Here is a 72,089-nt window from a genome sequence, read left to right on the forward strand (position 1 = left end):
CGAACGTGACATGGTCAGTCTATGTCATGGAAAGAGCAGGCGTTCATAATTTATTTATTTTATTTATTTCACCTTTATTTAACCAGGTAGGCAAGTTGAGAACAAGTTCTCATTTACAATTGCGACCTGGCCAAGATAAAGCAAAGCAGTTCGACAACATACAAAAACACAGAGTTACACATGGAGTAAAACAACATACAATCAATGATGCAGTAGAAGAAAAAAAATAATAAAATAAGACTATATACAATGTGAGCAAATGATGTGAGATAAGGGAGGTAAAGGCAAAAAAATGCCATGGTGGCAAAGTAAATAAAGTATAGCAAGAAAAACACTGGAATGGTAGATTTGTAGTTTGAAGAAACTTCAGAGATAAAATATAAATAATATGGTGCAAAGGAGCAAAATAAATAAAATAAATAAATACAGTAGGGGAAGAGGTAGTAGTTTGGGCTAAATTATAGATGGGCTATGTACAGGTGCAGTGATCTGTGAGCTGCTCTGACAGCTGGTGCTTAAAGCTAGTGAGGGAGATAAGTGTTTCCAGTTTCAGAGATTTTTGTAGTTCGTTCCAGTCATTGGCAGCAGAGAACTGGAAGGAGAGACGACCAAAGGAGGAGTTGGCTTTAGGGGTGACCAGAGAGATATACCTGCTGGAGCGCGTGCTACAGGTGGGTGCTGCTATGGTGACCAGTGAGCGGAGATAAGGGGGGACTTTACCTAGCAGGGTCTTGTAGATGACCTGGAGCCAATGTGTTTGGCGACGATTATGAAGCGAGGGCCAGCCAACGAGAGCGTACAGGTCGCAGTGGTGGGTAGTATATGGGGCTTTGGTGACAAAACGGATGGCACTGTGATAGACTGCATCCAGCTTGTTGAGTAGGGTATTGGAAGCTATTTTGTAAATGACATCGCCGAAGTCGAGGATTGGTAGGATGGTCAGTTTTACGAGGGTATGTTTGGCAGCATGAGTGAAGGATGCTTTGTTGCGAAATAGGAAGCCAATTCGAGATTTCACTTTGGATTGGAGATGATTGATGTGAGTCTGGAAGGAGAGTTTACAGTCTAACCAGACACCTAGGTATTTGTAGTTGTCCACAAATTCTAAGTTAGAACCGTCCAGAGAAGTGATGCTGTACAGGCGGGCAGGTGCAGGCAGCGATCGGTTGAAGAGCATGCATTTAGTTTTACTTGTGTTTAGGAGCAGTTGGAGACCACGGAAGGAGAGTTGAATGGCATTGAAGCTCGTCTGGAGGGTTGTTAACACAGTGTCCAAAGAAGGGCCAGAAGTGTACAGAATGGTGTCGTCTGCGTAGAGGTGGATCAGAGATTCACCAGCAGCAAGAGCAACATCATTTATGTATACAGAGAAAAGAGTTGGCCCAAGAATTGAACCCTGTGGTACCCCCATAGAGACTGCCAGAGGTCCAGACAGTAGGCCCTCCGATTTGACACACTGAACTCTGTCAGAGAAGTAGTTGGTGAACCAGGCGACGCAATCGTTTGAGAAACCAAGGCTACTGAGTCTGCCGATGAGGATGTGGTGATTAACAGAGTCAAAAGCTTTGGCCAGGTCAATGAATACGGCAGCACAGTATTGTTTCTTATCGATGGCGGTTACGATGTCGTTTAGGACCTTGAGCATGGCTGAGGTGCACCCATGACCAGCTCTGAAACCAGATTGCATAGCGGAGAGGGTGCGGTGGGATTCGAAATGGTCGGTAATCTGTTTGTTGACTTGGCTTTCGAAGACCTTAGAAAGGCAGGGTAGGATGGATATAGGTCTGTAGCAATTTGGGTCAAGAGTGTCACCTCCTTTGAAGAGGGGGATGACAGCAGCTGCTTTCCAATCTATGGGAATCTCAGACGACACGAAAGAGAGGTTGAACAGGCTAGTAATAGGGGTTGCAATAATTTCAGCAGATAATTTTAGAAAGAAAGGGTCCAGATTGTCAAGCCCAGCTGATTTGTAGGGGTCCAGATTTTGCAGCTCTTTCAGAACATCAGCTGAATGGATTTGGGAGAAGGAGAAATGGGGGAGGCTTGGGCGAGTAGCTGTGGGGGGTGCAGTGCTGTTGAATGCAGTAGGGGTGGTTAGGTGGAAAGCATGGCCAGCCGTAGAAAAATGCTTATTGAAATTCTCAATTATAGTGGGCTTATCAGTGGTGACAGAGTTTCCTATCCTCAGTGCAGTGGGCAGTTGGGAGGAGGTGTTCTTATTCTCCATGGACTTTACAATGTCCCAGAACTTTTTAGAGTTGGAGTTGCACGAAGCGAATTTCTGTTTGAAAAAGCTAGCCTTGGCGTTTCTAACTGCCTGTGTGTATTGGTTTCTAACTTCCCTAAAAAGTTGCATATCGCGGGGGCAGTTCGATGCTAATGCAGAACGCCACAGGATATTTTTGTGTTGGTTAAGGGCAGTCAGGTCTGGGGAGAACCAAGGGCTATATCTGTTCCTGGTTCTAAATTTCTTGAAAGGGGCATGCTTATTTAAGATGGAGAGGAAGGCATTTAAAAAAAATAACCAGGCATCCTCTACTGACGGGATGAGGTCAATATCCTTCCAGGATACCAGGGCCAGGTCGATTAGAAAGGCTTGCTCGTTGAAATGTTTCAGGGAGCGTTTGACAGTGATGAGTGGAGGTCGTTTGACCGCTGACCCATTACGGGTGCAGGCAATGAGGCAGTGATCGCTGAGATCTTGGTTGAAAACAGCAGAGGTGTATTTAGAGGGCACGTTGGTTAGGATGATATCTATGAGGGTGCCAGTGTTTGCGGCTCTGGGGTTGTACCTGGTGGGTTCATTAATAATTTGTGTGAGATTGAGGGCATCAAGCTTGGATTGTAGGATGGCTGGGGTGTTAAGCATGTCCCAGTTTAGGTCACCTAGTAGCACGAGCTCTGAAGATAGATGGGGGGCAATCAGTTCACATATGGTGTCCAGAGCACAACTAGGGGCCGAGGGGGGTCTATAGCAGGCGGCAACGGTGAGAGACTTGTTTTTGGAGAGGTGGATTTTTAAAAGTAGAAGTTCAAATTGTTTGGGTACAGACCTGGATAGCAGGACAGAACTCTGCAGGCTATCTCTGCAGTAGATTGCAACACCGCCCCCTTTGGTCGTTCTATCTTGTCTGAAAACATTGTAGTTAGGGATGAAGATTTCAGAGTTTTTGGTGGACTTCCTAAGCCAAGATTCAGACACAGCTAGGACATCCGGGTTGGCAGAGTGTGCTAAAGCAGTGAATAAAACAAACTTAGGGAGGAGGCTTCTAATGTTAACATGCATGAAACCAAGGTTATTACGGTTACAGAAGTCATCAAAAGAGAGCGCCTGGGGAGTAGGAGTGGAGCCAGGCACTGCAGGGCCTGGATTCACCTCTACATCCCCAGAGGAGCAGAGAAGAATAAGTATGACGGTACGGCTAAAAGCTATAAGAATTGGTCGTCTGTGACGTCCAGAATAGAGAGAAAAAGGAGCAGGTTTCTGGGGGCGATAAAAAAGCTTCAAGGTATAATGTACAGACAAAGGTATGGTGGGATGTGAGTACAGAGGAGGTAAACCTAGGCATTTAGTGATTATGAGAGAGATATTGTCTCTAGAAACATCATTGAAACCAGAAGATGTCATAGCATGTGTGGGTGGAGGAACTGAGAGGTTGGATAAGGTATAATGAGCAGGGCTAGAGGCTCTACAGTGAAATAAGCCAATAAACACTAACCAGAACAGCAATGGAGAAGGCATATTGACATTAAGGAGAGGCATGCTTAGCCGAGTGATCAAAGGGTCCAGTGAGATTCAGACAGCTAGCCGGGCCATAGGTAGCAAGCTGGTGGAAGATGGGAGGGAGGTCTGTTTTTAGCCACCTCGTGCGTTTCCGTCTGTGGGTTAGTGGGGTTCCGTGTGGAAGGGGGGACCAGTCCAAGTTGGCAAAATAGTTAGTTATAGTGGCCCAAGAAAAGTGTCCGATAGACCTATTCAGATCGCAGCCGAAAAGACAGCTAACGATTAGCGGGCCGCAGATGGGCGATCAGGTTACGTCGCGACGGAGGGGCCAGTTGGATAACTCCCTCGGGCAGATAACGTCGGTGGTCCAGTCGTGAAGACCCGATGGGGCTCCGCATCGGCAGTAAAACGGGTCAGGATAGGTGAGTTGTAGCCCAGGAGACACTTCAGCTGGCTAGCTCAGGAATAGCCCAGGAGTGGCTGACGGAACTCTTCAGCTGGCTAGCTGGCTAGCTCCGTAACAACGATGTACAGCTGTCCCTGATTGAGAGCCATACCAGGCCAAAACAAAGAAATACAAAGCATAGAAAAAAGGACATAGAATGCCCACCCTAGTCACACCCTGGCCTAACCAAAATAGAGAATAAAACCCTCTCTATGGCCAGGGCGTGACAGATGGAAGATAACCCTTTCCATTATGATGCAATTGTTACACTCGACAGCACAACATATTACAGGCATGTTGGCTAATTCAGCAATTTAGATAAAACTATTGAGGAAAATAGTGTGAATGCTAATGCTCCGCAACTGATTTTAATGCAATGATGCTAACGAGTTGGGAAACAGTATTGAGGGCACCACGGCAGGCACCACTGTTTATGACGTCAGGTGCAAACCATTAATAGGGTTCCAGGTAGAACCATTTACAGAGGGTTCAAAAAAGGTTCCCCTATGGGGACAAACCAAAGCTCATAGAGACTGGCATAAATAAAGTACTGTATGTCAGCCATTGATTGCTGCGATTAAGTTACGGCAAACGAGATGGCCTTTTGAAAATATTCTTCCTAGTAAATGAGAGAGGGAAAAGACCAACAAATAAACAAGATTTATTGCATGCCCACCCTGCCGAATCAGTTTCACCGTTACAAGAAAAGAGCAGAATGTTTTCTGTTGAAAGAGAGTGAGAGAGAGAGTGAGAGAGTGAGAGAGTGAGAGAGTGAGAGAGTGAGAGAGAGAGAGAGAGAGAGAGAGAGAGAGAGAGAGAGATTGATTGATTGATTGATTGATTGATTGATTGATTGATTGATTGATTGATTGATTGATTGATTGATTGATTGATTGATTGATTGGCTTCTGGGGGCACTTCTAAAGGGCAGAGGGGACACGAAGAGAAAACAAATGACTTGGGGTGTGGGAGTAGATTCACAGACCAAATGATTATCAAACTAAGTTTAAATGAACTCCCCTTGAACCTCTTTCTGTGTGTGTTAGAGGTACATTAGCAATGTGCTATATGAATCTCAAGCCTCCCAGACAAAAAAGCAAACTGGACTCTCGGGTGTCAGCGAAGGCCATATGAACGTTTTATGATGGAAACCGTAGGAGCGTTCACTGTCGCCCCATCCCTCACCCACGATCTCCGGTTACCAGTGATACTCTGTAACGCTAACGGTAAGCGAGATCGTTAATAGCCTGCAATGTTGACAGACAGGCCTGGGAGATAGGGTGTCCGAGGTAGGGTGGGATTTGCGCGGGCACTCATTTTACCCAATCGTGCATGGGTGGTGGGGGGATGGGGAATTGGGGTGCAATTGTGGTAAGAGTCTGTGTGGAGTGTTTGCGTGCGTGTGCTGTGTGCGTGTGTGTGCGTGTGCATGTGGAATGTGTAGGCAGATGGGGTTCCATCAGGGACGTGTTTGTGATGTTTCACCTCAAGCGAAGAGAAACCTGTTTACAGTGTCAGACCATAGAGCCTGCTTGTATTCTTCTTTATTGAAATAACAGATCACAACCTTCCCACCATGGGATTGAGCCTATCGCTATGGAGCAAACGGTTCAGTTTGTTAACCCTCGTAGAATCAAGGTCTCAGCTGCCCCCCCCTCCCCCTGCCCAATAAAATCTGCTCCTCTGGGCATCCCTCTGGCCTAGGGTCTCTGGTTCTTCCTAAGAGTTTGGGAAGGCAGCTGGTTTGTACTTTACCATGTTTTCAACATACTTCCTTACAAACACACACTCACGTGCATGCACGCACACACGTACACACAACCTGCCCAACTGGAGCACTGTGTCTTTTGTGTGGCCCCACCTGTATTGTTTACAACACTATCGCCGTCCTCAGAGAAATGAGCTTCACAAACGCACAACCATTTGCATAATGTCGGCTCCATGCTGGATGTGTGCGTTGTTCTCGTTTCTCTCTACACACAAACTCTCCAAGACTAGCTCTAAAATGTTCAACAGAAATGTAGATATTGACTATGAAGAAGCTGAAGCCTTATTAGTTGTGGAAGGAGGCTGTTGCAGAAGCATTCCGTCAATTACATAAGTATGTCTAATTCCATTCCATTTGGTCTGATCTGAGTTTAATAGGGATCAGTTGGGTTTTATATAAACCCCAGTGAACGCAGTGAAGAAAATGTATTTTATCAGCACATAGTAGATGGAAATGTCATGTGTCAGCTGCTACTTGTGCGATATCATGCTTCACATCGGTGCCATATTATCTGTTCCTTACATGGAAGAAGGCCCGGAACATGCCAAAGTGCTCCCATGAATTTTGGGTCTGAAGATGAACATTCCAGTTGATCTTGGGGTGACGCTACTCTGTCTGGTATCCTATGGTCGAGGATCTATCAAACTGGAGGAACTCCATTGCAAAGGCAATGAAAGGCAAGTTGGGCAACCTGACAGCAGGTTTTCATTTCACATCTCATTAATTACTTTGGGGAGAATCCACCACAAGAGGTGTCATGTGGCCTTGGACCCCTCTGAGTTCACTTTCTGAGCATGTATTGGTCATCGGTGGAGAGGTTTTAATGACTTTGCCAGCTGCTGGTCCCTTTCCGTTGAGATGAGTTATGACTACAGCTACGGACAAAGCCATAAACAACATAAATCGAATCATGTTAGGGCAGAATCCGCCTCCCGCTTGTTCCCCCCAACCCGCCCACAGGCCTTTCCACCCAGGGGGGTTCATATAGGTCAAATATTTTGCCATTCAATTTTAGCTCAAGGCTTCCCTCTTAAGTCCCCCAGGTGGAAAATGGTTGTACCCCCCAATACCACCACTCCCCTCCTCCCCTGCTTGACGTAAAGACTGCTCTTTAGCAGTAACTCCAACTGACTCAGCTGCTGTGTGTGTGAGCCACACGCGGGGAGAGTTCCTATTTTATGAGTGCACCGCAGTGCATTATAACAGGGGAAGTCTATTTAGGTCTGGCCTCTTGGCAGTGACCTCTAAGTAGGGGCTTAAGAACCAAACTTAGATGAGGAAAGAGGCCTGGGCCAGGAGAGAGAGAGAGAATCTCCTCTGTTACTAAGCCTTCTCAAGTCATTGACTCTATGCACAAAAAGGCCTGATAACACTTTACCGAAACCTTCAAGTATAAGGCATTATGAAACGGTTATGAAAGCTCATACAAGTAATGAAGCATTATACCAGCAGACTTGAAGTAGTGTTCTCAAAGGCCTATTTCAGCTGTGTCAAAGCCACCTCCTGGAATGTGGATAAGCATATCTTTGAAAAGGGTTTTCTAGCAATAATCAACAACGAATTTGACAGAGCTTGAAGAATTATTTAAAGAATAATGGGCAAATGTTGCACAATTCAGGTGTGGAAAGCTCTTAAAAATGTACCCAGAAAGACTCACAGCTGTAATCGCTGCCAAAGGTACTTCTACAAAAGTATTGACTCAGGGATGTGAATACTTTTGTAAATTAGATATTACATTTTCAATACATTTGCAAAAAAGTCTAAAAACATGTTTTCACTTTGTCATTATGGGGTATTGTGTGTATATGGGTGAGAAAAAAATGAATTTAATACACTTTGAATTCAGGCTGTAACACAACAAAATGTGGAATAAGTCAAGGGGTATGAATACTTTCTGAAGGCACTGTAGCTCAGGTTCAACATGACACAGTCTCTTTTCTAAGTCTGAAATCCGAACTACGTGGGTCTAGTCTACAGAGGAAATTACCTACTGTCTTATTATGCGTTGGCCGGTTCTCTTCAAAAACATTTAGTTTTTCATTTTCTCCCACGTGTTTCCAACGCAAAGGGTATATTTTGGAAAACACATTAGCTTCCTTGTATGGACTTCTTCTTATTTTTCTAATGACACTGTTTACTTAAAATGTATTAGCCCTATTCATCCCTGTCATAATACGAAACAGAAACATCATTCATTTATGTTTGTTCCACCAGAGTTCTAAATACCAGAAATGCTTGGTATGTTGGTTAATTATTCTCATGAGGGAAAACATAGTGAAACCAGTGCTAATCCACAAACCTACTGATACCGTTTTCAACTGTATACACTGTCCTTGGCCCAGTTAAATACAGTAGCGTCCTTTGTTGTCTTTTCTGCTGACAGCTTCTATCACATTTGTCAAACCGCTTGAGTTTTTTTTGTTTTGTTACAGCCTGAATTTAAAATTTATTAAATTGAGAGTTTTTTGTCACTGGCCTACACACAATACCCCATGATGTCAAAGTTGTATTATGTTTTCAATTTTTTTTAAACTAATGAATTAAAAATGAAAAGCTGAAATGTCTTGAGTAAATGAGTATTCAACTCCTTTGTTATGACAAACCTAAATAAGTTTAACAAGTCACATAATAAGTTGCATAGACAATAGTGTTTCACATGATTTTTGAATGACTACCTCATCTCTGTACCCCACACATACAATTATCTGTAAAGTCCCTAAGTCAAGCAGTGAATTTCAAACACAGATTCAGCTACAAAGACCGGGGAGATTTTTCAATGACTCGCAAAAAAGGGGATCTATTGGACCATGGGTAAAAAAAAAAAGAGCTGACATTGATCCCTTTCAGCATGGTGAAGTTCTTAATTACACTTTGGATGGTGTATCAATACACCCAGTCACTAGAAAGATAGAGTTTCCGGAGAGGAAGGAAACCGATCAGAGATTTCACCACAAGGCCAATGATGACGTTAAAACAGTTACAGATTAATGGCTGTGATAGGAGACAACTGGGGATGGACCAACAACATTGTAGTTACTCCACAATATGAACCTAATTGACTTAAGGAAAAGAAGGAAGCCTCTACATAATCAAAATATTCAACAACAAAAATGCATCCTGTTTGTAACAAGGCTCTAAAGTAATACTGCAAAAAATGTGGCAAAGCAATTCAATTTTTGTCCTGATTACAAACTGTTATATTTGGGACAAATCCAATACAACACATTACTGAGTACCACTCTCCGTCTTTTTAAGCATAGTGGTGTCTGCATCATGTTATGGGTATTCTTGTAATCGTTATGGACTGAATGTTCCGGAGTGGCTGAGTTACAGTTTTGACTAAAATCTACTTGAAAATGGTTTTCTAGCAATAATCAACAATGAATTTGACAGAGCTTGAAGAATTATTTAAAGAATAATGGGCAAATGTTGCACAATTCAGGTGTGGAAAGCTCTTAAAAATGTACCCAGAAAGACTCACAGCTGTAATCGCTGCCAAAGGTACTTCTACAAAAGTATTGACTCAGGGATGTGAATACTTTTGTAAATTAGATATTACATTTTCAATACATTTGCAAAAAAGTCTAAAAACATGTTTTCACTTTGACATTATGGGATATTGTGTGTATATGGGTGAGAAAAAAACGAATTTAATACACTTTGAATTCAGGCTGTAACACAACAAAATGTGGAATAAGTCAAGGGGTATGAATACTTTCTGAAGGCACTGTAGCTCAGGTTCACCATGACACAGTCTCTTTTCTAAGTCTGAAATCCAAACTACGTGGGTCTAGTCTACAGAGGAAATTAAATACTGTCTTATTATGCGTTGGCCGGTTCTCTTCAAAAACATTATTATTATTATTATTATATTATTTACATTTTTTAAATGTTTTATTATTTATTACAAAAAACACAAGGAAGGGGTAACATTAAAGTATTAGAACATGAAGGACAAACAATACAGCATCAAGACACTATCAAACATGTATCAGTCTTTCCACAACAGAGCCATCCTTATGTGTGACGGTGCATGTGCATGATAGTGATATAAAATATATGTTATAGTTTCCTTTTTCATGATCACAATCTTGTGAAACCCGAACCCTCCAAGATCCCCCCACAGTTCCCCAATAGTTGTCCCTCAACCATTCGAGACCCCTCCCACAGTCCCCCCCGGAAGAGAAAAAAAATTAAAATTACAATTAATTCCATTCCCAACCCCCAAGAACCCCCCCAATGCACCAACAACCAGGAGAATGAACTAAAGAGAAAAAAGGAAAAGACAGAAGAAACCAGCAAACAACAATGCAAAAAAATAAAACTAAAATAATAAATTTAAAACAAAGGACATCAAGGACAACTGAAATCATAACAGCAATGCCAACTGTATGTGTTTATGTCCATGTCTTGCACTATTAGATATATGTGTGTGTTCTTGTATGTGTTTATTTGAATGAGAGTGTGTGTATATGCATGTCTACAAACACCTGCACGGCATCAGCCTCAGGCAAACCGGCATTAGTTGTAAAAACACTGCCACATAGTGTCATTCAAATGTACTTTTATTATGTTTTATTTAGACTTTTTTCCCCCTTTATCTTTTGACCATCATTCTCTCTTTCACACAGCAACTCCAGTTCCACTTGTCTCCAATTCCACATACCAACCCTCAGCTTCCCTCAGCCCATCCCATCTATGTCTGCTGGCCACCCACTTCGTGTTTCTACGCAACACATATCTTTCAACTATGCTATGATGTTTAATGTACCATTTCAATCTATCTAATTGAATAGCATCTACAGTTTGCGTGTTGAAGATAAATACTTTTACTAAGAGTATTAGTATATTAGTAATTGACTGACCCGGTCTCTCCAGATCTCCGAACAGTACAATTTCCAGGGTCAATATTAGATCAATGCTATGCATTTTCAGCCAATCCTGATCCTGAGACCAGAAACAGGCTACCTGAGGGCAATATCAAAATAAATGGTCTATTGATTCTGTATCCTCACAACAAATTCTGCAGAGCTTCGATGATTTTATGCTCCAAATATTCAACATTTTGTTGGTGGCAAGAATTCTATATAATAATTTTAGCTGAAAGCATGAACTCTTGAATCTTGCGTTGTTTTATATATCAACTCATACACCCTGTACCATGGAATTGGTACATCAAAAATCTCTTCCCAACTATTTTGCAATCTGTATGGCACAGTTGTCAACATCCTGGTCCTCAAATGTAACTGGAATACTTTCCTATTTATGCTATTTTTATTCCTCCGCCAGTTTTGATCCTTTATATTGGGCAGACAGACCAGTTCCCTACCTCCTCCCGCTGCCACCCGCCTCCTCCATTTTTGGGGCAATGCTGTAATCAATTGGTTGTACTCTTGGATTGAGCAGACCTTCCAGTACAGTTCTGATAACTCCATGAAGGACATAACTCTACCATTACAATGTACAATATCATTTAAGAACAAAATACCCTTTTCAAACATCTTTCCCATAAATATGTGTTTCCAACGCAAAGGGTATATTTTGGAAAACACATTAGCTTCCTTGTATGGACTTCTTCTTATTTTTCTAATGACACTGTTTACTTAAAATGTATTAGCCCTATTCATCCCTGTCATAATACGACACAGAAACATCATTCGTTTATGTTTGTTCCACCAGAGTTCTAAAGACCAGAAATGCTTGGTATGTTGGTTAATTATTCTCATGAGGGAATAAATAGTGAAACCAGTGCTAATCCGCAAACCTACTGATACTGTTTTCAACTGTATACACTGTCATTGGCCCAGTTAAATACAGTAGTGTCCTTTGTTTTCTTTTCTGCTGACAGCTTCTATCACATTTGTCAAACTGCTTGAGGTTTTTGTTTTGTTACAGCCTGAATTTAAAATCGATTAAATTTAGAGGTTTTTTTTTGTCACAGGCCTACACACAATACCCCATGATGTCAAAGTCGTATTATGTTTTTCTATTTTTTTTAGTTTTTACAAATTAATTAAAAATGAAAAGCTGAAATGTCTTGAGTAAATGAGTATTCAACTCCTTTGTTATGACAAACCTAAATAAGTTTAACAAGTCACATAATAAGTTGCATAGACAATAGTGTTTCACATGATTTTTGAATGACTACCTCATCTCTGTACCCCACACATACAATTGCCTCGCAAAAAAGGGATCTATTTGTAGATGGGTAAAAATAAAAAAAAGCTGACATTGAATATCCCTTTCAGCATGGTGAAGTTGTGAATTACACTTTGGATGGTGTATCAATACACCCAGTCACTACAAAGATACAGTTTCCGGAGAGGAAGGAAACCGATCAGAGATTTCACCACAACGCCAATGATGACGTTAAAACAGTTACAGAGTGTAATGGCTGTGATAGGAGACAACTGAGGATGGACCAACAACATTGTAGTTACTCCACAATATGAACCTAACTGACATAAGGAAAAGAAGGAAGCCTCTACATAATCAAAATATTCAACAACAAAAAAATGCATCCTGTTTGTGACAAGGCTCTAAAGTACATCTCGTCTCTGGATGAAATTATCCTCAGCCAGTCCATTCATCTAATGACTGGCCAAAACTGCCTCACTACTGTACATACAGACAGTACTATACATTCATTTTTTGTTTCTACTGCATGTAACCATTTACACAATTAGCAGACTTATCATTCATATGCCATTATAGCTGAGTTTTACTCATCTTACAGTATTTACCTTAAATGTATCAAATTGGAACAATTCCGCAACTATTGTAACAGCGATTATGTCTGTCAGGAAACAGATTCCGCATCAACAAAAAAATTCAGAGTAGTTTGACAAGTGTAGCACAGTAAAAATGTAAGTGATTTGGCAGCCGAGTTGCGCAAAGGCATCACTACAGTCCCTGGATCAAATCCAGGCTGTATCACATCCGGCTGTGATTGGGAGTCCCTTAGGGCGGTGCACAATTGGCCCAGCGTTGTCCAGGTTTGGTCGGGGTAGGCTGTCATTGTAAATAAGAATTTGTTTTTAACTGACTTGTCTAGTTAAATAAAATAAAAAAAATACATTCACCTGTGGACTCCTAAATTAGCTTTCAGGAAAAGGCTAGCCATGTTAATGGGGACTCATATTTAATCTTGTGCTCTGCTAATTGAATCCAGATGTACAGAAACGAGAAATTTGGGCAGTTTTGGGAATCTGAACCATAGCAATGCCAGCGACGGAACAATAACCAACTCACTACTACCTTAGACAGACTTCCCTGCCGAAAAAAACTACATAGACCATCCTAAATTTCAAGATGGTCTATGCTGGTTCACAATGGTCTATGCTGGTCATGCTGGTCTGACTAGCATGGTCTAACTGGTTAGGCTGGCCGACCAGCTGGTCAAGCTGGTGATTTATTTATTTATTTTTATATCACCTTTATTTAACCAGGTAGGCAAGTTGAGAACAAGTTCTCATTTACAATTGCGACCTGGCCAAGATAAAGCAAAGCAGTTCGGCACAAACAACAACACAGAGTTACACATGGAGTAAAACAAACATACAGTCAATAATACAGTAGAAAAATAAGTCTATATACAATGTGAGCAAATGAGGTGAGATAAGGGAGGTAAAGGCAAAAAAGGCCATGGTGGCAAAGTAAATACAATATAGCAAGTAAAACACTGGAATGGTAGATTTGTAGTGGAAGAAAGTGCAAAGTAGAAATAGAAATAATGGGGTGCAAAGGAGCAAAATAAATAAATACAGTAGGGGAAGTGGTAGTTGTTTGGGCTAAATTATAGATGGGCTATGTAGAGGTGCAGTGATCTATGAGCTGCTCAGACAGCTGGTGCTTAAAGCTAGTGAGGGAGATAAGTGTTTCCAGCTTCAGAGATTATTGTAGTTCATTCCAGTCATTGGCAGCAGAGAACTGGAAGGAGAGACGGCCAAAGGAGGAATTGGCTTTGGGGGTGACCAGAGAGATATACCTGCTGGAGCGCGTGCTACAGGTGGGTGCTGCTATGGTGACCAGTGAGCGGAGATAAGGGGGAACTTTACCTAACAGGGTCTTGTAGATGACCTGGAGCCAGTGGGTTTGGCGACGAGTATGAAGCGAGGGCCAGCCAACGAGAGCGTACAGGTCGCTGTGGTGGGCAGTATATGGGGCTTTGGTGACAAAACGGATGGCACTGTGATAGACTGCATCCAGTTTATTGAGTAGAGTCGAGGATCGGTAGGATGGTCAGTTTTACAAGGGTATGTTTGGCAGCATGAGTGAAGGATGCTTTGTTGCGAAATAGGAAGCCAATTCTAGATTTAACTTTGGATTGGAGATGTTTGATGTGAGTCTGGAAGGAGAGTTTACAGTCTAACCAGACACCTAGGTATTTGTAGTTGTCCACGTATTCTAAGTCAAAACCGTCCAGAGTAGTGATGCTGGACGGGCGGGCAGGTGCAGGCAGCGATCGGTTGAAGAGCATGCATTTAGTTTTACTTGTATTTAAGAGCAGTTGGAGGCCACGGAAGGAGAGTTGTATCGCATTGAAGCTCGTCTGGAGGGTTGTTAACACAGTGTCCAAAGAAGGGCCAGAAGTATACAGAATGGTGCTGGTGACCAGCTCATGCTGGTATGCTGGTGACAAAGCTGGTTCATGCTGGTCTATGCTGGTTGAGCTGGTCTTACAAAACCTTGCCCTCCATTACCAAGGCCCTTCTCACCCGATTGCTCAGTTTGGCCGGGCGGTCAGCTCCAAGAGTCTTGGTGGTTCCAAACTTCTGCCATTTAAGAATGAAGGAGGCCACTGTGTTCTTGGGGATCTTCAATGCTGCAGCCGTTTTTTGGGACCCTCCCCCAGATCTGTGTCTTGACACCAATCAGGGGCGGCAGGTAGCCTAGTGGTTAGAGCATTGGACCAGTAACCGAACGGTTCCTGGATTGAATCCCCGAGCTGACAAGGTAAAAATCTGTTGTTCTGCCCCTGAACAAGGCAGTTAACCAACTGTTCCCTGGTAGGCTGTCATTGTAAATGAGAATTTGTTCTTAATTGACTTGCCTAGTTACATAAAGAATAAATAAATAATGAATTACAAAAAAATGATCCTGTCTTGGAGCTGTAAGTTGTAGAAGCATCTGAAAGATGATCAATGGAAACAGGAAGCACCTGAGCTCAATTTCGAGTCTCATAGCAAAGGGTTTGAATACTTATGTAAATAAGGTATTTCTGTTATTTGTTTTTAATACATTTGCAAACATTTCTAAAAACGTGTTTTTGCTTTGTCATTATGGCTGTAGATTGTGTGTAGATTGATGAGGAACAAAATACATGTGGAAGAAGTGAAGGGGTCTGACTACTTTCCGAATGCTTTCCGAATGCTCTGTATGTAATGTACTGTTTTAAATAATGAAGCACTTTGATGATGGTTTATGCTGGTATGCTGGTGACAAGTTTATGCTGGTGCAGACCCAGTTGCACCAGCATAAATGTTTTTTTTCTGATTAAACTAACAGTTTGGGAGCATTACCAGGGTGTAGGTTTCCTTTCTGTTCTACATTTCTTGATATGTAATGGCAAAGAACTGCATCAATTAAGATGATCGTAAATCTGCGTGTCAACTTTACGTGTCATCTGTCTGCTCAGCAAATTTGGACTGTTGATTATAATGACACGGTCGATAAAGTCTTAGATCAGATGGCACCTCCTTGGATTCCGACCCTCGACTCCCTTGAGCGCTGACACAGAGCGATGTGGTCTGAGGAGGTCCGAGCCCTCAGGTTCCTGGAAACATCTAGAAGGTGATAAGAGGTTCCGAACAGCTGGGTGACAGCCCCTCTGGAGTCAGTCTGGAGTCATGGGTAGCTGCCCCCACAAACGGTTTCATCCTCTCAACCCAACCACAGGTCAGCCCCGGCCTGTCTTTCAAAGAAGAGGACGAAGAGACTGAGAGAGACATGGAGTCCGACTTGGTAAAGTGTGAGATGTCCAGACTGATTGTGGACTACGATAGGACTGGCCAGATGGTAGAGACATCGCATATCAATTTACTGGACTCATTATGAATAAATATGACATCTAACTAACTCTACCATCTTGAAATATAAAGATTGTTAACACATCTGATGGTGGTCTGTGGCTTTAGGGATTTACAACTGAAATGGTGAAATGTACTTTCCCACACACTGGCATTTATATTCTTGAAGTCGCTAATTCTAGCCTTGTGGCACAAAAAGAACCCATCCTTCAATGGATAGCAAACACCAACAGATTAGACAAGCATAATCAAATGCAGTTTGGGGGCTGAATAGTAGTGACAGTCAACAGAGGGTAATGGACATTGAACTGTTGTTTCATTTATTTGTTTTCTCTTAATAATTTGTATGGGACATTGTGAAATATATGGACTTCCCCACCTGAATCAGGACAATCAATAAACTCCTTCAATTCATTCTAACCTTGGTTAGAAAGGTTAAAGGCCTCTGTACTTAGGTGAAAAAGTAGACCTTTATGGGTCCTCAACTCGAATCCTTTAAATTTAATCTAAATTCACAGGCCTCTTCTTTGAAGCTGACCTTTTTGGGATCCTTTGTAGCTGGGTAGTTGCAAGAGGCTCACATAAAAAAGGCCTGTAATTGAATAGCAGTGCTTTGTAGAGCATGGAACAGGTGCCATGGTTGTGTCAGCATGGAGTAGGAAAGTGAGTAGAGGCTGGATTTGGGACTTGACGTGGGATTTGACGATAGCATGGCGTCTTGGCTCCAACCAACCACGTCTCCCCACACCGCTGTTACCGGGCAGGAAACGGCGAAAGTGTGCACCACTACGTGCTCTATGTATCACTGCTCTGTGCATCACTTACATAGTCTGGGCTTTACAGAGATATTGATCTGAATCTTGAAAATGTTGTTTAAATAAATTAAATAAATACATCTGTAATGCCTTCATGTCATCACAATGCTTCGTAGTTCAATAATCGAAACATGACCAACTGTATTGCTAAACTGTAGATCCCTCCACGATGTGGTAACCATTAACAGATGGTTAAAAGGCTTTAAAACAATATCATGCAAAATCCCTGGCACGGGGCAAAAGGAAAATAGTCAAATTCAGAAGTGCTTCTGAGAAAACATGTCTGTTTCAGACTGCATGTCCATTTGTGATATTAGTGCTCACGTCACGTTCTATTTAAAGTGTGTCCTTGATCCCTAGTAAGGTATTGGTTAATCATTGATCTCAATCAGTAGAGTTTAGATTTTTTTCTGCTTGAGGTTCACATTAGGTGTTGGTTGAGTCTGTGCTTGTCGTCCATAAGCATCTCCTGCTTCAGTATCTTATGTTATTCTTTACTATGAAACTACACTGTCTGTGGACCCCTGCAGATGAGGGCGGTTTTCTGGAAGTTAGATTGGATATTGTAAAGACCTGTGTGTCCTGACCTGTCAGTTAGGGAGAAAACGGCTCCAACAGGTGGGCAGTATGTGGGGGAGTGAGACCTCGTTTATCCAGGCACAGATGGAGAAAGTGGTGTCAGGTGGGTCGCCCAAAAATAAACCTCCCTGCTGTCTGTACACTCGTGGGTTATACCAATTCTGTGGGTCACAGTCCAGGTCTAATAGGGTAGGTGGGGAAGTCCATGAGGGGCGCGACTCAGGGGGCAACTATTCAACTGTAAGTGTTAATGCAAAACCACTCTTTAGTTCATACACACACAGACACCGACACCGACACACACACACACACACACACACACACACACACACACACACACACACACACACACACACACACACACACACACACACACACACACAGTGTATTCAATAAAAGTATTGCAGCTAAATTATTTCTGTGGATAAAGAGTACGATACTGAGGCCTTTTGGTGGGTGACCCCTTACAATGCGAACTCTTGAACCGTAAACATTGCAAATCAACCCCTGCTTGATGGAGAGACAACTCTCTTTGACACTTTAACCACTTTACAACCACTGACCCCTACTTTGCCTGCTCTTACATCTACTCATGAGGTAAACAATGTACTGTAGGCGTTTGCTTTTGGCTTCCTGCTTTAAATTAATCAAATAAGCTCTCAGATAGCACTATTTGTTTTGAGATTGATTTGTGCCACACATTTGGTTATAGAAATTTGTCTTCACCATGCAAAATAGGTTCATCATCGCTGTCCAAGTTTCTGGCAAAAGTGGCAGGCTGTTTCAAGGTTTAAACCTTCCAAGGCCTCTTATTTTCTTTTATCTTAAATTAGGATTTTTATCTTACATGAGGATTTTGGGACCAGGGCCCATATTCACAAAGCATCTCAGAGTAGGAATGCTGATGTAGGATGAATTTTACATTCAAAATCATAATGAGTAACATTACATGGACAGGGGGATCTGAACCTAGATCTATGAATACAGGCCCTACTCTTTAAATATTGATGATGACATGCCACACATGCCAGTAACGCTACACTAAGCTTCACAAGGAGCTTAGTGTCATTCTGTCGTCAGATATGTTTTTCTCTTTCACTCAATGCGGTTGTCCCACAATGAGTTTTCCACTTGACAGAACAAGTATTACACAGTAGAAAACAGGACTTAAAGACAAAAGCAAGAACTGTCTTTAGGTTATTTGCCAGCAGGCCCTGTTATAGGCTGTGTTGCGTCTTGAGAACAAAGCTATTGCTATGAGTGGAAAAGTCTAACTTCCCTTTGCTAGTTACAGTGGTGTAAATATTTTTATTTAATTTTATTAACCTTTATTTAACTAGGCAAGTCAGTTAAGAACAAATTCTTATTTACAATGACGGCCTACCAAAAGGCAAAAGGCCTCCTGCGGGGACGGAGGCCTGGGATTAAAAATAAAAAATAAATACATTATAAATATAGGACAAAACACACATCACAACAAGAGAGACAACACAACACTACATAGAGACCTAAGACAACAACATAGCAAGGCAGCAACACATGACAACACAGCATGGTAGCAACACAACATAACAACAACATGGTAGCAACACAACATGGTAGCAGCACAAAACATGGTGCAAACATTATTGGGCACAGACAAAGCACAAAGGGCAAGAAGGTAGAGACAACAATGCATCACAAAAAGCAGCCACAACTGTCAGTAAGAGTGTCCATAATTGAGTCTTTGAATGAAGAGATTGAGATAAAACTGTCCAGTTTGATTGTTTGCAGCTTGTTCCAGTCGCTAGCTGCCGCAAACTAAAAAGAGGAGCGACCCAGGAATGTGTGTGCTTTGGGGACCTTTAACAGAATGTGACTGGCAGAACAGGTGTTGTATGTGGAGGATGAGGGCTGCAGTAGATATCTCAAATAGGGGGGAGTGAGGCCTAAGAGGGTTTTATAAATAAGCATCAACCAGTGGGTCTTGCGACGGGTATACAGAGATGACGAGTTTAGAGAGGAGTATAGCATGCAGTGATGTGTCCTATAAGGAGCATTGGTGGCAAATCTGATGGCCAAATGGTAAAGAACATCTAGCCGCTCGAGAGCACCCTTACCTGCCGATCTATAAATTACGTCTCCGTAGTCTAGCATGGGTAGGATGGTCATCTGAATCAGGGTTAGTTTGGCAGCTGGGGTGAAAGAGGAGCGATTACGGTCGAGGAAACTAAGTATAGATTTAACTTTAGCCTGCAACTTTGATATGTGCTTAGAGAAGGACAGTGCACCAACTAGCCATACTCCCAAGTACTTGTATGAGGTGACTACCTCAAGCTCTAAACCCTCATAGGTAGTAATAACACCTGTGGGTTCTTCTTACCAAACCACATGACCTTTGTTTTGGAGGTGTTCAGAACAAGGTTAAGGACAGAGAAAGCTTGTTGGACACTAAGAAAGCTTTGTTGTAGAGCATTTAACACCAAATCCGGGGAGGGGCTAGCTGAGTATAAGACTTTATCATCTGCATATGAATGGATGAGAGAGCTTCCTACTGCTTGAGCTATGTTGTTGATGTAAATTGAGAAGAGTATGGGGCCTAGGATCAAGCCTTGGGGTACTCCCTTGGTGACAGGCAGTGGCTGAGACAGCAGATTTTCTGACTTTATACACTGCACTCTTTGAGAGAGGTGGTTAGCAAACCAGGTCAAAGACCCCTCAGAGACACCAATACTCCTTAGCAGGCCCACAAGTATGGAATGGTCCACTGTATCAAAAGCTTTGGCCAAGTCAATAAAAATAGCAGCACAATATTGCTTAGAATCAAGGGCAATGTTGACATCATTGAGGACCTTTAAGGTTGCAGTGACACATCCATAACCTGAGTGGAAACCAGATTGCATACCCGAGAGAATACTATAGACATCAAGAATGCCAGTCAGTTGGTTATTGACAAGTTTTTCCAACACTTTTGATAAACAGGGCAAAATAGAAATTGGTATACAACAGTTTGGATCAGATTGATCTCCCCCTTTAAAAAAAGGATGAACCGTGGCTGCCTTCCAAGCAATGGGAACCTCCCCAGAAAGGAGAGAAGTTAAAAAGGTTGGAGATAGGCTTGTCAATAATAGGGGGAAGCAAACTTAAAGAACAAAGGGTCTAACCCATCTGACCCAGATGGTTTTTTTGGGGTCAAGTTTAAGGAGCTCCTTTAGTACCTCGGACTCAGTTACTGCCTGCAGGGAGAAACATTGTAGCAGGGCAGGGGAAAAAGAGGGAGAAGCATCGGGGATAGTCACATTAGAAGGAATGGGAGATGAGGAAATGTTGGACGGGCAAGGAGGCATGGCTGTCAAATAGGAATCCTGACTTAATGAAGTGGTGATTAAAGAGCTCAGCCATGTGCTTCTTGTCAGTAACAACCCCGCCATCAACAATAAGGGACATGGGCAGCTGTGGGGTGTAGGGTTTATTCTCTAGGTATTTAACTATTTTCCAGAACTTCTTGGGCTTAGACCCACAGAGAGAGAACTGCCCCTTAAAGTAACTAACTTTGGCCTTCCGGATAGCCTGTGTGCACTTATTTCTCATTTGCCTGAACAATAGCCACTCAGCCTGATTATGCGTGTGCCGAGGCTAAACCTGTTTTTAATTCTCATTTTATTTATTCGGGGCGTGTTTGTTAACAATATCACTGAAAATATAAAAAAAGAAGGTCCAAGCGTCTTCAACAGAGGGGATCAAGCTGATTCTATACCATTTTAAAAAAGTAACCCTTCCACAAGCTTCCCACTATGAGTTGGGTACATTTTGGCCCATTCCTCCTGACAGAGCTGGTGTAACTGAGTCAGGTTTGTAGGCTTCCTTGCTCGCACATGCTTTTTCAGTTCTACCCACAAATGTTCTATGGGATTGAGGTCAGGGCTTTGTGATGGCCACTCCAATACCTTGACTTTGTTGTCCTGAAGCCATTTTGCTACAACTTTGGAAGTATGCTTGGGGTCATTGTCCATTTGGAAGACCCATTTGTGATCAAGCTTTAACTTCCTGACTGATGTCTTGAGATGTTGCTTCAATATATCCACATAATTTTACTCTTCCCTCATGATGCCATCTATTTTGTGAAGTGCAGCAGTCCCTCCTGCAACAAAGGACCCCCACAACATGATGCTGCCACCCCCGTGCTTCACGGTTGGTATGGTGTTCTTCGGCATGCAAGCCTCCCCTTTCTCTTCCTAACATAACGATGGCCATTATGGCCAAACAGTTCTATTTTTGTTTCACCAGACCAGAGGACATTTCTCCAAAAATACAATCTTTGTCTCCATGTGCAGTTGCAAACCGTAGGCTTTTATGCCGGTTTTGGAGCAGCGGCTTCTTCCTTGCTGAGCGGCCTGTCAGGTTATGTCGATATAGGACTCATTTTACTGTGGATATAGATACTTTTGTATCTGTTTCCTCCAGCATCTTCACAAGATCCTTTGCTGTTGTTCTGGGATTGATTTGCACTTTTCTCACCAAAGTACGTTCATCTCTAGGTGACAGAACGCGTCTCCTTCCTGAGCGGTATGATGACTGCGTGGTCCCATGGTGTTTATACTTGCGTACCATTGTTTGTACAGGTGAACGTGGTACCTTCAGGTGTTTGGAAATTGCTCACAAGGATGAACCAGACTTGTGGAGGTCTACAATTTTTTTCTGAAGTCTTGGCTGATTTTTTTTGATTTTCCTATGATGTCAAACAAAGAGGCGCTGAGTTTGAAGGTAGGCCTTGAAATACATCCACAGGTACAGCTCCAATTGACTGAAATTATGTCAATTAGCCTATCAGAAGCTTCTAAAGCAATGACATAATTTTCTGGAATTTCTCAAGCTGTTTGAAGGCACAGTCAACTTAGTGTATGTAAACTTATGACCCATTGGAATTGTGATACAGTGAATTATAAGTGAAATAATCTGCCTGTAAACAATTGTTGGAAAAATTACTTGTGTCATGCACAAAGTAGATCTCTGAACCGACTTGCCAAAACTATAGTTTGTTAACAAGAAATTTGTGGAGTGGTTGAAAAACAAGTTTTAAATACTTCAACCTAAGTGCATGTAAACTTCCAACTTCAACTGTAAATAACATTTCAAATATTTAGCAGGACAGGAAAATGGCCCAGTTCTCACACTTATCAAGAGTACATGTGTGACATGGTGAGGTTGGACCCAGGTTCAGAGACGATACCAGACAAGGAATCAGCGGTTAAGGATAAACATAACACTTTACTGAGAAACGGTAACGGAAGGATCACAGTATCACTGGGAAAACAACAAACATTAAGTATCGAAAACTCACTCAGAAGACAAACGCACATGGCACATAATTCAAGCTTCACCAAAGGACATCCGAAAGCACACTTCTTTGAACAGGGAAATAATAATAAGTAAATAGGACACACCCGAGTGTTGTTAATGTCTCTAGGACGGACTCTGCCTCCCTCTGGTGACATGTGGAACCATGAGGTTTTGCCACCAAGTACTAAGTAATGTTTTGCAGAGGGGTCAAATACTTATTTCCCTCATTAAAATGCAAATCAATTTATAAAATTTCTGACATGCGTTTTTCTGGATATTTTTGTTGTTATTCTGTCTCTCACTGTTCAAATAAACCTACCATTAAAATTATAGACTGATCCTTTCTTTGTCAGTGGGCAAACGTACAAAATCAGCAGGGGATCAAATACTTTTTTCCCCCACTGTATGTGCCAATATTTGCCTTGCAATTACACAGCTCAAGGCAATGTCACTGTAACCCCAGGACCTGAACTGTCAGTGCATCCAGTTGTTCCAAGCACTCAGGTATGTTGATAAATGAATATGTCGATCACGTATGGTAGATATTGAAAAATCTGTGCAAGGTTCATGCCCCCATCATCATTTCAGTCTTCATCACTCTGGTATATCTTAATCAAGACTAATGATGTTTCCTCCTGTCCAATTTATGCCAGGACAGAAATACCTTGCTGTAGTATAGCAAGAAATGATGGAACATGTCTCTAAGACCTCTCGCCTGCCTTAGATTCTTTGTTATACTGTGTATGCAGCGTACATGACCAATGACATTTCTGAAGAAGCGCTGTAGTGACTGCAAAAATGTAACAATTGTGGTGGACTTTGTTACAGTGTAACACGCAGTTGCGGAAGAAGTAGAAAACATTTTGCTAGTGTAACTATACTGAACAAAAATATAAATGCAACATGTAGCAATTTCAAAGATTTTACTGAGTTTTACAGTTCGTGTAAGGAAATCAGTCAATTTAAATAGATTCATTAAGCTCTAATCTATGGATTTCAAATGACAGGGAACACAGATATGCATCTGTTGGTCACATGTATCTTTAAAAAAAGTGGTAGGGGCATGGATCAGAAAACCAGTCAGTATCTGGTGTGACCACCATTTGCCTCATGCAGCACAACACATCTCCTTCGCATAGAGTTGATCAGGCTGTTAATTGTGGCCTGTGGAATATTGTCCCATTCCTTTTCAATGGATGTGCGAAGTTGATGGATATTGGCGGGAACTGGAACATACTGTCGTACACGTTGATCCAGAGCATCCCAAACGTGCTCAATGGGTGACATGTCTGGTGAGTATGCAGGCCATGGAAGAACGGACATTTGTGTACTGATCCTTACGACATGGGGGCGTGCACTATTATGCTGAAATATGAGGTGATGGCGGCGGATGAATGGCACGACAATGGGCCTCAGGATCTTGTCACGGTATCTCTGTGCATTCAAATTGCCCTCGATAAAATGCACTTGTGTTCATTGTCCATAGCTTATGCCTGCCCATACCATAACCCCACCAGCCACCATGGGGCACTCTGTTCACAACGTTGACATCGACAAACTGCTCGCCCACTCGACGCCATGCACGTGGTCTGCGGTTGTGAGGCCGGTTGGACGTACTGCCAAATTCTGTAAAACAACGTTGGAGGCGTCTTATGGTAGAGAAATTAACATTCAATTATCTGGCAACAGCTCTGGTGGACATTCCTGCAGTCAGCATACCAATTGCACACTCCCTCAAAACTTGAGACATCTGTGGCATTGTGTCCCCAGCAAGAAGTGCAACTGTGTAATGATCATGCTGTTTAATCAGCTTCTTGATATGCCACACCTGTCAAGTGGATGGATTATTTTGGCAAAGGAGAAACGCTCCCTAACAGGGATGTAAACAAATTTGTGCACAATATTTGAGAGAAAATAAGCTCTCTTTTTTTTTTGTTGCCTATGGAACATTTCTGGAATATTGTATTTCAGCTCATGCAACATGGGACCAACACTTTACATGTTGCATTTACATTTTTGTTCTGTGTACGTTTGACGGGGGATACGAGGAAGGAAATTTGACCTGTGTGCACTGAGCACTAGTCACACCCCCTGCTGCGCTGCGAAGGAAGTCTCTACTGTAGCCAGTACTATAGCTTCATATTGTATGCGTCCTCCGATAATTTCTCCACTTTGAATTCATTCCTCGTGAGCGCACAGCGCAGTGTCTCATCACAACTGCTCTAGCTATTTAATGTGACATGAATACGAAACGGATCTGATGAAAGGCTCGTTGAACGAGCTGATAAACGTCATTCCCGCACATTTCTTCGGTCTATACGATGCTTGACACACAGTAGCCAAAGTTAGCTCAACTGGCCTGTTTATTCGGATTGCAACCTATCATTCAAAATTATTTGGTTGACAGTGTGACAGCAACGGATCCTCCGCCTGCTGTCACCCAAGAAGCTATACGACCGTACCCGTCAGAGGAGCGTGAAAAAAAACAGAAACGTCGGAGGTAAGCTATAGCCTGTCTGTCCTTGCTCTAGTATGTCCTTGTATCCCCACCAGCTACTATATATGGTATAATGTATCACATGTGAGGTTATTCTCATGGCATGATACAGTGTAGTTACTATTACATAGACTAACGTCTCGGTAGCAATGTTATGTTTGCATTTCTCTGGGATTTCTTTGACACCATCTCTCAAGCTACAGAAAGTCGACAGCTCGATGTCACTTTAAATGCATTCCTTGTTGTCGATTGATTGATCAGCAATGCTAGAGCTTCAGTTCAGTCAGCCAGTGAGCTATCCAGCTTTCTTCATAAATGCATCAGTTACATAGTGCAAACCCCATTCATTGTTCACCCCCCCCCCCCCAATTATAATTTCAAATGATTTATGAGCAAAAAATGGGACAGGGTTGATTGTGCCACCCTTTACATAAATAATCACTACATCATATCCTGTTGCAGTGTGCCATGGATCCTGGCTTATTGTTCTTGTAGTGCAAATAATATCTGTTGAAATGTACACAGATAAGAAAGGCGTAACCACTTTCCCACTGGTATCCTGACACAGGTCCCTATATCAAAGAAGCTGTACTGTACTGTCACTTTTGTTTATTTACTAAGAATAACTTTTCTATTTGCTGTTCATGGGGATCGTTGTAAAGCAATGGGATTTACAGTAATCGGCCTTGTGGTCTTTCACAGTATGTATGCTCTGTTGTTGACTAGCCTACAGTTGATGCTGTGAATTCTGTATGGTGTGCATTTGAGGATACTCCTGTAACTGGCACTCCAGTGTCAGGGTGTTGTATCGACAGGGTGTTGTATCCACAGGGTGTTGTATCCACAGGGTGTTGTATCTACAGGGTGTTGTATCTACAGGGTGTTGAATCTACAGGGTGTTGAATCTACAGGGTGTTGAATCTACAGGGTGTTGAATCTACAGGGTGTTGTATCGACAGGGTGTTGTATCGACAGGGTGTTGTATCGACAGGGTGTTGTATCTACAGGGTGTTGAATCTAGAGGGTGTTGTATCTACAGGGTGTTGTCTCTTCACAGGATTCACAATTTACGTGACATTTCTTTTCAGACAGTCCAAAATGTTCACAGGAGAAGTCGACAATTTGATATGGAGTTTTTGACACTGCCAACTCTGGGGTAACGTCACTTGTGTGTGAATGTAACGACTTTGGCCCCGGTAGAATGGCTACCACTGAAAGTTGACCAAATACGCCGGATATCTACAGCTTTAGCCTACATTTGAATGCAAATGTCTGTCAATAGGCAAGACCTAACATATACATCATCTAACCACGTTGCTGAAATAAGGGATGATAGTTTGCCATTTGCCATGCTGTTCACAACGGACCAAAATAGAGAGGACCTTTCGCTGTTGAGTTCCATCTTGATAGCAGCAAGTTAAGACGCACATCCTCACGATTTGAGGATGCCTCAGTCATTTTCTACTATGTATTTTCAGGACAACAGTTGTGTAAATCAAAAGCTCACATAGCTACATATTAACTTTTCACCTATTTACAGCAGACCAAGAAATAAACTTACTGATTATAGTGCTGACTGAGGAGGTTTTTAAGAAGTCACAAGTAGCAACAAAGAGTGATTATATGTATCGCACATGGATCCTACTCCATTGGTGGGAGTGGATGTGAACTCGCTGTTGCGGTTGCACCCAACAGACACTCTGTCTCACGTAGACAGACACTGAACTTTTAGTGAGAACACACTGCTATGGGGCCCTGTATTTTCTCACTCTGAGAAAATAAAGCACATTACTTTTCTCAGCCTTTCAGTTATTGAGCGAGTTTTTGTTGTTGTATGGTTTTAGTGATTATTGTTGCGTTGTCCAATTCAACGTTGGTTTGTCAGCTTTGGTCAGTGTTGAGTTTGCTGCAGAAAATCACAATGACGCAGTCATGGTTGAATTAATTCTTATCTGAGAGTGCCATTTATTAATAGGCCTAAATCAAGTTACAATGGGCTTATTTGGTAATAAGGCAACTTTAAGAAACATAATAATTATCCATGGAACCGTATGGAAGGAAGCGACACAGTGTATCTGGACTCCAGCGGCAGAGTCCGCTTGGCAATCCATGAACTGCCTCTATAAAGCCACGTCTTGAGGGAAAACTCTGACACCCTAACAATGATGCCCACATTTCTGGTCCATTTTGGTAACCAAAGACAACATCAGTGACAGTTGCTGTGGCGCGTGTTTTCTCAGTGGTCCATATAGATGCCAAATGTGATTCCAGCTGCTTCTGAGGCATCCAGGTCTTAATGATAGTGTAGTTGATTGAGCGAAGTGTGTCTGTTTATACTCTTGCTGCTGTATCGAGTTGCCCAACCATTGTTCGCAAACAACTTTTGCCCTTAAATAAACAGGTGACCGGGTTTGAGCAGCTGTCACTCTGCACCAGGGGCCCTGTGGGTGTGTTTGTGTGTGTCTGTCAGTGGAGGGTACATAATTAGTGTAGATGCTTGTCATAGCCTTTTGGATGTTTAAATCCTAGTGAATAGGCTGGGGAGCACACTCTGTTAGGAAGAGACAGGCAGCTGCCTCTGGTTATCAGTTGGAAGTGGGTCACTGTTCTCTGACTGAAATGGACCCACGATTCGTCACACTTTACAGACACTTATTACTTATTAAGTTACAGTTAACTACAACTGGAATGGGCTACACATATCCTTGCCGTTTTACCAGTAGGATAAACCAGTCACACACAGTTCAGGGGAGCATCTATTTAAGTTAAAGATGATGATACATGATACACTAGTTACCTAGTGAATGCCCAGTTTGCCCAGTTTTGGCCCCTGCAATGCGCTATACGGTTTTACCAGTAAGATAAACCAGTTACACAAAATTAAGTGAAGGAAGTGATTATACTCTAGTTACCTAGTGGATGAATGCAAAAGTTATGGCCCTCATCCTGTTTAGTTTCATTTGACAGTTATTTGAGAGCTTTCAGAAAGGTTTATTCTCAGCCGTATGAAACCAGTCCCGAGAAAAACAGATGTTTTTCTTGTTTGTTTAATGAGTTTTAAACATATTCTTGGTATTACAGTATATGCAGTTATACAGCTACCGAGCTATAGTCTACAGCTATTAAATCAACTGTGTATGACTAGGTGATAAAGGTCTTCTGCAGAGAGTACTTGGCAAAATGTCTAATTTCATAATATGCCATACCATCTGTTGACCAGGGTTTAGTTTCCCTTTATTTTTCCAAATGTGGATACGGGAGCACGCTCTGAATGCCAGTCATGAAATGTGCCCGGTAAGCAAAAAAGTATATTCCAGTGCCTTCAGGAAATTAGCCCTGGAAGCCAAAAATAACAAGCGCAGTCTGCAATGAAGAAAAGCGAGGGAAGGAGCACCATAGAGGAGTAGCAGGAGGAGGGATCCATTTCAATACTCACTAAAATAGTAGCAGGGATATACTCTGCGACTAACATGTGCTGCTTGATGCCGGTGCACCGTTTTTGAAGTCCTCCCAATGTTTAGTCTGCAATTTCCTCTTCACGGCATCCCCCCTCAGATGCTTTTCAAAATGAAAAATAAATGTTTTGATCCCTGCTCACTTAGACCGAAGATCATATGCCATGGAGAGTGTCCATAGACTGAATAACCTCATCTGCTGTATCATATGAATCATTCTCAGAATATAGCCAGAATCCCCTTAAGGAATCGTATTTACCCTCCACAGGGGTAAGGAACATGTCAGGCACTGATTGTGCTATTCAAGAATGGACATTTTCCGGCCACTGATTGGCAGTCGCATTAGGCCCAATAATCAGATCATCTTCTCAACTCTCACGAGCCAATCCACTTGCTGGTCTGGCACCATATGACTGTTATCCTTTCAATTCGTTTATTTCTAAGAGTGTTTTTCACACATCGTTGACATTCAAGCCGAGCCAGAGTGACCTCTTCTTTATTGGCAGCCCAGCTGTTCAGTCTGTGAATCTTATAAAGCTCTCCAGTAATGTCTTGTAACTTTGTATAATCAAATCAAGGTTTATTGGTCGCGTACACATATTTGCAGATGTTATCGCAGGTGCAGCTCCAACAGTGCAGTAATAATACCTAGCAATATGAAACTATACGCACATATATACACTGCAGTTAGGATGACCAAAAAATATTATCTTGGGAGGTAATGTGGTCTGCAACGACAACAAAAATACTGCAAAGTTGTCTAGGAGCTAGAAACAGGGCGACCGTGTCTGTCGGCGCCATCTTGTCCTGTCCTGTTTAATGATGATATAGCAACGCCCCTGGCCTGTAAATGTTGGCTGTCATTTTCTATTACATTCCATTTAGTGCTGAGACTGATTTGTATGTTATAAACGTGTTATAAACATCAGTCGTGTATGTTATTATTTCTTCATTGGTCCATCGTGTCCATAAAGCCTTCGATGTCACTCCTCATATTCCTTCTCTCTTTTTCTTTTCCACCTTTGCACGTAAAGTGGTTCTAAAATCATCTACACGTGAACCAAACAGGGTTGTAATACTATTAAATATTGGAATGATTAATGAGTTTTCAGTATGACTGTGCCGGCTAGATAACATAGAATGCTGTCTAACAATGACATTGATGGGTGTTTGGTAAGTAGTGAAACAACCCCTACTCTTTCCTCTTTTATCTTTGCTGAAAGCTGCCATTAGTCTATTTTTGAACAGCTGGCTATAAGGATTTCTCTCTTGAGAGAACAAACATTCCCATCCACCATTCTTAGACTAGCACAATAATTAGGGACAATGTGACAGACTAGTGGAATGTAAGGTGATTGTTCCATTTGTTACTGGATATATAACGTGTGTATAGAGGCTCGAGCCTAGAATGCATCTATCCCATTATAGTGAAGTCTAGACTCAAGCAGACTTAGTGTCACATCCTGACCCTTGTAAGAGGTCATTTTCTAAAGTAGATGGGTCAGGGCGTGACAGGGGGTGTTTGGTTGGTTTTCTTGTTTTCTATTTCTAGGTTTTGTGTTCTAAGTTTTCTATTTCTATGTTGTTGTTTTTTGGGGTTGATCTCCAATTGGAGGCCTGCTGGTCCTCGTTGCCTCTGATTGGAGATCATATATAAGTAGGGGGTTTTTCTTCCTGGGTTTTGTGGGTGATTATATTTTGAGTAGTGTTTGTTTCTCTCTGCGTCACGGTTTGTTGTTTTGTCAATTTAGTTATTTATGTATTGCAAAGTTTCACAGATTTAATAAAATGTGGAACTACAACCACGCTGCACTTTGGTCTGCTCCTTTAGACAGCCGTGACGCTTAGTGTAAGGTTCCTCATCTTTTCTTGGGACCAATAAAAGTCAGAAGTTCAGTCCCATCACTGGAATGAAACTGATTCCTTAATGCAAATGACTGACTACATGAAACTGGTTATGTTACTTGCACCTGCAGTATCCACACTGTTCTCCAACAGTTTTTTTGGCAGCAGTAGTTAGTGTACGGTAGTAGCTTTTATGCACCTCTTTTAAAGCTGCTTCACTGCACATTTTTTGCACAGAAGCTTTTCTGAAGTATGGCATCTCTTGAATGCTTTATATCTCTTGGAGGGATTGTTGTCATGGTTTTCTCGAGTCACAGCTCTTTATCTTAATCCCTCTGTTTCTGCAGTGACTGTAGATAATCATTCAGCGGCCTAGTCGTCTGGTTGTAGTTTGCCACCTGACACTTCGGTCACAGTGATTTACAGATTCGGCCACTTGTACTATTTGACAGTCACTTTACTCTACATCTTCAAATATGTGAAGAATCCTTTATCTTGTTAAGTTGTATTACATTGTGGGTATCTCCTATGTAGTAGGTCTCTTTGAAGAATATCAGTTTTTGTACGCAATGGTTTCAGATGACAAAAATGTTATAATAGTCAATCATTGTTATTAATCCTATGACCAGCACTTTAGCTGATTCAAATTTTCCTTGTTCTACTTATTCAATGTTGCCTATGTGGGCCTATGGAACATGTGGGTGAAATGTTGAAATTGAATAGATGCTCATGATCACTCATGACTCCCCTCTGTTTGTCTGACAGGCTGTCGTTTCAACGAGGTTGCCTGCAGTGATGTCCAAGGCAACGAAGTCAGCGTCCAAGTCTCGGTCCCACTCTGGGTCGTGGTCCAGATCTCGCTCCAGAAGCAGCTCACGATCCAGATCTAGGAAACATCGCTACAGGTGGCTAACAATGTAACTTACTGTAACTTAGCTAACTTACTTACTTACATATTACGGACCACCTCAAACGAGGACATTGTTAGGAAGTCATATTATTTTGTCTATAAATTGTCTATAAACAGGTTAAGAGGGATGAACCAACATATTCCACCTTATAAGGACTTATGAAGTATTTTTTTTCTGTAAAAGGTCATTACATGGGTAGAGAGCCTGAAGAAGATTTTGAAACAGAAACAAGAGGGGAGGTAACACTTTTTCTGAGAAAGATTTTTTTCCATCTTTCTGTGTATATGGAAAACAAATCGAAATGAGATAAGACTTGCTGACCGCGTCTTGACAGATATGCTACACATAGACTGTAAGAAATGCTTTTGACCCAACAAAGGTTTTTGCTATGTAGATTAGTCAAAGGTTTTAAATGCTCCTGATTGGTTGCTGACCTCTAACAGTTATGTGTGGACTATGCATGCTATGTTTGGGCCTCAATGCATGACATGTTTCATTTGTCATCACCAACATGTGAAGTTCATAGGAGCATGTCAAATGAAAGCTCAGTCATAAATGTGTTACAAAGTATCTATAACCGTATGTCATGCTTTATAGAGGGTCATACATGTGACATAACTATGTGACATAATCACCAATGTCAAATGTGACATAACCAACTATGTCCAATGTGATATAACCATGTGCTTTATAAAGGGTGACATGTTGGGTCGAAGGATTGGATTACGCTCTAAAGTAAAGTAATGTTAGTCACATTACACCTAATCTCATTCGCAGACCCTTCAACCCAAATGTGTGGAAGTTCTGGAGGACCAACACATCAAACTTGGCTTTTATTAGTTATGGTTAGATTTAAATTGAAATTTTAAGAAGATACATTGTGGAAGTGGTCAGGGTTTAGCAATAATCCTTTTTTTTTTTTACTGTGTTAGCTAGTGACAATGACAAATACTTTATTCAGTAAGGTCACTCCTTTAGAATTATATTGGCACTCCCACTAAGGCCAACTTTGAATGGTTGATATCCCAGGCTTATATGTGCTGTGTGTGCAGTAGCTTGGTGGTGATGCTACACCAAGAAACACTTACCTTGATGAAAGCCCCCAACCTAAATAAATTGAAAGTGTCTTTCTTCTGCAACCAACTTACATGTTCCTCAGTGCACAAACACACACACACAACAAAAACGAGCCATACCGTGCGGTGTTGCGTCCATCAGGTCTTTGACACATTCACCCACTCCCCCACTGAAAGATCAGCCACAAAATGTTGGCACCATTGTAACAGGTTGTAATCAAGCCCTGGTCTCCAGCATGGGAACAGTAGAGTAATACCTGGTGCGGTAGTCACAGGTTGGACTACTCCAAATCATCTTGGCTTTGACACACACAAAAGCTTTGCAGGTCCATCAACCCATTTAAATACCTCACACCCTACAGTAACCTGTGGCTCATGAGATAACCTTCATAAATCAGCAGAATGTTAATAACCTATTTATTGACACTTTATGTAGTGTCCTGTAATACTTCATTTGAAGTGAGACATCTTCGGTCATTCTTGACACATACATAAATATTCTATATCACATGGTTCTTTACTTAATTTAAAGTCAGAAACATTTTGAAATGTATAACACATGCATAAATGTCTTATATCATATGACACTGTACTTACTATAAAGTCAGACACCTTTGGTCATTCCTAACACATACACTACTGGTCAAAAGTTTTAGAACAACTTACTCATTCAAGGGTTTTTCTTAATTTTTTACTATTTCCTACATTGTAGGATAATAGTGAAGAGATCAAAACTATGAAATAACACATATGGAATCATGTACTAACCAAAAAAGTGTTTAACAAATCAAAATATATTTTATATTTCAGATTCTTCAAATAGCCTTGACGACAGCTTTGCACACGCTTGGTATTCTCTCAACCAGCTTCAAGACTGTTGCAAAAGCATTCCTCATGAAACTGGTTGAGAGATTGCCATGAGTGTGCAAAGCTGTCATCAAGGCAAAGAGTGGCTAAATTGAAGAATCTCAAATATAAAATATATTTTGATTTGTTTAACACTTTTTTTGGTTACTACATGATTGTCACGTCCTGACCTTAGAAAGCTGTTATTTTCTATGGTAGAGTAGGTCAGGGCGTGACAGGGGGGTTTTCTAGTTTAGTTTTGTTTGGGATGATCTCCAATTAGAGGCAGCTGGTCCTCGTTGTCTCTAATTGGAGATCATACTTAAGTAGGGTTTTTTTCCACCTGGTTTTGTGGGAGATTGTTTCTGAGTTAGTGTATGTTTCTACTCTGCGTCACGGTTTGTTGTTTTTGTTCGTTCAGTTTTTTTGTGTATGTATTGCAAAGTTTCACAGTGAAAATAATATGTGGAATGACACACATGCTGCACTTTGGTCCGCTCCTTTCTACAACAGCTGTGACAATGATGCTATTTCATAGTTTTGATGTCTTCACTATTATTCTACAACGTAGAAAATAGTAAAAGATAAAGAAAAACCCTTGAATGAGTAGGTGTGTCCAAACGTTTGACTGGCACTGTATATACGATGTCATTTCATCGGGCTCTGAATAATACGGAGTGTTGCTGGCCTTTTACTCCACCCATTCCATTGGCGGTCACAATGCAAATCACTGTATATGGAATACATAATCATCACATGTGCAATTAAATGAGCGCTGAATTAAAGGGCAACTACACGAAAAAAATCGAAGTTTCTTATATTTCTCACAGACCTCAAAACTCATCCCCTGATTTGGTTTGAGCATTGTTGTGGACACAGAAAATCAAATGTTGTTGTTTTTCTGTTAAAAATGTGTGAAAAACTAAGGTAAAACCTGAAGATATTGGGAAAATCCGAAACCTGGAAAGACTAAACTGAGAAAATGTAATTCGGCAAAAAAATCAAACTGATTTTAAAAGGCCACACCAATATTTTTTTGCTGTGACTGACTGCATTTTGTTAAGAAGTTGGGCCATCCTAGAAATGTTTTAGAAAAATGTAATATATAACATTTTGCAGATGATTCTAATGAAAATGATAGTCATGCGTGAATACATTTTTATGTATGGCTGGCCCCGGGAATCAAAACCACTATCCTGGCATTGCAGTGCTCTACCGAGATGCTTGACAGGTTATAAATGCTTTGTGAAGCCTCAATTTAATATGATATATACGACCTTTATTAAGCTGTGCTTATGCCACCTTTTATAAAGCACAGGTTTATGTCATATTTGACATAGTGGGTTATGTCACATTTGACATTGGTGGTTATGTCACACAGTTATGCCACATTTATGAACCCTTTATAAAGCATGACATATAGTTATAGATCGGCAGGTAGCCTAGTGGTTAGAGCGTTGGGCCAGTAACCGAAAAGTTGCTGGATCGAATCCCCGAGCTGGCAAGGTAAAAATCTGTTGTTCTGCCCCTGAGCAAGGCAGTTAACCCACTGTTCCCCGGGCGATGACAACATGGATGTCGATTATGGTAGCCCCCCACACCTCTCTGATTCAGAGAGACACATTTCAATTGAAAGCATTCAGTTGTGCAACTGACTATGTACCCCCCTTTCCCTTAGATGATTTGTTACACATTTATGTAGTGTTTATGAAGGCTTTAGGAAGCCTTTATAAGCTGCATGTCATTTAAAGATGGAATAAGCAAAGGCTTTGATTTATTCTTATATAAAATCACAATAATGTTGAATTAAAGACCCCTGCCAAATTATATCAACACTTAACATTTTTTCTGCCTTCTGTAAGTTTAACAAACATTGCCTTGTGCCTTGAAATTCTGTTACCAAAATCCCACATATCTTTAAGATATTTTCTCATTTCTGACCCTCATGAGGAGAGAGGATAATGAAAGTTACCAAAAGTAAAGGTAGACCTATCAATTAGTTATAGTGTTTTTACTAATATACATTTTGTTTATGAATTATTAAGTGAATATAAATCGGTAACACAATTTCATAAAGATCTGTAACGGGATTTCTGCTATTTAATAGGCTAAAATGGGAAATCTTAGTACTCACAAACCACAAGTGGGTCACCTGCTACTGTCCTCCCTTCCACTGGAATATGGTTATGTTCAGCTGATAACGGTTTCCTTTCTATTTCTGTCGTCTGGTGGTCAAAGCAAGAGTGTGAAGAGTCGGACAATCCTCCCTCTCTCCTTCTCTACCTCCAATTAATGTCACCTCTCACGGCTCTTACTGACACCTACCCATGAGCCCCCTCTCTTTCCATTTACTGTAACCAGCAGCATCCTCATCCACTGAGCACAGACCGATACCGGACGTCCATGGACGTTGAAAGTTAGTTGACATTTGGTCAGTCCGCCCTAGCCTTGATTTCAACGTCTACAAACGTCAGGACCGGCCTTCATTTGGCCCAGATCGGACCAAATCTGAACCAGTCATAGATATCTATGTTTCAAAAATTTTGAAAGCACAGTACATTACAGTACGTAGAGCACAGTGGAGTACAGTACAGTAAAGTAAAGAAAAGCAGTGTATAGTTCTGTACTCTAGAATAGAGTGGAGTTGAGTTCAGTACATTACACAGTAGACCACACTAGAGTTGAGTACACTGTACTGAACTGTACAGTTCTGAATACTGTACGGAACTGAATTCTACTCTACTGTACTGTACTGAATTCTACTGTACTGTGCTGAATTCTATTCTACTTTAATATACTCTACTGTACTGAACTCTATTGTACTTCACTGAATCCTACTCTATTGTGCTGTGCTCTACTATACTCTACTGAGCTCTACTGTGCTGTACTGTACTCCACTGTACTCTGCTGAGCTCTACTGTGCTGTACTGTACTCTACTATACTCTACTGAGCTCTACTGTGCTGTACTTTGATGTCCAAACTTGTGAAACATAGACATCTATGATTCGTTCAGATTTGGTCCGGTCCGGACCAACCAAACAGGGTCTTGTTTGGTGGCTGAGCTCATTAAAATAATAGCCAGTGTGTAAAATAATACCCAAATATGCAAAGGAGGATACTGCATATTTCTACCTTTGTGTACCTATTTAGAATACACCACCATGAAGAGAAGGACATTCATATCCAGATCAGAGACCCATGATGCAATTCCTTTAACGCAATTCTGTTAATGAGTGTAAATCCACTTCACTTACTGTAGTTCAATAACCAAAATAGATTTTTTCAAAGTCAAGGTGTCATGTCATAGCTGACACGCCATTCTTTCTGCAGATGTCCATGGCGTAATATTTGAGTGTGCTTAGAAGGGGTTGCAGTGGTGCTAAAGCATACATCTTTTGATTTCCTGCCTCAAAACCCATGCACTTCCTGTGTTTTATGGTGAGTTGGCGCTCATATTAACTGCAGAGCGACAACAGCTTTCTATTGGTTACGGGCCTTACCCAGGGTCTGGTGCACTTTATACAAAGGAAATGAATGTGTGTGGGAAAGAGCTCTGGTGCTGTGATGGCATACTTGCCTCAGTGAGACTTGGTACTTGGTTATTGTAATGAGCTCTCCCACTACTACACAGACCTTTGACTTGCACCAGAAACATTTCAGAATTATTTGCATCACCCGCACCTCTCTGATTCAGAGGGGTTGGGTTAAATGCGGAAGACACATTTCAGTTGAATGCATTCAGTACAACTGACTAGGTATCCCCTTTCCCTTACTACGATATTGCCATTCCTTAGTAGGCTACATGTTCAACATCTACCTGGTGCTTTTACTATGTTGCTTAGTAGGCCTAAATGGAAATTCCTTTGCAGGGGTGTGGGTTATCTGTCAGTCGGCTGCAATGTTGTTAATTTGCAAGGGAAACTGTGGTTTGAGTGTGACGCCACCGGCCACTCTTGCTGCTGGCAGAATTGTTTGGTGTCTATTAAAATGGAGTGCATGGCAGCTCTTTTCCGTGGAGTGGCACTGCATGGCATGGCACTATTAAGCCATGGTCTTGAGTTCTGTGAGTTCAGAAAAGAGATGGCTTGAACCTAAAAGTCAATGCTGGACCTGGATTGGCCTATCACTGTTTACAGTGTGTGAAATGTAACCCTCTCGCAATACAAGACGGCACACATGCACAAACATGACTTATTTTAGATGTAAGCATTCCATGAAATGTTCCTTCATCAAAAGTACTCCATGTAGTCACAAATCTTTAGCATTTACATTTTAGTCATTTAGCAGACACTCTTATCCAGAGCGACTTACAGTAGTGAATGCATACATTTCATTTCATGCATTTTTTTTGTACTGGCCCCCCATGGGAATCAAACCCACAACCCTGGCGTTGCACACACCATGCTCTACCAACTGAGCCACAGGGAAGCATTTGAAGTGAAATGTAAATCCAATGCAAAGATAGCCTACATTGTTTGGTTTGAAAATGCTGTACATGCTGTATTATGTAATATTAGACCATTTCATTCATAAAACTGTGATTTTAGCTGTCCTAAATCCCTGTATATAGTTGCTGACTGACTGAATTGCTCCTTTTAGCCTAGGTTTCTGGGCAGGCTGGCCAGCCAGGGTAATTGGCAAGCCTAGCCCCCTCCTTTTGCTTTGAAGGATTAGAGTAGACATTTTTCCCATATGGCCCATGTGACCGCCTCTTTCCACTAGTGCTCAGCATAAGAGATGCAGATTGTCTTGCTCTCAATGTGAGTGTGCAATGCTGCTCGGTGCACTACTTTCTCTGCTCACTCTTTATTCCAATGAAAAAACACACGGGGTGAGTAGTACCACAGGGCTTTGTTATTTACTTCAAAAGTTTCCAGATGGGTCTTATTTAGAAGTACTAGATTGTTCTGTCAATGGTGGTTTTCTGTTTCGATTTTGTGTGCTTTTAGTCTAAGTGATGTCATTTTAGGTATTTTTCTCTAATGCTGACTGTAGTTTGGATTTCTCATTGTTATTTGTGAAAGTTATCCATCTTTGCCTGCACAGGGGTATTGACTGCAGTGCAAAGCTGCTGAGCAGTTTGAGATTTTAATGACTTTTAACTCATATGTTATTATTATTCTGATTATTTTCCAGGCAATTTATTGTTGGACCGTGTTGATATATGAGACGTTTCAGAGATGTATCCTCTTTAAAATGAGATTGTTTTCTTTACTGTAGCTAAGATGGACCATATGTGTCAACAAAATCTTAATACTTACAGAGGCGATAGATTGTTTAGAAACTGGGGAAACTTGTCTAGTGGCACTGAAGGCTACCTCTGTTATGCTTTAGTGTCCATGGTGCTATGGAGCCACCATGTGGACTGGGTAAACCTCACAGCCATGTCTCTAGACGAATCGAGAAGTCTGTTTTTCTCCATTGCTCCATTGTGCACCCATGTATTTCCACTTCCCAGCAGTTAAATGTTAAGATGTGGTTTGCTACCTCTGTTAATATATTTGTCAGATGCACACATACGCATCACAGTGTGCCATGTCATTACCTGTACATGGGATTATGATATACTTTACAAAAACACAACTGCTAAGTACATGAGTATCTGTCACTTTTTAAATTTTTTCCTGTAACCAGAAATCATTTGAATTTAAGCTGTAGACCCATCACATTTCTCATGGGAATGTGAACTTGAAAACAAAATGTGTTGGCCTAATTGTTTCAAAGGTTTTGGAAGGAGGACAGCATCACTTTCATAAGCAACACAAACAAATTAATTGCTCATAATATAAGGTTGTTTATAGTCTTGAGAAAAACAGCATTGCACACCTTTTTCCTCAAAGCACTTTTTTCTAATGAGTTTTATACAATGGAAATGTGTAATCAGTCATCTTTTCTTTGTCTTCCCTCCCTTTCATCTCTCTCTCCCTTCTCTCTTTCTCCCACCTTCAAAGCTCTAGGTCCCGCACTCGCTCGCGCTCCAGATCTCATTCTCCATCCCACAATAACCGAGAGCGGAACTACCCAAGGGAGTACCAGAATAATAATCGCGAGTTCCGGGGCTACCACCGAGGCTTCCGGAGGCCCTACTACTTCAGAGGCCGAGGGCGTGGCTACTTCCCACGGGGGCGCTTCCAGAGGGGTGGGGGAGGTGGCTACAACAACAACTACCGCCCCAATAACTGGCAGAACTACAGGCAGCACCCCCAACAGCAGCAGCAACAACAGCAGCAGCAACACCCCCACAGCCCGAGACGGGGACGATCTCGTACCCCTAAAAAGCGCTCGGGTAGCCCTCGTTCCCACAGCCACTCCAAGGTCTCGGACCGCTCTTCCTCGCCCCGATCCCGGCGCTCCCGCCACTCCTCTTCCTCACATTCCTCCTCTCCCACACGCAGGTTGGGCTCTGGGTTGGCCACGCAGAACTCTAAGGATGTCAAGGAGGAGCGCTCTGCCTCCAAGGAGGTCCAGAAGAAAGGAGGAGGAGGAGGAGATGGCGAGCCCGTGGAGATTACAGGGGGGTCTGCAGGGCCTGATGGGAGCGCCGATGGGGACAAGCCCAAGGCTAACTGGCAGGGCGTGACGGATCACAGCAACAGCACCAGCCCCAAGGGGTCAAGTCCTCAGGTGCGCTCAGCTGTTATCATTGGTCAGGGCGCCCCAGCTTCGACCCAGTCTAGTCCCTCTCCTAAAAGCACTAACGCTAATGGCTCCAATTCCAATGGTGCCCCCTCATGGCAGATACAGACAGTGGGCAGTTCACCTTCCACCAAAAGCCCTTCTCAGAAAAGCCCCACACCTGTGTTCTCTGGCTTTGGCTTCTTCTCTAAAGACGACAACCTGGCAGGAGATAAAGCAGCTATCTCCTCAGTGTTCAAAAGGTAATACAAATATTTTTCTCCTTTTCTCTTTGCCACTTATGAAATATCTTTAGAAATGAAAGGTTAACACACAATACCTTATTTTTCTCATTTTTTGGTGCAGGAATTTACTGCCCCAAAGTTCACATTGTAGCACACGATTATTGTCAACATTTTGGTCAAAGACCCTTTTCAAAGCTAGGAAATATCTGTCATGTTTTTTTAAACCTTTTATTTAGTGGGTAGTTGTAACGTGCCAATTGTATGAGTCTAGGACTCTTTCTCTGAGAGTCTTTTATTTGTTATTAGAATTCATGGTTCTTTCCCAATGTGTCATGCACCACATAGAATCCACATAGAATAATTTGTCCCTGGTATTTTTCCTTGGACCTAAGCCCATAGGGAAGTGGTGGTCATCATAGCATGCTGAAACAGGAGTTTGTAAGTTGAGAAGGCATTACGGACCCTTGGGAGTTTTGAGACGTGTGTGTTTTCTTGGCCAGTCAACGCTGCACTAACCATGACAAATCCCTCATGGCTTGGGCCTTTGAAGAGGGGAGATCTTTTGCTGGCCGTCATATTCTATGTTTATAACTGTATCATCCATTACCCTAAGTCCTCCACAATCAATGGGATTTTTACCTACACCATTGACAAGCGTCCTTATTTCTTTCACATTGTTTTGTAATTAAGTTGCAGGGTACTCACCTGAACAGTTGTCCAAGATGCATTTTAACACAGTTGTTTCTCTTTCTCTCTTCGCCATTGTCTAGGTTCTTGGAAGAGCACAATCATAAGAAAAAGCAGTCTGGTTGGGAGAATGGCAGAGAGATGGAAACCAATGATGGGGATGTGGAGCGAGAGAAAGGGAATGGCATGAAGGCCTCTGGGGGCATCTTTGACAGAGAGCCCGACAAAGGGGAGAACGAGAAGTACAAGTACAGGGAAGACTTTGACGATGAGGGGAATGTGTCGTTGAACAGCTTCTTGAAAGCCTCCCCTTTCTTTTCCTGCGATGGCGAGGAAGAGGACGAGGAGATGATACCCAAGCCCCGTCCCAAGGTGCTCCGCAAAGAGCGTGACCGGGAGGACGGCGGGTCGCCCAAGCCCAAGAGCAAGGTCACCCTCTCAGCCAGGGAGCTATTTGAGGAGCGCTTCGGCAAGTGGGAGGACCTGGCCTACTTGCAGGCGGCTGCCAAAGACGATGATCTTGATGCCATGGCGGAGGAGATTTACCGCAGCCGGAAGCAGGAGAAGGCCACAGCCATAGCTGCGGCCTTGGCCAAGAGAGAGGCCATAGCGGGCATGCTCAGAGGCTTCTCCCCGGAGAACGTCAGCAAAGACAGGAGGATGGAGAAAGCTGCCTCCAGCCCGTCCCCCATACCCGCACCACGGAGGAACTCTGACCGGGAGATGTTCATGGTTAGGGGGGAGGACTCTCCCCCAAGGGCCTCTGAGAAAAGAGGAGCGGAGTTCAGTGTCAGAATGGATTCCCTCAGAGGTGACGTGGCAAGGTAAGCAGTATGCACCATCATCAAATAGATTCACATAGAGACTCTGATGCCTTATCGCCTTGGATAGGTTTCAATCTCCATTAGCAGGAAGCCATAAATCATGAGACACACTCTTTGGCTCAGGCCTGGACCTTGGTTTATAGCCCCTTTGAGTCATAGTTCTATGAAACCATGAGCTTTATCAAAATGAATTAAGATGTGTGCTAAGACAATTGAGATAATGAAATTACCTCTCCCGATTCAATCTTTCAAGCGTTGTTTATAAAAGTCTCATGAGAAAGATCCCATTCACTTTGTTCTCTGTTTATTTTTGCCAAAAAGGGCAAAGGTGAAACATCAAATGAAATGTTTTTGTTGTTGTTTTGTCTCTTCCCCAGCTCCTCTGGTGTTATGGTTGGTGAGCGAAGGCTATCACGGGATCTTGTGCATCCTACTAAAAAGGAGCAGGAGTTTCGCTCTATCTTCCAGCACACTCAGGCCACACAGTTACAAAGGAGTCCCTCAGAGCTGTTTGCACAGCACATTGTCACCATTGTCCACTACATAAAAGGTGACTGACCTCTCTCCTCTCTGATCTTTTGCAACTGACCAGTCTCTCTGCTAGCTGTGCTTTAACACAGGTGCAAGTTAAGGTGCAATTGCGATATCAAAAGGTTTATATAGCCTATACAGTATATCAATTGATAGTTCAAACTGAAAAGGGTTGCCAAGCGCTTGTGAAATAGCTTGGCCAGTATGCCTCTCTAGCCCTGCCATGCAATGTAATCCTGTGTGGGAATGATTATGGAAAAATATTGCTGTACACTGAAAAAACAGTCGTTTTTCAGGCACAAATGTTATGTAATTTAAATAGCTTTCGAGAAATTTTCCGAAAATTGTTTTCTTTGCTATGACACATTTTCATAGTTATTATACCTTTTATGACCTTATGTGGCTAATACAATCCCATTTAAATATATATATAATCTTTAATGCAGTAGCTGAAAATATAGTTTTTATGGTCACAAGCTATGTAACTTATGAATTTAAGTAATGGGAAAGTGCATTGGCACAGAATGTACGGTCATATCTGTTGTGTAACACAAGTTCTGGTTCCTGTTGATTACAGCACAACACTTTCCATCCAACGGAATTACTCTAAATGAGCGATTTGCCGTGTACCAAAGAAGAGCTGCGCAAAAAGAAATTATGAAGCCAAGAAAGAGCCCAGAGATACACAGGTAGAGTCTCCTTCTGAGTGACCATCTCACCTTCAGTGTGCTGTGGCATCACCTCTAGTTTTATCAAAACTTGCACAGGTATTTATCTTACCTTTTGTCATTCAGTGCAGGTTCAATGGTGGTCTTGTTTGCTATGTGATATCCTGGAGTTACATCTATACATCGCTCGTAGACTATTAATGTTAGTCCTCATCTGATCATCACTGAAAATAAGATGAATTCATTTCAGTCCTCACGTGGGCAGCACAGACTTGAAACTAAGATGAATTCATTGCAGTCATTTCAGTCCTCATCTGAGCAGCACAGACTTGAAACTAAGATGAATTCATTGCAGTCATTTCAGTCCTCACCTGAGCAGCACAGACTTGAAACTAAGAGTAATTCATTGCAGTCATTTCAGTCCTCACCTGAGCAGAACACACTTGAAACTAAGAGTAATTCATTGCAGTCATTTCAGTCCTCACCTGAGCAGCACAGACTTGAAACTAAGAGTAATTCATTGCAGTCATTTCAGTCCTCATCTGAACAGCACTGACCTAAAATGTTTTAGAGTAATCCCTTCCTTGTGTTATGTTTGCAGCCTGAGCTGTGGCAAAGTTAGACCTTGTGTATTTCTCTCTTGCAGGAGAATTGATGTTTCTCCCAGTGCTTTTAAGAAACACTCTCAACTGTTTGAGGGGATGAAAAGCTCCGGGGATGGCAGTTACAAGGTGACTGAACATTTTTGAAATATGAAGTATTTTGGAAAACTGACAAAACAACAGCAAGCGAGCGAGTGAGCCAGCCATCCACCTTTAGACTGCGTTCTCCGTCTAAGCCTGTGCTTGTCTTTGAAGGGAGATGCATAACGTCTAAAAGCAAAGCAAATGCAAAACGAGGCACATTGAATTTGTTGTGTGTTATATACTCCCCCTCCACGTATGATGATTTGGTTATACTGTGGGTACAAGCCCGCATGAGACCATTGAGTCGAAAAACATGAGGGGTCAGAAATGGAAACGGCCAATTGCTCCTGTGTCCAAGCCATTCAAAGGACTCTAAACAATTGTCATAGTAAGTATTATTCTTCAACAAATAAGGGGAAATATAGTCAAAAGCAAAACCTGTTGTACTTATAGAGTGCTTATACAGTCTCTAGGCCTACTTATAACTTCGATCGTTTGATGATATCGGACTGAGACCATTCTGCGGTATGGCTAAGTTGAACTCTCTTCAAAACGGAAACATTTTAGGGGAATGAAACAGCGTGAAAGTCAATGAACTCAGCCTTCAGGAGTTTGTAACCTCATTATGTCCGGTTGTATCGCAGAGATTCAACATTGTGTTGTGCAAACCTGGGAAAGTACACTGAACAAAAATATAAACGCAACATGCAACAATTTAGAAGATTTTACTGAGTTACAGTTCATATAAGGAAATCAGTCAATTTAAATAAATGTATTAGGCCCTAATCTATGAATTTCACATGACTGGGAATACAGATATGAATCTGTTGGTCACAGATACACTATACATCTCTGGAAAAAAAGAACAAAAAAAAGACCACTGCAAATTTATCAGTTTCTCAGGTTTTACTATTTATAGGTATGTGTTTGGGTAAAATTAACATTTTTGTTTTATTCTATAAACTACTGACAACATTTCTCTCAAATTCCAAATAAAAATATTGTAATTTAGAGCATTTATTTGCAGAAAATGACAACTGGTCAAAATAACAAAAAAGATGCCGTGTTGTCAGACCTCGAATTATGCAAAGAAAATAAGTTCATATTCACTGTTAAACAACACAATACTAATGTTTTAACTTAGGAAGAGTTCAGAAAATCATCATGGCTTGTAGGCTTCTCAAGATTTGTCATGGCCAGCCCAATCTCCAGACCTGAACCCCATTGAAACTCTCTGGAATGTTGGTGACTTTATGCCACTCCTGGCACAAAAATGCAAGCAGCTCAGCTTTGTTTTATGGCTTGTGACCATCCATCTTCCTCTTGATCACTTTCCAGAGGTTTTCAATGGGGTTCAGGTCTGGAGATTGGGCTGGCCATGACAGGGTCCATCACAAAGACAAATCTGCCCAATTCCAGCCTTGCTGAAGCACCCCCAGATCATCAGCGATCCTCCACCAAATGTCACAGTGGGTGTGAGACCTGGAGAGGCCTACAAGCCACAGTGTCTCGCACCCACTATGAAATTTGGTGGAAGATTGGTGATGATCTGGGGGTGCTTCAGCAAGGCTGGAATCGGGCAGATTTGTCTTTGTGAAGGACGCATGAATCAAGCCACGTACAATGTTGTCCTGGAAGAAAACTTGCTTCCTTCTGCTCTGACAATGTTCCCCAACTCTGAGGATTGGTTTTTCCAGCAGGACAATGCTCCATGCCACACAGCCAGGTCAATCAAGGTGTGGCTGGAGGACCACCAGATCAAGACCCTGTCATGGCCAGCCCAATATCCAGACCTGAACCCCATTGAAAACCTCTGGAATGTGATCAAGAGGAAGATGGATGGTCAAACAAAGACGAGCTGCTTGAATTTTTGCGCCAGGAGTGGCATAAAGTCACCCAACATCAATGTGAAAGACTGGTGGAGAGCATGCCAAGACACATGAAGGCTGTGATTGAAAATTAGAGATATTCCACCAAATCTAGATTTCTGAACTCTTCCTAAGTTAAAACATTAGTATTGTGTTGTTTAACAGTGAATATGAACTTATTTTCTTTGCATTATTTGAGGTCTGACAACACGGCATCTTTTTTGTTATTTTGACCAGTTGTCATTTTCTGCAAATAAATGCTCTAAATGACAATATTTTTATTTGGAATTTGAGAGAAATGTTGTCAGTAGTTTATAGAATAAAACAAAAATGTTCATTTTATCCTAAAAAACATACCTATAAATAGTAAAACCAGTGTTATCTTAATTTTTTCCAGAGCTGTATATACAAAAGTATGTGGACACCCCTTCAAATTAGTTGATTCTGCTATTTCAGCCACACCAGTTGCTGACAGGTATATAAAATCGAGCACACAGCCATACAATCAACATAGACAAACATTGACAATATAATGACCTTACTGAAGAGCTCAGTGACTTTTAACATGGCACCGTCATAGGATGCCACCTTTCCAAAAAGTCTGTTTGTCAAATTTATGCCCTGCTAGAGCTGCCCCGGTCAACTGTAAGTACTGTTATTGTGAAATGGAAACATTTATGAGCAACAACGGCTCAGCTGCAAAGTGGTAGGCCACACATGCTCACAGAATGGGACCGCCAAGTGCTGAAGCACGTTGCCCGTAAAAATTGTCTGTCCTAGGTTGCAACACTCACTCCCGAGTCCAAACTGCCTCTGTAAGCAATGTCAGCACAATAAGTGTTTGTCAGGAGCTTCATGAAATGTGTTTCCAGGGAAGACATTTTCAGCTTCCAGGAATTGTGTACAGATGCTTGCGACAGGTAGCTGTGCATTAATATGGTAAAAATGAGGTGATGGTGGCGGATGAATTGTACGACAACGGGCCTCAGGATCTCGTCAAGGTATCTCTGTGCATTCAAATTGCCATCAATAAAATGCAGTTGTGTTCTTTGTCCATAGCTTAAGCCTGCCCATACCATAACCCCACCGTCACCATGGGGCACTCTGTTCACAACGTTGACATCAGCAAACCACTCGTCCACACGACGCTATACATGCCTTCTGCCATCTGCCCGGTACAGTTGAAACCGGGATTATTCCGTGAAGAGCACAATTCTCCAACGTGCCAGTGGCCATCGAAGGTGAGCATTTGCCTACTGAAGTCGGTTACGACGCCGAATTGCAGTCAGGTTAAGTACCTGGTGAGGACAACGAGCACGCAGATGAGCATCCCTGAGATGGTTTCTGACAGTTTGTACAGAAATTCTTTGGTTGTGCAAACCAACATTTTCATCAGCTGTCCGGGTGGCTGGTCTCAGACGATCCCGCAGGTGAAGAAGTTGGATGTGGAGGTCCTGGGCTGGCATGGTTACACGTGGTCTGCGGTTGTGAGGCCGGTTGGATGTACTGCCAAATTCTCTAAAATGACGTTGTGGCTTATGGTAGAGAAATGAACATTCAACTCTCTGGCAATAGCCTGCCAATTGCACGCTCCTTCAAAACTTGAGACATTTGTGGCATTGTGTTGTGTGACATTTTAGAGTGGCCTTTTATTGTCCCCCGCACAAGCACAAGGTGCACCTGTGTAATGATCATGCTGTTTAATCAGCTTCTTGATATGCCACACCTGTCAGGTGGATGGAGTATCTCAGCAATGGAGAAATGCTCACTAACATGGATGTAAACAAATGCGTGCACAATATTTGAGAGAAATACGTTTTTTGTGCGTATACAATATTTCTGGGATATTTTATTTCAGCTCATGAAACATGGGACCAACACTTTAAATGTTGCGTTTATATTTTTGTTCAGTGTAGTTCCAGAATGGTCTGTTTTCACTTATGCCGGTCAAATGTAACTCAGCAGCCGTTAAACGGGCAGTTCCCAGAATTTGTTGGTTATTTATGGTCTTGTAACAGTTCTCCCGGCCCCTCGCATGCAGTGTGCAAACAAGACTGACTGCAGACTGACATCACTTCTCCACGCTAACCCATAGCATGTCCACATCCTTGTGTTCTTTTTCTTTTTACCTGCACAGGACGAAGGTAAAAAAATGAAGGGTGACTCAGTGGACCTTCGTCTGGATATTGAGCGCCGTAAAAAATATTCCACCCGGAAGAGTGATTATAAACAGGATGGGGGGAGAGATTCAGGAGACTCCCCAGAGGCTAGCAGGGAGAGGTCCGCTGAGAAATCCTTCAAGCACCACAAGAAGTCCAAGTATGTTCAACCAACTCACACTCTATAACAGTGGTTCTCAAACTTCTCCTCGGGGCCCCCAGCTGTTCCACTTATTTGATTTATTGCATAGCTAGCACACCTGATTCAATTTGTCAACTAATCATCAGGCCTTTGACTAGGTGAATCAGGTGAGCTAGTTCAGAACTACAAAAAAATTGGGAAAGGTCTGAGGGTCCCTGAGGAGAGTTTTTAGAACCACTGCTCTATCACAAGCATCAAAATTACTTTACTTTAGCTACATTCTATTTACAACATTTACTTTACAAGTTCTGTTCATATCTAAAACTAGCCAGGGTCTAACAACAGAAGCAATGGAGCCAAATGTCAATAACAATAAACTGACTTTTAAAAGGGGTTTTGGTCCCTCAACCTTCACCTCTTCCTCCAGGAAAAACAAGAAGAAGCAATCTCGCTCTCGCTCCTCCTCTTCCTCTTCATCTGCCGAATCTCACAGGGGAGGAGACTATCCCCACGAGGAGCCTGAACCCAAAGACGAAGGCTTTAACAAGGCCAGGCTGGGGCCTCGGGGGGACTATGGCGGCCCCATGGAGAGGGGACGAGGACGCGGAGGCTTTGTAAGTCTGCTCATGGACGTGCACTCATATTCATTTCGGAAAGTAAAGGATCTAATAAAGAATAGAATCATCAAGAGAACAAGACAAAGTACAACCACAACTAACCTGAAACAGAACATTTAAAATAGAAAAATATGTCGTGATGGCACGTTTGTTTTCTTCTTTGACTTTGCACTGGGAAAGATTTTTACCGCAAATCAAACTCAAGGATAGTTATTTTAATTTGTGCAATAATTATTGTCTTCTTGTTTTTATGATCTGGGTTCTCTGTGTCTGACTAATATTGCAGCAATTTAGAATAAGAGGAAGGGGCTGGAACAGGGAAAATTACCAGGGAAACAATTCCAACAGTAATCCCGCTAACATGGGCATACCAGTTCACCCCAAGAATGAGGACTGGGACCCAGAGTACACCCCCAAGAGCCGAAAATACTACTTGGTAGGTTTGTACCCATGCCATTATAAATTATATCTTTGTTTCCTCTTGCCTATATATAAAATTCCATCCTCAAATGAATTCATTCCTCAAGTCAAATCAGTGAATTCACCAAATTCACAACTCCTTTGAACTTGCTAACAATGGTATTACCTTCAAGCTCACTTCAAGATATTAACTCTTTCTCCCTTCCCTGTCTTTCCATTTCTCCTTCAGCATGATGACAGGGAGGGCGAGAGGAAGTGGGTGGACAACCGAGGACGTGGAGGACGGGGGAACTTCCTGCGTGGCAGCAGGGGCCGTTTCATTATCCGGAAGGCCAGCGTTGGCTTACCCAACAACCACACCGACAACAGCAGCCCCAAGTGGACACATGACAAGTTCCAGGTCAACGGGGGGAAGGAGGAGGGCGAGCCCCAGGAGGAGGACACAGAGCAGGACCACAAAGACCAGGAGAAGCCTGAAGACATGGAAAACGCTGAGCAGTGAGGGAGCTCAGGGAGAGAGAAACATTGTACCAGCACAGTGGAAATGTTCTACTGTCTCATGTCATCTGGGTCGTGTTGAAATGGATGAAAACGGACTGAAACGGGAGGAAAGGACTACCTGGACTTGTCCAATAACAAACACTGTCCAATAAGAAACTACCTGGACTTGTCCAATTAGAAAAGACCCTGCTCACAGCCTATATCCATCATAAATACATACATTAGGAATCAATCAGGACTCACTTTGACACAATATCTTTACTTAACATTATGTTATACTTTTGTCAGGGTATAGCTAACTTGTGTTGTATCTGCTTATAGTAGACACACTGTTAGACAGTGAACTGCTGTGTTGGAATAGGAAATCTACGTAACCAACCTCTGCGCTTGATAGGTTAGCGCTATGAACAGTGCATTGTGGGGTGTTATGCCTCTTAGTACAGGGCTGATGCAACATTGCATAACACTTTTAATTTTTTTTTTTTATATCTTGACGAGAGAAAGTCACATTTTTACAGAGCATGACAGGAGGATCTTTTTGTGCCTTAGACTCAATAAAATATGTCGGACACATATTTATCTAATTAAATTACATTTGAGGCCAAACAGATGAATACTATACTAGAAGATAAACATTTAATTTATTTATTATACAGTAGTGATAAATCGTACACTATTACACAGTAGATATCTTTTTAGACTAGTTTAGCCATCAACTGCAGAATATACAGTATACTGTTGACTTTAGCAAGTTTTAGGATTCAACAATGTAACCTACGGATTCAAATATGTAACCTGCGGATTCAAATACGTAACATTCAACTACGTAACATGCAACTTTGTAGCATGTTTTTGGATTCTACCAGGCTAAAGTACAGCTAGAGGCAATTGAATCCCCTTTTTAAATGACAACTGGGCCAGTATCTAATGGTCTATATGGTTTAGACCGTATGGTTTATAGTTGTCTTGCTAGTCCAGCATCTTGCAAGTGACCCCTCTGACAATGGGACCAAATTAGGTCAAAGGTTATATTCTACAGACCTGCACTGTGGAGTGAAACAAGATGCTCACAGTCCCCCAGAAGAGCAAACAGCAGTGGTGGAAAAAGTACCCAATCGTCATACCCAATCGTCATCCCTTTAAAGATAGTGACTCAAGTAAAAGTTGAAAGTCACCCAGTGAAATTCTACTTAAGTAAAAGTCTAAAAGTATTTGATTTTAAATATACTTAAGTAACAAAAGTTAATTAAAAATATATATACTTAAGTATCAAAAGTAAAAGGATAAATCATTTAAAATTCCTTATATTAATCAAACCAGACAGCACCCTTTTCTTGTTTTTTAAATTTATGGATAGCCAGGGGCACACTCCAACACTCAGACATAATTAACAAACAAAGCATGTGTTCTATGAGTCCGCCAGATCAGAGGCAGTAGGGTTGACCAGGGGCGTTCTCTTGATAAGTGCATGAATTGGACCATTTTCCTGTCCGGCTAAGCATTCAAAATGTAAAGAGTACTATTGGGTTTCAGGGAAAAGGTGTGGAGTAAAAAGTACATTATTTTCTTTAGGAATGTAGTAAAGTCAAAATTATAAAGAGTAAAGTAAAGTACAGATACCCCCAAAAAACTACTTAGGTAGTACTTTAAAGTATTTAAGTACTTTACACCACTGGGAAACAGAGACTGTAAAATAAAATGGCATACCCTATCTGCAAAGTCACAATGGGCTACCTGGACGTTTGTTATCTTGTCTAGTTTGTTGGGAATCCTGTATTGGATTGTTATATCTTGTACATTTCAAAACTGTTAACTTGGTCTTGGGTTGGGTGTGTGTACTACTTATTAATGGCTCACCATTGGAAGTCTGTGCCTCAGAAATACATTAATTTAACTTTTGATCAGGCGACACAATTTATAATTATTTGTAGCAATTAATGCTTCCTTTGTATATGAAGAAAAAATGGTGATTGATTATATCACGGCATTGATTAGATCATGGCACACTCAATGCTTTGATGTGATAGGTTTTCTTCATTGAATGGGGACTTTCCCCCTTGTGTAACGTCTATGTTAAGTTTGGATTGCTGAGTAGTATGTGTGGGGTGCAACACAGTAAACTTTGGTTGAATATAAAATAAAATAAGTTCTAAGGTATTTGAATTTGATCCAAAATGATTTGTGCTGTTCAAGACAAATATAGTTTGTTAAAAAAAATGATAGAAAAAGTAGACTGTTGCACTATTTGGATTTGTATGTCTTGCTGTGGGAGGCACTACTCTTTAATGTACATGATAAATGTTGTGGTTGACACTTTCATGTTCAATTTTATGTGGTTGGGGCAATAATTTTTTTAAATGGTTCCTGTAGACAATGTTTTTCAGATGTAAATTAAAAAGAACTTTGGTTAATTTAACATCTGTTAAATTTACTTCTGTGTTGCTTATTTTACATATCTTTATTCAATAAGCAGTTGAAAATCTAACATTTACATTATTGACACCTGTCTATACTGTGCTGGAAAGGTGAGATTGTAAGAGCCAGAGCATAGGCCACACAGTACATGCACTAGACATGAAAGAGCAGAGATTTACAAGTCATTATACTGACTGTCAGTACTGTATTCTGTGTATAGGGAAGAGAAGTGGTGAATGCTTTGATTTACAGATGTAGGATCTTAATTTGATCACTCTTTTGTTGTTGAGAATTTTACTGCACTGCAGGAAATGCAGATAAGCTTCATCCTTATGCCAAGATGGCATAGCAGTCGGACGTGTGTTTTATTGTCCCGTGTAAATAGTCGTCTTCCTCGTTTTTTCCGTATATATTTTGTATATATTTGAATCACTCTTTCCATCTAAGGACTGAATATACTTTCCTGCAACCCGCCTCACCCAGTGTGGTACGGATCTGCTATTTTTATACTTTAGAACTGGAACCCACATCAGCAGCTAGCCAGTTAACTAGCTACTAGCTAGTAGTCAGTTAGCCACTGCTAGCGGTCTTCACCGTTAACTCGGACACCAGCCAGCTTCTGCTTGGTCTATACCTGCCAGTCTGCACAGCGCAATATCAACCCAGAGCATATCGGACTGCTTTTTCTCTACCACGTCACAGGATTCCTACTGCAAGCTCTGGACCAGTACACCGGATCATCGCAGCTAGCTAGCTGCAACCTGAGTGGCTACTGCTGACTAACGCCTCTGTCCCGAAGCAAGCAGCAGTTAGCCTTGAGCTAGACTCGAGCTAAGCCCATCTCCCGGATAGCCGAAGAGGTCTACCAGCTAATTCTTGGGCTACAATACCTCTTTTGCCAATTGGCCTGGACCCTTTTTGCTGACATGGAGCCCAGCTGATCCATCACGACTGGTCTGCCGATGTAATCGTCTGAGGAGGTTTCAACAGGCTTTTCCATTACGACATCGCCGTAGACCCATCTGCTAGCCCCAGCCCGCAAGCTTTATGAATCGCCGTGTCTTCAGCTTGCCTAGCGTAGTAGCGACCACCGAACGGCTCCCTGACCCACATATTGCTGCTCACTGGACCCTATGATCACTTGGCTACACATGCCTCTCCCTAATGTCAATATGCCTTGTCTACTGCTGTTTAGGTTAGTTATTGTTTTATTTCACTGTAGAGCCCCCAGCCCCGCCCTAAATGCCTTTGATAGCTATTTTGTTCCTCCCCCACACATGCGGAGAGCTCACCTGGCTTAACTGGTGCCTCCAGCGACACTACCGCTCTCATCGTCACTCAATGCCTACGTTTACCTCCACTGTACTCACATCCTACCATACCCTTGTCTGTACATTATGCCCTGGATCTATTCCACCACGCCCAGAAATCTGGTCCTTTTATTCTCTTTTCCCAAAGCACTAGACGACCAGTTGTTATAGCCTTTAGCGGTACCCTTATTCTACTCCTCCTCTGTTCCTCTGGTGATGTAGAGTTTAACCCAGGCCCTGTAGCCCCCAGCACCACACCTATTACCAGACCCCAGGCACTCTCATTTGTTGACTTTTGTAACCGTAAAAGCCTTGGTTTCATGCATGTTGACATCAGAAGTCTCCTCCCTAAGTTTGTTTTATTCACTGCTTTAGGACACTTCTGAAATTTCCATATAGACCCCCCTCAGCCCCCAGCTGTGCCCTGGACACCATATGTGAATTGATTGCCCCCCATCTACCTTCAGAGTTTGTACTGTTAGGTGACCTAAATTGGGATATGCATAACACCTCGGCCGTCCTACAATCTAAGCTAGATGCCCTCAATCGCACACAAATTATCAAGGAACCTACCAGGTACAACCCTAAATCCGAAACCATGGGCACCCTCATAGATATCATCCTGACCAACTTTCCCTCTAAATACACCTCTGCTGACTTCAACCAGAATCTCAGAGATCACTGCCTCATTGCCTGCGTCCGTAATGGGTCTGTGGTCAAACGACCACCCCTCATCACTGTCAAATGCTCCCTAAAACACTTCAGCGAGCAGGCCTTTCTAATCGACCTGGCTCGGGTATCCTGGAAGGATATTGACCTCATCCCGTCAGTAGAGGATGACTGGTTGCTCTTTAAAAGTGCTTTCTCACCATCTTAAATAAGCATGCCCTGTTAAAAAAAATGTAGAACTAAGAACAGATATAGCCCTTGGTTCACCCCAGACTTGACTTCCCTTGACCAGCACAAAAACATCCTGTGGCATTCTGCATTAGCATCGAATAGCCCCCGCGATATGCAACTTTTCAGGGAAGTCAGGAACCAATATACACAGTTTTAGGAAGCTAAGGCTAGCTTTTTCAAACAGAAATTTGCATCCTGTAGCACTAATTCCAAAAAGTTTTAGGACACTGTAAGAGCACCTCCTCCCAGCTGCCCACTGCACAGGGGCTAGGAAACACTGTCATCACATATAAATCTACGATAATCAATAATTTCAATAAGTATTTTTCTACGGCTGGCCATGCTTTCCACCTGGCTACCCCTACCCCGGCCAACAGCTCTGCACCCACCGGAGAAACTTGCCCAAGTCCCCCCCGCTTCTCCTTCACCCAAATCCAGACAGCTGATGTTCTGAAAGAGCTGCAAAATCTGGATCCCTTAAAAGCAGCTGGGCTAGACAATCTGGACCCTCTCTTTCTAAAATTATCCGCCAAAATTGTTGCAACCCCTATTACTATCCTGTTCAACCTCTCTTTCGTATCGTCTGAGATCCCCAAAGATTGGAAAGCTGCCGTGGTCATGCCCCTTTTCAAAGGGGGCGACATTCTAGACCTAAACTGTTATAGACCTAAATCCATCCTGACCTGCCTTTCTAAAATCTTCGAAAGACAAGTTAACAAACAGACCACCGACCATTTCGAATTCCACCGTACCTTCTCCACTATGCAATCTGGTTTCCCGAGCTGGTCATGGGTGCACCTCAGCCACGCTCAAGGTCCTAAACGATATCATAACCGCCATCGATAAAAGACAGTACTGTGCAGCCGTCTTCATCGACCTGGCCAAGGCTTTCGACTCTGTTAATCACCGCATTCTTATCGGCAGACTCAATAGCCTTGGTTTCTCAAATGACTGCCTCGCCTGGTTCACCAACTACTTCTCAGATAGATGTGTCAAATTGAAGGGCCTGTTGTCCGGACCTCTGGCAGTCTCAATGGCGGTGTCACAGGGTTTAATTCTCGGGCCGACTCTTTTCTCTGTATATATCAATGATGTCGCTCTTGCTGCTGGTGATTCTCTGATCCACCTCTACGCCACCTCTAGAATATGTGGACAACTACAAATAGCTAGGTGTCTGGTTAGGCTGTATACTCTCCTTCCAGACTCACATTAAGCGTCTCCAATCCAAAATTAAATCTAGAATCGGCTTCCTATTTCGCAACAAAGCATCCTTCACTCATGCTGCCAAACATACCCTCGTAAAACTGACTATCCTACCGTTCCTTGACTTCGGCGATGTCATTTACAAAATAGCCTCCAACACTCTACTCAGCAAATTGGATGTAGTCTATCACAGTGCCATCTGTTTTGTCACCAAAGCCCCATATACTACCCACCCCTGCGACCTGTATGCTCTCATTGGCTGGCCCTCGCTACATATTTGTCGCCAAACCCACTGGCTCCAGGTCATCTATAAGTCTTTGCTAGGTAAAGCCCTGCCTTATCTAATTTCACTGGTCACCATAGCAACACCTATCCATAGCACGTGCTCCAGCAGGTATATTTCACTGGTCATCCCCAAAGCCAACACCTCTTTTGCCGCCTTTCCTTCCAGTTCTCTGCCGCCAATGAATGGAACAAATTGCAAAAATCACTGAAGCTGGAGACTTACATCTCCCTCTCTAACTTTAAGCATCAGCTATCAGAGAAGCTTACTGATCATTGTACCTGTACACAGCCCATCTGTAAATAGCACACCCAACTACCTCATCCCCATATTGTTATTTATTTATTTATATATTTTTTTGCTCTTTTGCACCCCTATATCCCTACTTGCACATCATCATCTGCCCATCTATCACTCCAGTGTTAATGCTATATTGTATTTATTTCACCTATATGGCCTATTTAAATAAAGGTGAAATAAAAAAATGAAAATTTTCATAAATTCACTGAAACTCCTCTCTCAAACACGGTTGGCACTCCAGTTTCCTTTTCACCTCACAAGTGAGGCGGTGGGCCTTTCCCCTTTTTGTTCTCTATTGCTCCTCTATTATTCCTCAGGTGGCTGTTAACATCACAGATTCCTATCACACCAACTCATTGAATGCTCTTCTCCTTGAAGTTTGCGGTTGTGTAAAAATATATATTTTTTAGCCTTTAGTGTGTGTACTTTACTGTATTTACGGTTGGGATATCACTCTTCAACAGTAAAAGTTCAAAATCGCTGTTAGGACGTCTTTAACAGTATTGCACGTTCATGTACATTCGTGGCCAAAAGTTTTAATGACACAAATATGAATTTTCACAAAGTCTGCTGCTTCCGTTTGTATGATGGCAATTTGCATATACTCCAGAATGTTTGCAATTAATTGCAAAGTCCCTCTTTGCCATTCAAATGAACTGAATCCCCCCAAAACATTTCCACTGCATTTCAGCCCTGCCACAAAAGGACCAGCTGACATCATGTCAGTGATTCTCTCGTTAACACAGGTGTGAGTGTTGACGAAGACAAGGCTGGAGATCACTCTGTCATGCTGATTGAGTCGAATAACAGACTGGAAGCTTCAAAAGGAGGGTGGTGCTTGGAATCATTGTTCTTCCACTGTCAACCATGGTTACCTGCAAGGAAACACGTGCCGTCATCATTGCTTTGCACAAAAAGGCCTTCACAGGCAAGGATATTGCTGAAAGTAAGATTGTACCTAAATCAACCATTTATCTGATCATAAAGAGCTTCAAGGAGAGCGGTTCAATTGTTGTGAAGAAGGCTTCAGGGCGCCCAAGAAAGTCCAGCAAGCGCCAGGACCGTCTCCTAAAGTTGATTCAGCTGTGGGATCGTTGCACCACCAGTACAGAGCTTGCTCAGGAATGGCAGCAGGCAGGTGTGAGTGCATCTGCACGCACAGTGAGGTGAAGACTTTTGGAGGATGGCCTGGTGTCAAGAAGGGCAGCAAATATGCCACTTCTCTCCAGGAAAACATCAGGGACAGACCGATATTCTGCAAAAGGTACAGGGATTGGACTGCTGAGGACTGGGGTAAAGTCATTTTCTCTGATGAATCCCCTTTCCGATTGTTCGGGGCATCCGGAAAAAAGCTTGTCCGGAGAAGACAAGGTGAGCGCTACCATCAGTCCTGTGTCATGCCAACAGTAAAGCATCCTGAGACCATTCATGTGTGGGGTTGCTTCTCAGCCAAGGGAGTGGGCTCACTCACAATTTTGCCTAAGAACACAGCCATGAATAAAGAATGGTACCAACACATCCTCCGAGAGCATCTTCTCCCAACCATCCAGGAACAGTTTGGTGATGAACAATGCCTTTCCCAGCATAATTGAGCACCTTGCCATAATGCAAAAGTGATAACTAAGTGGCTCGGTGAACAAAACATTGATATTTTGGGTCCATGGCCAGGAAACTCCCCAGACCTTAATCCCATTGGGCTGCCATCAGTCAGGAAGTGGCCCAGAAGTTAATTGACAACATGCCAGGGTGGATTACAGAGGTCTTGAAAAAGAAGGGTCAACACTGCAAATATTGAGTCTTTGCATCAACTTCATGTAATTGTCAATGAAAGCCTTTGACACTTATGAAATGCTTGTAATTATACTTCAGTATTCCATAGTAACATCTGACAAAAATGTCTAAAGACACTGAAGCAGCAAACCTTGTGGAAATTAATATTTGTGTCATTCTCAAAATGTTTGGCCGCGACTGTAGCCTACTTTTGGCCAGCTAATAGCCTGACCACCATTCATTCAACATTATAGACTAAACATTTAAATCATGTTGTTGTAGGATTATTGCTGTGACAATATAGGTCAAATTAAGAACCTACATCTGTAAACATGAGGCAGATAATATTTAACGGGAAACCATTCAGTAAAACATTATTAGCAATAGAAGGTGAGAATTGTCACATGTTGCTACCTGGAGCCTCCAAGACATGTTCAATACTTTGAGAGAGTAATATAATGTATTTATTCTTTGCTGCAGCAATGTCCTTTTCATGCACGCCATTACAGATTTGTTCAGGTTTAGTCAAGCATACTCGTTATCTGCAATCTTCAATGTAATCTATTCTATGAATGGACAGCTATTCTACTCTAAGGGGTACACACACACACACACACACACACACACACACACACACACACACACACACACACACACACACACACACACACACACACACACACACACACACACACACACACACACACACACACACACACACACACACACACACAGAGAGAATTACGTCACACTGATGTATGTGACTGTCTTGTTTTTTCCCCATACAATGTGTGCCAGTTATTTGTACAGCTGACAATATGTGGTCATGTTCTTTTTCACCCTTGCCTATCGTCTCTCTCCTTCAATTAGAAACCTGTCCCACCTGTTCTTTCTCTCTCTCCTTCTCTTACTCTCTCGTTTGCTCTCTCTGACCCGTCCTCCTCCTGGCTGGTGGCTTGTCATGACTAACCCGAAGTAGATGTTAATGATTGACTAGAGGGAAGGAGGACCCTGGCCTAGCCATATATAGCTTTGCTTCTTGGGCAATACACTCACTTTCTTTCAGTTCTCCTCCTGTAGCATATGAGGTGTCTGTCTGTCCTCTGAAGAGGAATTACCTAAAAGTCTAGAAGAAAGAGTAAAGATTTTTAAGAAGTCATGGGTAAGTGCATTGTAACTGTGTTGTCCATTGAGTAGTGTTTACAAGGGTTTGGGGAATGTTTACAATGTCTGTCAATTAGTTACATTCAGGGCAATTGACAAGAACTCTAGTTTCGAAAATGTGTGGTCATTTTGTAATCCCAAATAATATTTGCGATTGGAGGTGATTTTAGTATACCAGATATGTAGGCCTGTTCATGTTTGTAGATTATACACCCTCTTTGTCAGAAAACAGATAACAGAGATAATGATCTTGCTTTTTTATTATCCAGAAAGCAAAGAGGTAGTAGCCACCGTGCTTCTACACCTGCATTGCTTACTGTTTGGGGTTTTAGGCTGGGTTTCTGTACAGCACTTTGAGATATCAGCTGATGTAAGAAGGGCTATATAAATACATTTGATTTGATTTGATGTAGTAAGTCTCTGGGTGTCCACTATACTTTTGTATTTGGTGTTGCAGGATTTCGTCATAGCTAACATTGGCATAAATGCCTAAAGCCAGGTAAACAGGTTAGCACTAGTACTAGCTGTGGGTAAGGTACATTTTTCATTATTTTCTTACTTGCAGGTTGGTTGTAGGCAATTGGTGTGTGTGGTACTGACATTTTGTTTTGTATAGTCCTTGCCTAAAAACTACTTGAACAGAAACTTTTTCACTATGCCAGGGCAAATTCCAAACTGTAATTGTTGGTATCAATTTTGCTGCCCCGGTACTGTACTGTAACCTTGCTTTACATACGTGTTGTTCAAACACAAATATGCTACAGGAGACTGGTTTGGTTTACAAAGGCCTTGGTGTTTATTCAGAAAAAGTAAAGCTGAAATCTTTTAACAACATACCAATAGCTTTTTTGCCTATGATTTAGTGCATGTTTCAAACACAATAATCTTGATGTTACCCTTCTCACACTATGCAGCCAAGCTGAGTTAAACAAGCTGGTTATTTACCCACCATAGTTGCAAAAAACATGCTAGAGAGAACAATGTGCAAGACCATATCCATGCCAGCACGGTACGGTTTGGATCAGCACAATAGTGTGAAAAGTGTCCACGTTATCGCTCTTCCCCTCCCCATGTTTTTGAGTCACTAGACTATGGTGTTAACCTTCTAGATGTTGGGCCACATTACCTTAAATGACTGTAAATAACTGCAGTTCCTCAAGCAATATTGTTAGGTCTGTTTGAAAAGAGAATGAAACTTGCGACACCATATTCTCTTCCCCCTCCTCCTCCATTTGTGTGTCTCAGAGGTGCTGGTGCTGATAGACTTTGAGGGCACGATGGGAGACGAGATGACGGTGCAGGTGGGAGACGTGGTGACGAGCGTCACCAAGCCCAGCGAGGAGGGCTGGCTGGAGGGGGAACTGAGGGGCAAGAGGGGCATCTTCCCCGCTAACTTCGTCAAGGTACAGTATGTCCATCAAGAGATTGCCTTCAGTCCCAGGATTAGGATTAATACCATCTCAATTCAGTCAACAAAGGAAGTAAAATTAAATTATATTCTGTCAAGGAACTGAAATTCCATTCTTTTCAGTTTACTTCCTTCCTTGACTGATTTGAAATCAATTTGACCCCGACTCTGATCAGCCTATTGTTCGTGCAATTTTCACGTGCAATCCATTGTCTAATACCTGACTCATTAGCTTTTTCCTTGTATGTCTTTGTATATTTTATTTCCCACACAGGAGGTGCCGGTGTATTTGATAGGTGACAGCAAGAGGGAACCAAGAAGCCTACGGAAATGTATGTGTCACTCTCCAATGTCTTTAAACCTCCACTACCATAACGCTCTGCTTATTGTGTTTCTCATAACGTGATCTGTAGCAAAAACTGTATCCAGATATGTTTCCCAGTCTGTCAAACATGAACCCTGTTTTGTACTGAAATATGGAAGTGTTTTGGTTTGTGCTCATCGAGATACACACTTTGTCAGCAAGACAGGCTAAAACAAGTAATTAAAGGCCTTGTGTAGATATATAGCCTCGCCTGCTAGCACCAAGCTTAATTATAATGTACAAAGAAGGAACAGATAAAAACCACAGTCTACTGTTACAGCACAATCCATTTGAGGGATTCAATTAGTTACACCACGAAGAAGCTTCAATTCTTCTAGTCATGCTCTGAGTCTGGAGTCTATAAGTTATCATATGAGACTTCTGTATTTGTTTACTTCTGAATTTCTCTACTAAATTTCTATTCATCATTAGTTTTAACTATCATTTTACAATAATAAGAGCAGTCTTGACTGATTATGTGGCTGGTACAATGCTTTGCTCATGCAGCAAGGATGATTAAACAAACAAGGAAGTGTGAGGTGGCCTTTGCCTACAGTCCCTTGAATGAGGATGAGCTGGAGCTGGTTGTCGGGGAGACCATTGAGATCCTCAGAGAGGTAGAGTGCTGCTTTTATCATTACTGACACTAGATTATCAATAGATGGGAAAACACTTGCAAACATACTAGAGAAGGAATCTCAAACAAATGTCCCACAAGACAATTTAACAAGGCCCTAGACCCAAATTAGTTTGAGACCCCTGCTATAGAGTATCAGTGTAAATTAGTTGTAGGTTCTTGGAGAGAACATTAGCTGCTCTATTTAGAAGGATATGTTTATGTTTTAACTTCATAATTGGAGTGTCATATCATATTTACTTTCTTTGTATCATCTCTCTAATGGCAAATGCATGAGCATGAGGGAGCAACCACAAATCATTTATCTTGTTTGCCTAGCTAGATATGATACTAAAATATCACCCCTCCAAAAGCTCAGAAAACCAAATAGTCGCACAGATATTTCAGCAATGCATATTCATTGTGATATTTCCCCAAGATTATACTGAGAAATCACATTTCTCGCACACATTCCAACTTCACTTTGAGGTGTGTAGGATCTTCATTTGAGCCAGTTTGCTACAGCAGGAAAATAATCCTGCAACAGTAACAGGAAATTATAGATTTTATGTGGATCACAGGAGGTGGGTGGCACCTTAATTGGGGAGCACGCGCTCGTGGAAATGGTTTCACCGTTCCAGACATTATGATGAGCCGTCCTCCCCTCATATAGCCTCCACTGATGTGGATTATAATTAATAGACATTTCATAGGGGAAATTACAAACTTCAGAAACCTTTTTAAACCTCAAATACACTCAAGAGTTTTTCATTTCCTGCATTGCAGGAAAGTTCTCCTGCAACAGGATGATCAAATGAAGATCCTACATCTGTAGACATTATGCTGACCAAACCTGTTTTGAGAATTTCTATGCATGTGGATGATTGGTGAAATATGCTCTGCTACACTGTACTATTCTTATATTTCTGTTTCTCTCTCTTTTACCTCTCTCTTTTAACACCTGACAGATTGAAGATGGGTGGTGGATGGGAATGAAAGGTGGTAAAGTGGGAGCGTTTCCATCAAACTTCACCAAAGAGATATTTGTCTCTCCAAAAGGTGGGATGGGCACATTTTTCACATGGCCTTTTTTTGTTCTGAGAGTGGACTTGAATCAGTATATCCTTATAGAACTTCCTTCTCAATCTTTTTTTAGATGTCAAGCATAACGAGAGCAAAACCAGACCCAAAGTCTCAGATACAATGTTCAGTAAAGAGGTATGGAATGCAAGATAAATCAAAATACAATAAATATGGGACTTTTTCTCTCCTGAAAACCTAGTTGTGAGATGCCATTGATTAATTTAATACATTTGTCTTTTTGTTAAGACAAAGCTACCTCAGAGGACGAGTGTGAGGAACAAAACAAAAAATGGTAAGTTTCTATAGTTCTCATTCCTACTTTATGTAGGTCGTATAAATGAGTGGACTGCATTTTTAAATACATTTTAAAATGTAAAATAAAAGGCCCATCTTTGTACTGCTCATCAAATTCATCCTCCTCGTGGGAGATACTTTTTGATACATTGAATGAAACTGCAAAGCAATGTCTCCACTGAATATAGACATGTTCTGATGTATTACAACAACAGTGTGACAGACCTCTGTGACAAGTGTTCTATTTTTGGACCAATCTGCCACTTAGGCAGGTGTCCACAAAGAATACACAGCCACATCATTGGCATGTGACAGTCAGTAATTCCCACAGTTTACCCAATAGGCTATGTGGGTGTGGGCCCACAGAAACTCTGACAGTAACCCTGGCTTGATGTCACAGTTTAATGGGGAAAGAGATTAATGGTTCAAATAGGTTAATGTCAATGCTTCACAGTTCATATCCTTCTCAGAAAAATATATGGATGTATGGACTGATATTCTTCCTTGTCGATTGGTTAGTCATGATCAGTGGTGTAAAGTACTTCAGTAAAAATACTTTAAAGTACTACTTAAGTAGTTTTTTGGGTTATCTGTACTTTAGTATTTATATTTTTGACAACTTTTACTTTTACTTCACTACATTCCTAAAGAAAATAATGTATTTTTTACTCCATACATTATCCCTGACACCCGAAAGTACTCGCTACATGTTGAATGCTCAGTAGGACAGGAAAATGGTCCAATTCACACACTTATCAAGAGAACAAGTGGTCATCCCTTCTGCCTCTGATCTGGCAAACTCCCTAAACACAAATGCATTGTTTGTAAATGATGTCTGTTGGAGTGCTGGCTATCCATACATTTTAAAAACAAGACAATGGTGTCGTCTAGTTTGCTTTATATAAGGAATTTGAAATGATTTATACTTTTACTTTTGATACTTCAGTATATTTAGAACCAAATACTTTTAGACTTTTACTCAAGTAGTATTTTACTAGGTGACTTTCACATTTACCTGAGTAACTTTCTTTTTAGGTATCCATACTTTTACAACATCTTAAAACCAACCTATTCTAGCCATGCATTGCTTAGGTTCTCTTTATAATACTCCCCTCTCTATTATGTCTACTCAGTGAAAGAATGTTGTCAAGTCATGTTCGACTACGCAGCCTTGACCGAGGACGAGTTGAATCTAAAGAAGGGAGACATTGTTACAATCATCACCAAGGTTTGGGTCTTTGTACTAATGTTGTCATCCATGTTCCCCAATACAATATACTGTACCTTAATGACTTTATGCCTTTTGGGGCCAAAATCAAGAATATAATGCTCCAGTTTTGGACTAGAATAAACCTGGTTATACAATTTCATCAATATTTTTTCTCCTCTTCAACCAGACCAACCTGTTATGTGACTTGTGAGCAATTCTGTGAAAATATGTGCCACAATACACTAGATGACAAAGCATGCACAATTACATAAGTAGAGAAACCATCCAAAAATCTGATGGTATAAATTATATTCCAAATTACAGTGGTGTATATTTACTACATTAAGTAAAAATATTTTGAAGTACTATTTAAGTAGTTTTTTGGGGTATCTGTACTTTACTTGACTATTTATATTTTTAACAACTATTACTTTTACTCCACTACATTCCTAAATACAATATGTACTTTTTACTCCCATACATTTTCATTGACATCCAAAAGTACTTGTTACATTTTGAATGCTCAGGTAGGACAACAATGTCGTCCAATTTACGCATCTACAGTATCAATATAATGTGTTGTCATACCCACTGCCTCTGATCTGGCGGACTCACAAAAAAATTAAAAATACTTTGCTTGTTATTTATGTCTGACTGTTGGTAATATATATATGTACAGTACTAGTCAATAGTTTGGACACACATACTCATTCGTGGGTTTTTCTTTATTTGTACTATTTTCTACATTGTAGAATGGTAGTGAAGACATCAAAACTATGAAATAACACATATAGAATAATGTAGTAGCCAAAAAAGTGTTAGACAAATCAAAATATATTTTCTATTTGAGATTCTTCAAAGTAGCCACCGTTCGCCTTGATGACAGCTTTGCACACTCTTGGCATTCTCTCAACCAGCTTCATGAGGTAGTCACCTGGAATTAATTTCAATTAACAGGTGTGTCTTGTTAAAAGTTCATTTGTGGAATATCTTTCCTTCTTAATGCGTTTGAGCCAATCAGTTGTGTTGTGACAAGGTAGGGGTGGTATCCAGAAGATAGCCTACATATTATGGCAAGAACTGCTCAAATAAGCAAGGAGAAACGACAGTTCATCATTACACTTTTGTGGTTACTACATGAGTCCATATGTGTTATTTCATAGTTTTGATATCATCATTATTATTCTACATTGTAGAAAATAGAACAAATAAAGAAAAACCTTTGAATGATTAGGTGTGTCCAAACTTTTGACTGGTACTGTTTATATAAAAGAGAGAATCGTGCCGTCTGGTTTGCTTAAAATAAGGAATTTGATGTCTAGCATTTACTTTTACTCAAATATGTAAATGTAATACTTTTTCCACCACTGTACTTAAGTATATTCAAAACCAAATACTTTTAGACTTTTACTCAAGTAGTATTTTACTGGGTGACCTTTACTTTTACTTGAGACATTTTCTATTAAGGTATCTTTACTTTTACTCAAGTATGACATTTGAGTAGTTTTTTCCACCACTGCTAAATTATAAGTGGAAAAGGGAGGTTTATGATAACTTTGAAGATCAAATAATAGTGTCCACGGTGGGCAATGACCATGCTTCCCCTGACCCTCTGTTAACCTCTCAGATGTTCAGAGTACTTGTCCTCGTGGACATTGTCGTTTTATGAACTATGTGTAGTTCTTTGAGTTGCTCTTTACACAATCTCTTCTTCTGAAGGAAACAGAGGACGAGGGCTGGTGGGAGGGAGAGCTGAACGGACGCAGAGGTTTTTTCCCCGACAACTTTGTCATGGTGATACCGACGACAGAAGGTCTCCAAGTGAGTTAGAGCAGGGAATGAGGGAAACATTCCCAGGAATATTCTCGCTGTAGCCCTGTGAATGGGAATTTCCCACGCACATTCCAGGAGGGTTTAGCCATTACATTACACTGACCTAAGCAGCTATGACACCAACCAGTAATAAACATGAGCTATTTATTAGACTGCAACAGCTCGATAAAAACAAAGCCCTTTATCTACAGTTGGCTAACAAACAAAAAAAATTCTCAGTCAAGTCTTATATTTTTTTATTTTCTATTTAACCTTTGTTTAACTAGGCAAGTCAGTTAAGAACAAATTCTTATTTACAATGACAGCCTAAGAACAGTGGGTTAACTGCCTTGTTCAGGAGCAGACCAACAGATTTTGACCTTGTCAGCTCAGGGATTCAATCTAGCAACCTTTCGGTTACTGGCCCAATTCTCTAACCACTAGGCTACCTGCCGACCTTTACTTAACTAACTTATAAAGGTTTCTGACTCAAAGATCTCTTCAACATCCGCAGTTTAGGAGTCACTGACTTTAAATTTCCGTCTGTGGAAAGAGTGTGTTAGTTTATTTTGAATTGCATTAATTTTATATATATATATTTTTAAATAAAACAATAAAAGACAATACGAATGGCCGCTCGCATCAATGGGTGCTCTAATCAGTGTGTGTGTGTTGCTGCAAATAGGCAGCAAAGAGAGACTGAGCCAACCTGTTGTGTTTTCCGTTGCTTTTCCTACAGTCTGGAAGCACCAGCCAACCACCTGCGCGCCGTGGCACGGAAAGACGCTCAGGTAAAGACAGCAACTTCCTGTTTTAACAGAGAGACCAGTCCAACGGCATATACTGTTACAACAGTTAGTCCATGACACCAATATGACAGTACAGAATGTCTTGCGATTTAGATGCTGACGATGGAGCTTATGAGGTGTAACATAATAACTGGTGCAACAAAATATACTGTGACACCCATAGAGATCCTATTAAATGACTATTCTAATTAGTATTAGTGTGTTAGTATTTTAATTCCTAATTCTATGGTGACACCAATCTGTGACACACCAATATGAACACCAATATGACAACATAGATTGTCTTGTGATTTAGAGATGCTAATGGGAGCTGATTTAGAGAATTCTCACACAAGGAAATGGCTATGGTTGCTACTGTTTTCATCTGCGGTGGTGCTTGTTCAGTCTGGCACGGTGTTCATGTTTTAGTGTGTGAGCAGCTGAATATGAGATTTTGTGTGGTCCAAATGGCTACCTGAATATTTCAAAATCAAGGTGTTTGCATTTTACAGATACTGTTCTTGTAGATGGAAAACAGACATTAACATAGGCATGTCACAAAAAAAAGTAATACTCAGCATGAGGGAGTATGGCAACCCTAAGTGTCAAATTAGCTTTTAAAATTTAGTGACAACGGCACATCCACTCTGCCTGTCTGTCTGTCTGTCGGCTGTCTGTAACTGAACTACAATTAGGTTTTTATTAGCAAACCAGGCCACAGACACACTCACATTTCCTCAGTCCAGGCTACATAGGCAAATCTTATGTAAGTGAAAATCCACCTAAAGACCAATATAACCCAGGAAAGCCCCAGAATACTCAGCGATTTCGGCGTCAAATTCACACAACCACAGCTATATTAACGGATGTCACTGGTAACAGGTTAGATGTAGTTTGTATGATGTATATGGAAGCTCCCAATCATCCCTATTTCAGATGCTAGTTTTTATTGCCTCTCAATTATCTATAGCTATGCATCATACAATGATGTTGGGTGGCATAAATGATTGTTCATTGTGGAAGTTTCAAAGCTGTTTCAATTTGACCTCTCTTGACCTGCTATCTATGTGGTATATCTCGAAGACACAGTTCCCTTTTGAGTTTTTATGACTATGTTGTTCAATGAAGGAATAGACCCACTGGGCACACCACGTCATTTCAATGTGGATAATAAGTTGTCAATGCCGTTGAAAATTCAGAACAGATTATTACGGCAACTGTGAAGATCTCCACAGACCTGCGACAACCTACGCATGCTATCTTGAACATATGATTACATAAGAAGAAATGTATAGTTACAGTAACCTCACAGCGACCATGGTTGTGTTAATCATTTTAAGGATGAATGTTACATTAGTTTGTAAGATAGACTTAACTTTTACTGTATTACAAAGGTAATATTGAATTGTGCTAGGTTGGTATATAAAAGAGAGAATTGTGCCGTCTGGTTTGCTTAAAATAAGTAATTTGGTGTCTAGCATTTACTTTTACTTTTACTCAAATATGACAATTGAGTACTTTTTCCACCACTGAACTTAAGTTATATTCAAAACCAGATACTTTTAGACTTTTACTCAAATAGTATTCTACTGGGTGACTTTCACTTTTACTTGAGTCATTTTCTATTAAGGTACCTTTACTTCTACTCATGAATGACAATTTAGTGTTTTTTCCACCACTGCATTGTAGAATAATAGTGAAGACATCAAAACTATGAAATAACACATATGGAATCATGTAGTAACCCAAAAAGTGTTAAACAAATCAAAATATATTTTAAATTTGAGATTCTTCAAAGTAGCCACACTTTGCCTTGATGACAGCTTTGCACACTCTTGGCGTGACTAGCTTAATGAGGTAGTCACTTGGAATGCATTTCAATTAACAGGTGTGCCTTGATAAAAGTTAATTTGTGGAATTTCTTTCCTTCTTAATGTGTTTGAGCCAATCAATTGTGTTGTGACAAGGTAGGGGTGGAATACAGAAGATAGCCCTATTCGATAAAAGACCAAGTCCATATTATTGCAAGAACAGCTCAAATAAGCAAAAAGAAACGACAATCCATCATTACTTTAAGACATGAAGGTCAGTCATTCCATAACATTTCAAGAACTTTGAACATTTCTTCAAGTGCAGTCGCAAAAACCATCAAGCGCTATGATGAAACTGGCTCTCATGAGGGCCGCCACAGGAAAGGAAGACCCAGAGTTACCTCTGCTGCAGAGGATATGTTGATTAGAGTTACCAGCCTCAGATTGTAGCCCAAATAAATGCTTCACAGAGTTCAAGTAACAGACACATCTCAACATCAACTGTACAGAGGAGAAGGTGTGAATCAGGCCTTCATGGTTGAATTGCTGCAAAGAATCCCCTACTAAAGGACACCAATAAGAAGAAGAGACTTGCTTGGGCCAAGAAACACAAGCAATGGACATTAGACCGGTGGAAATCTGTCCTTTAGTCTGATGAGTCAAAATGTGCGATTTGTGGTTCTAACCGCCGTGTCTTTGTGAGATGCAGAGTAGGTGAACGGATGAACTCCGCATGTGTGGTTCCCACCGTGAAGCATGGAGGAGGAGGTGTGATGGTGTGGGGGTGCTTTGCTGGTGACACTGTCTGTGATTTATTTAGAATTCAAGGCGCACATAACCAGCATGTCTACCACAGCATTCTGCAGCGATACGCCATCCCATCTGGTTTGCACTTATTGGGGCTATCATTTGTTTTTCAACGGGACAGTGACCCAACACACTGTGTATGGGCTATTTGACCAAGAAGGAGAGTGATGGAGTGCTGCATCAGATGACCTAGCCTCCACAATCACCCGACCTCAACCAAATTGAGATGGTTTGGGATGAGTTGGACCGCAGAGTGAAGGAAAAGCAGTGAACAAGTGCTCAGAATATGTGGGAAGTCCTTCAAGACTGTTAGAAAAGCATACCTCATGAAGCTGTTTGAGAGAATGCCAAGAGTGTGCAAAGCTGTCATCAAGGCAAAGGGTGGCTACTTCGAAGAATCTAAAATCAAAAATATATTTTGGGGTTATTATATGATTACATATGTGTTATTTCATAGTTTTGATGTCTTCATTATTATTATACAATGTAGAAAATAGTACAAATAAAGAAAAACCCTTGAATGAGAAGGAGTGTCCAAACTTTTGACTGGTACTGTAAGCAGGGCTTGGTTAAAACCCTGGACGGGAGACCAAAGGGGAGCTATAAATGAGTTATCCAGGTGAAGGTGCTGCCTAGCCTAATGATCTGACATTGTTTGAAAGTTACAAATTCAACTTATTTTATGTTTAGATTTGGTGATGACATAATCCTGTGGTTGTAATTTCACCCTCAAAACAACAGTTTACGTGGATGACTTTTTTTCAAATCCAATGTCGTTTCCGTGTAGATTCCGTGTCACAATACGCTGACAAATGACATTGAAACAACATTGATTCAACCAGTTAGTTCTCAGTGGGGAGGGATAGACAGCATCTGACACATGTTTTGCCTTAAACAGTAAAGAGGATGTGAGAGTCCAATCTTGAGTCTGTCAGTGCCACACATAGCAGGATGTGGTTCACAGGCAGGTTTTATCTGAGGGCACCAGATCTTGTATCAAACACACACTTCTGCTTATGGTACAACTTGTGTTTTACAGACACTAACTGTTATTTAGCTGTTAGGCTGGATGTTTCTTCCCAGCTTTAAATAGATAAAGCCTTTCTAATTGAATACGAAGGGTACACAACATTAAGATGCAATATTTCAATCACATCATTTATTTTAATGATAAAATCGGTGCACAAATACTCAAAGAAAGCTTGCTATTGCTACATGACCACTTTTATTGACATTTTGAGGCACTCACTCTCGCTGAACATTCACAAACGTTCATATCTTCATCGGGGTAGGGAGCAGTATTTCGACATCCGGATGAAAAGCGTGCCCGTAGTAAACTGCCTGCTTCTCAGGCCCAGAAGGTAGGACATGCATATCATTAGTAGATTTGGATAGAAAACACTCTAAAGTTTCTAGAACTGTTTGAATGATGTCTGTGAGTATAACAGAACTCATATGGCAGGCAAAAACCTGAGAAAAAAATCCAACCAGGAAGTGTGGAAATCTGAGGTTTGTAGTTTTTCAAGTGATTCCCTATCCAGTATACAGTGTCAATGGGGTCATTTTGCACTTCCTAAGGCTTCCACTAGATGTCAACAGTCTTTAGAACGTTGTTTCATGCTTCTACTGTGACTGAGGAGAGAATAAGAGCCATTGGAATCAGATGACTGAGAAAATGACATGAGCTCAATCGCGCGCACTCACGTGAGAGTTAGCTGTGTTCCATTTCTTTTTTGAAGACATAGGAATCGTCCGGATGGAATATTATGGAAGATTTATGATAAAAACATCGTAAAGATTGATTCTATACATCGTTTGACATGTTTCTACAAATTGTAGTATAACTTTTTAGACTTTAATCTGGACTTAGTAAGCGCGTGCCTTGCATTTGGAATAGTGAACCTAACGCGCAAACAAAATGGAGGTATTTGGACATAAAGATTAACTTTATCGAACAAAACGAACATTTATGCTGGAACTGGGATTCCTGGGAGTGCATTCTGATGAAGATCATCAAAGGTAAGTGAATATTTAGAATGTAATTTTTGTCATTTCTGTTGACTCCAAAATGGCGGGTATCTGTATGGCTTGTTTTGATATCTGAGCGCTGTACTCAGATTATTGCAAAATTTGCTTTCGCCGTAAAGCTTTTTTGAAATCTGACACAGCGGTTGCATTAAGGAGAAGTGCATCTATAATTCTTTGAATAACAGTTGAATATTTTAGCAATGTTTATGATGAGTATTTCTGTAAATTGATGTGCTCATTCACCGGAAGTTTTGGGAGGCAAAACATTTCTGAACATTACACGCCAATGTAAAATTGTTTTTTTTGATATAAATATGAACTTTATCGAGCAAAACATACATGTATTGTGTAACATCAAGTCCTATGAGTGCCATCTGATGAAGATCATCAAAAGTTAGTGATTCATTTTAGCTGTATTTCTGTTTTTTTGTGACGCCTCTCCTTGCTTGGAAAATGGCTGTGTGGTTTTTCTTGTCTAGGTGCTGTCCTAACATAATCTAATGTTATGCTTTCGCCGTAAAGCCTTTTTGAAATCGGACAATGTGGTTGGATTAACGAGAAGTGTATCTTTAAAATGGGATATAATAGTTGTATGTTTGAGAAATTTGAATTATGAGATTTTTGTTGTTTTGAATTTTCCGCCCTGCTATTTCACTGGCTGTTGAATACCCCAGAGAGGATATCTTGCTGTTTGAGTTTGTGTTCAAACATTAAGAGGCCTAACAGTCATTTGGAGATAATATCATCCCAACTCAAAACAATCTCAACCAGAGTCAAGCCTCTGCAGTTGAGTCCCTCCACCCCACCCCATCGCTCCCACTACTCCATTGGCGTCTTATGTCACTGGGGGGTTGCAGCTATGCCACAGGAAGTCCTACACCATGATGGAGAGGGGGATGTAATACAGAACGTCACATGACCTGGCTGAGATGCCTTGGAGGAAGCCAGGGGGTGGGGGACCGTAGAGAGCTCTGTCGGTGACAGTGGCTTTTCACAAGTGGCGCAAGCAGTAACTCTGGAACAACTCTGTGCTTCACATTGGTGGAAGGGCTTGGTCAGGGAGTTTTACATGTGTTTTGAAGAAGGTAGGCTCTATTCTCAATGATTTACTATTGGTACTCTTAGTCTGTGGAATTCATCATCACCAGTCACTTTTGGTGGTTTATTGTCTTACATGTCAGCATGACACTCAGCATGTTCTTCCTCTGTATCTTGAGAGATGTGCTAAAAGCTATAATGCAGATTCATGTT

General features: G+C 41.4%; 2 protein-coding genes across 8 annotated transcripts in view; both read left to right on the forward strand.

The window, feature by feature from the left end:
- The first annotated feature begins 24,788 nt into the window (after positions 1–24,788).
- On the forward strand, positions 24,789–51,688 carry LOC106583094 (thyroid hormone receptor-associated protein 3). 7 transcript variants are annotated; one of them, XM_014166948.3, is made up of 11 exons: positions 24,791–25,178; positions 31,241–31,380; positions 39,261–40,187; positions 40,940–41,680; positions 42,058–42,230; positions 42,789–42,900; positions 43,526–43,610; positions 47,571–47,752; positions 48,126–48,348; positions 48,638–48,791; positions 49,001–49,227. In XM_014166948.3, the coding sequence occupies exons 2-11, from the start codon at positions 31,271–31,273 to the stop codon at positions 49,003–49,005; spliced, it is 2,712 nt and encodes a 903-aa protein (XP_014022423.2). In that variant the 5' UTR covers positions 24,791–25,178; positions 31,241–31,270; the 3' UTR covers positions 49,006–49,227. The 7 variants fall into 7 exon arrangements, with proteins under 7 accessions (XP_082819191.1, XP_014022423.2, XP_014022389.2 ...); XM_014166914.2 differs by having other exon boundaries at positions 24,792–25,178; positions 39,267–40,187; positions 48,638–48,787; positions 49,001–51,688; XM_014166905.3 differs by having other exon boundaries at positions 24,793–25,178; positions 48,638–48,787; positions 49,001–51,688.
- Positions 51,689–58,462: 6,774 nt separating this feature from the next.
- LOC106583129 (SH3 domain-containing kinase-binding protein 1) overlaps positions 58,463–72,089 on the forward strand; it is a 19,516-nt gene continuing 5,889 nt past the window's right edge. The window contains exons 1-10 of the mRNA XM_014166963.3: positions 58,463–58,615; positions 59,863–60,020; positions 60,300–60,357; positions 60,897–61,006; positions 61,974–62,064; positions 62,162–62,223; positions 62,335–62,380; positions 63,516–63,610; positions 65,312–65,413; positions 66,144–66,195. Of these exons, the coding sequence (XP_014022438.1) occupies positions 58,612–58,615; positions 59,863–60,020; positions 60,300–60,357; positions 60,897–61,006; positions 61,974–62,064; positions 62,162–62,223; positions 62,335–62,380; positions 63,516–63,610; positions 65,312–65,413; positions 66,144–66,195 (778 nt within the window). The 5' untranslated portion in view covers positions 58,463–58,611. The remainder of the gene's footprint in view (positions 58,616–59,862; positions 60,021–60,299; positions 60,358–60,896; positions 61,007–61,973; positions 62,065–62,161; positions 62,224–62,334; positions 62,381–63,515; positions 63,611–65,311; positions 65,414–66,143; positions 66,196–72,089) is intronic.

This window comes from Salmo salar, chromosome 02, assembly GCF_965601325.2.
Source record: "Salmo salar chromosome 02, fSalSal1, whole genome shotgun sequence".
NCBI lineage: Eukaryota > Metazoa > Chordata > Actinopteri > Salmoniformes > Salmonidae > Salmo > Salmo salar.

What these genes read in the sequence shown, in the direction of transcription:
- LOC106583094 (XM_014166905.3), top strand. Translation starts at nt 31,271, where the DNA reads ATGTCCAAGGCAACGAAGTCAGCGTCCAAGTCTCGGTCCCACTCTGGG. An exon ending in AAGAGCCCAGAGATACACAG is followed by an intron (nt 42,901 to 43,525) that starts GTAGAGTCTCCT and finishes TCTCTCTTGCAG; the next exon opens with GAGAATTGATGTTTCTCCCA. An exon ending in GACGAGGACGCGGAGGCTTT is followed by an intron (nt 48,349 to 48,637) that starts GTAAGTCTGCTC and finishes CTAATATTGCAG; the next exon opens with CAATTTAGAATAAGAGGAAG.